The sequence below is a fragment of the Chiloscyllium plagiosum genome, unplaced genomic scaffold (genome assembly GCF_037043375.1).
Source record: "Chiloscyllium plagiosum isolate Xiang-an unplaced genomic scaffold, Cpla_swu_hap1 HiC_scaffold_3, whole genome shotgun sequence".
Classification (NCBI taxonomy): Eukaryota; Metazoa; Chordata; class Chondrichthyes; order Orectolobiformes; family Hemiscylliidae; genus Chiloscyllium; species Chiloscyllium plagiosum.
In genome coordinates this window covers 5,247,664-5,319,752 of record NW_028270141.1, presented here as the reverse complement: position 1 = coordinate 5,319,752, position 72,089 = coordinate 5,247,664, and the positions used below count along the sequence as shown (strand labels likewise).

Below are 72,089 nucleotides of genomic sequence, written 5' to 3'. Positions count from 1 at the left end.
CAGGTATGACTCCTACCCTACTAAGCTTCAATACGAGATATGGAATTAACGGTGTTGGACTGGGGTGGACAAAGTTAAAAATCACACAACACCAAGTTATAGTCCAACAAGTTTATTTGGAAGCACTCGCTTTCGGAGCGCTGCTCTTTCATCAGGTAGCTAATGGGGCAAGTTCATAAGACACTGTACAAAACAGTGCACTGTGTAACTATTTCACTACATAGTGCCAGATTTGTGTGGGTCTGATCCAAATGGCTGTTCAAGTCCATTTAATTAATTTCTGGGGTATGGACACTGGTGGCTGGGCCAGCATTCATTACCCATCCCTTCCTGGGAAGCACTGCAGTCCATTTATTGTAGGTAGACCCACAATGCTATTAGGGAGAAAATTCCAGAATTTTGACCCAGTGATAGTGAAGGAGGGGTGATATATTTGCAAGTCAGGATGGTGAGTGACTTGGAGGAGAACTAGGAGGAGGTGGTGTTCCCATGTATCTGATGCACTTTTCTTTCTAGATAGCAGTGTTCACAGGATTGGAAGGTGCTATCGGGAGCCATGGTGAACTTCTTCAGTGCATCTTTAAAATAGTACACAGTGCTGCTACTGAACATTGTGATGGAGGGAGTGAATGTTTGTGGATGTGCCATGAATCACTTGTGATGTTTTGTTTTGGATGATGTCTAGCTGCTTGAGTAGTTTTTGGAACTGTAAGTGGGAAGTGTTCTGTCACACTCCTGACTCGTGCTTTGAATGACAGTGTCAGGCTACTACAAAGCAAGAGAAAATGAGGTCTGCAGATGCTGGAGATCAGAGATGGAAATGTGTTGCTGGAGAAGCGCAGCAGGTCAGGCAGCATCTAGGGAACAGGAGAATCGACGTTTCGGGCATTAGCCCTTCTTCAGGATTCCTGAAGAAGAGCTAATGCCCGAAACGTCGATTCTCCTGTTCCCTAGATGCTGCCTGACCTGCTGCGCTTCTCCAGCAACACATTTCCACTACAAAGCAAGTACCACTTGATAGCACTATTGATGATCCTTCCTGTCACTTTACTGATGATCAAGAGGAGACAGATAGCATGTTAATTGGCCAGGCCGGATTTGTCCTGCTTTTTGTATACAGAATGCATCTGGGTCATTTTCAACATTGTCAAGTAGAGGCCAGAGTTGGAACAACTTGGCTTGGGGCACAGCAAGTTCTGTAACTCAAGTCTTCAGTATTATTGCAAACATCTAGTCAGGGCCCATAGCCTTTGTAGTAGCCAGTCAAGTACCAATAATTTGGGAGCTATGATTCATTTACACACTAATTGTGTAGTACTAAATTGATGGAGAAAAGGAAGATTTTAACTTATATTCAACATCCCAAAGTTATTTGACATTATTATAATATTGCCAACTAATGAATGCTTTGCCTGAGTCAATGACATAACACAAATCTTGTTCTTACATATTTATTCCCATCATTTGTTCGAAGAGTGAGTTATTTCACTCAAGTTGAAGAAAATAATTGAAAACAAGGGAGAGAATGCCAGATCCATTGGCCCATGAGTCACTAACTAACCTTCTGTTGAAGACTGAAGCCAGCTCATTACCTTAATCCAAATGAAAGATCATTGTCTATCATCTGATTGAAAGAGTATAAGTACACATAAATAAGAGCAGGAGCTGATCTAACTTTGGCTGCAAGTACACTCCTCTGCCATTCCTCCATAATCCTTTGTTCTCTGGTAGATCAAAATCTATCTAAAGACACTGACAAAAGGAGGAGACGGTTGAAAACCTTTATTGTCTCCTGGTTGGACATGAACTATATTAAATTATGTTGTATGATCCTAATTCCATTTGCAATAAATAATTCACAGCAATTTGACACTAAATTGGCAGAGTCATTGAGAGAATGCTTCCTATCAGAAGCATAAGATCAAGAGTAGAAGAAAAGACTTACCTTGATAAAGCACCATCCTCAAAGCACTTCACAGCCAATTGAATGCTTTTCAACAGCAGGCAAACACCACAGTCAATTTGCACCCATCAACATCTGACAAATAGTGATGGGAAGATGACTATACAATGTTTTAGAAGTGCTCATTCATGGAGAAACCAAGGCAACAAATAACTCCCTGCAATTCTTCATACAGTACAGCAAATTTAATGAATAATCTTTCAGGGTATATGTGCCTGTGATTAAAGTCTCATCAATGAATGGTGTCTCTGACAGATTCACCCTGCCTCAGTGCTGCGTTGGAGAGTTAGCCTGGTCTATAAGCTCTAATCATTGGAATGAGATCAGACCTGAAATCTGCCCTCTGACTCTGAGGTGACAGAGTTATTCATTGAGCAATGAATGCAACATAAGAGCTGTTTCATGGTTAGATTTGTGGATGTTTACAGCACAGAAAGAGGCCATAAAGCCTGTCATGTCTGCACCAGTCAACAAAGATCTGACTACGCTAATCCCATCTTCCAGTTCTTGGCCTATAGCTCTTAGGGCTAGGCATCTCAAGTAATATCTTCATGCTGCTTAAATGCTTCAAGAGTTTCTGACTTGACTACCCTTCCAGACTGTGAGTTCAAGACTTTCACCAACCTCTAGATGAAAATCTTAGCCTTCTACCTTTTACCTTAAATCTTTGTCTGCTGGTTATTGACTTCTCTACTAATGGAAAATGCCTTTCCATCCATTCTTTCTGTGCCCTTCATAATTCTAGACATATCTGATGTTGGACTTGAGTTTCTTTATCAGGGAGTGTTATTGAGTGGATGTAGGTTTGCTCGCTGAGCTGGAAGTTCTTTTTCAGACATTTCATCACCATTCTAGTCTTCATCCAGAGCCTTTGTCCAGAGGCTCACTGAAGATGTTGCCTAGTAGGGTGACGAAACATCTGAAAAAGAACTTCCAGCTCAGCGAGCAAACCTACATCCAGAACCTTAACCTGAGCTACAAATCTTCTCAAAATTAGCTAATATTATTGAGTCTCTGACCTAGCTAAGGCCTAATCTCCAAGTTTTGATATTAATATTGACTGAGTGTAGGAGTATTAATTTAACTTTAGAAAAAGATTCATGCCCAGCACACTTGTTGGTGAGCGTAAAGACTATCTGAAGACTAGATCAGACCGTGGAAAAATTTGATTTAACATTGATTTAAAGAATGGCAACAAAATCAAATTATAATTCCACCGAGTATAAAAGTTGAAACCAGTAAGGTATATTTTAAAGTTGCTAAAACATGTTGATTGCATGTACATTTACACAAATGGTTGCAGATGTTCAAAGCTTGCTGGAACTTGCACTTTACAATTAAAGGTCCTCTTCAATTACTTAAAATCATTTTGTGCAAGACCATAATTATTCAAGAGCTTTGGGTTGAGACTGCTTGTCACTTACTGTAATCTCGCTTCATGTCCTGAAGTACTTTGGGTCATGTGATCTGATTCAGTCAATAAAACCAGAGACTGGAGCCTGAGTCTGTGCAAGCTGATGCACTCCCATTTGTTCAGACCGGTTGAATTAATATTGACTGCAATTAGAACTTCTTCATATTTCACCAAATTTCATTCCTATGGATATTCACTGTCCTACTTAGCTAAATAAACATTCCAGAATTCCTGTTTGGCAGCAAGTGAGTGGAAAAATTTCAAGCACTGCTTGCTGCATGCTAACGTGACTGCTTGCTAATCTTGAAAATCCAATCACTTCACCTTAACATTAGCAATGAAAGAACGCACGTATCATTATAGGATCTATAGACCCCAAGTTCAAGAACAATGTTAAATGTGATGTAGAGGTGCCAGTTTTGGACTGGGATGGACAAAGTGTTAACTCACACAACACCAGGTTATAGTCCAACAGGTTTATTTGGAACCACTAGCTACCTGATGAAGAAGCAGCACTCCCAAGTAAACCTGTTGAACTATAACCCAGTGTTAAATGATTTTTAACAATTGTATTATTTTTTTATTTTAGGTTCCCTACAATATGGAAACAGACCCTTCAGCCCAACAAGTCCATACCGACCCTCCAAAAAGTAACTCACCCAGAACCCTTCTCATGCCCTATATTTACCCTGACTAATGCACCTAACACTTTGGGCATGGCCAATTCACCTGATGTGCACAGCTTTGATTGCGGGAGGAAACTGGAGCACCCAGAGGAAATACACACAGACACGGGGAGAATGTGCAAACTCCAAACAGACAGTCACCCAAGGCTGGAATCGAACCAGGGTCCCTGGTGCTGTGAGGCAGCAGTGATGACCACTGAGCCACCATGCTGCCGTAATGCACTGTTAAATGTAACCTGTTCTTTCTTAACAACAGCTGATATGGCGATTTGAAAGCAGATTTTCATTCTTCTCTCCCAAGTATGAGAACTTTTGGGGGCATTTGTGTTTCCAAATTATGAACTTGGCATGTTTTCCCATGAAATAATTGACAGGAGAAAAGCTTATTTTGTCAACATAACACTAAATTATGAGCATATTTTAAATTCTCCATTATACTACTATTGCTCAAGTGGAAGCAAGAGCAAAAAGGAAATTACTGTAGCATATGCAATCCATTTCAGTCATATTATTGAACTATCCACTCTGATACCTGACAACAAAGTCTCGTACCTGGGTTTACTGAATGAACTACAACCCATCAGTGAAAAATTCAACCAAGTTTCCCTCAACTTTAAATGTATTATTAACATAGTTACAGTTGAAAACTGTCTTCCTGGCAATCCCCAACATCCAAAGAAAATGTCTTGAATACATATACACACACAGAAAAGATGTTACTGGAGATTTATGAGACACAAAACAGGATTGATGAGAGCATGAGGTTTGAGATCAATCTTTTTGCCAATTGAAGTCAATGAGTATCCAATCTTAAGTTATATCAGTGGATTGAACAATATAAAATATTACCCACTGACAGCAGACATCACAGAGGGTACAACATGGACTGCTACTCACTAATGGTACATCAGAGGGTACATTTGTAATATTATCCACTATCAGCAGACATTGCAGATGCAAAACTCAAAACACCTTGAGGGTAATGGTTAAAAGTGCCCTATAAAGTCTCCAGAACTTGAGATTTGTCCTCATCTCATTATAAAATGGTTAATGGTAGGGTTTGGGGCCTAGCTTTGCTGTTCCTCTCCCTTGTAAAATTGCTGTTGTAATCAGCTGTAAATATTAACTGTTTTTGTAAATTGTTTTGTAATTTGTTTAATAAAATATTATAAGCAGGAAAAAAAAAATAAAAAATAAAGTCTCCAGATCATTCAGGAAAATTAACCTTTCTCCCACAACCAATTCACCCTTTGTGAATAGAATGGATGAGGATGGAAATAAGCTGCTCCTCCAATCACACTCCAGTTCTCTCCTGTCCTTGCTGCTGATTGGTTTACTCGTGAAACTATCAAGAACAAATCTAGTAGAGAAGCAGCCTGTTCATGGAGAAACAAAAGGTAGTTAGAAATGTAAGTGATGGCCGCTTGAGTTGGAGGGATTAAAGTGATAAACTCTGATTCCATTGCTGAACACAGCTCATTCGTCATCAAAGAGTAGAATGTCAGAGAGTACGGTGAATAAATGATAAGGGGCAGAATTAAAAGAAGTTGCGGAAGCTGGGGAATGAATGGGGAGAAGTTCCTTAACATCTGAAAGAAAGAAAAAAAATTCTTGTCGAGGCATCAAATAAGATAAAGCATGAAATGGAACCAGGGTCCAGGACATCTTTGAGGCAGAATGAGGCAATGTTGATGGAGCGAGAGTTTGAGAATTCCCTCATTGACTTGTCCTCTGTGACCAATGTCTCCTGGAATATATCTGAAAACGTGGGGCTGATCTGTAAACTCAGGCCAGAGAAAGTTCTTCTTCCAGCACCTCTGGAACAAAATAAGCCGGAAGGGTAAGACTCACTGACAGAGACATTCCAAACAACTCCCATTAAAATATTTTAAAAATAAAAAGTAAATTATTTTTGTGCTAACAGAACTGCCTCTTCAGGGCCTGTTATCTATCTTCAGCTTGTCAAGTCACTGTGTCAAGACTTGGCAATCCTGATTTTTCAATTTTTTTTGTATTTTTCTCTTTAACCAACCATTGTGGGTGAAACCTTTTCTTCCTGATAACATTCCATGAAAAATATCTACAGATTTGCAATCCAAGAAAATAATCTTTCCTCAGCAGTTGTTCATTTGCACATCTGCAAGCATTTCAAATTAACATTTTGTATACTAAAAAGCAAGTATATGGAAGTAAAATCAAATTAACTCCATTGCTTCTACTGTAACTTTGCCAAATGTTTAAGAATTGCTTTTAAAATGACCTCTGATTGACCTATTAGAAATGGTTCCTCAAACGTTGAGCATTTCTGGCCTATTCCACTAATTCAATTTATAAATCACTAGTGACTAGTGACATCATAATGAGGTTTGGGAGTTAATTGAACTCCAATCTATTTTAGGCTGATTCAGGTACATTTTAAACTAGCCCACACACCCTAAACTAGCTGGTACAGAGCTAAAGTCAAGGCCCAATGAATGAGAAAAAAGAAAATTGGCACATAGATTTGACAGGCAGAAGATAGATTGCAGACAATCAAGAGGCATTTATGTTAAAAAACAATGTTTACTTTTTATATAAAGATTTTAATGGGAACTGCTGGGAATGTCTGTGCAAGTGAGTCATTTGGACTAGTAACCAACAAAATTCTGATTTGAACTGGACTGTGAGCTGAAGATTGCAAAATAGAGGTATGTAAATAGGCACCAAGCGAAAAAGAGACTGGAGGTATCATTTCTCAATCCCGTGTTATATGTCCCTAACAGTTTTGATGGAAGATCCTAACCAAATGCATAATCAAGTTATCTCTTTTAAATTCTGGCTGCTGGCTGAGTTTCGGTTTCTAAAATGTTTTATTTAAAATTGAAAATTTTTTTAATGCAAAAATTGCAGTCACTGTACACAAAGTCATACTGATAAATTTGACCTTTTGATGCATGAGCTACTCCATTTGTGGATAACTTATAAGAGAACACACTTTTTTCATTTGCACCTGGTGTTGGCATTACGAGGACCTGCTCCTTTGACTAACCATCGCTGTTATAAAAATTTTAGATCAAAAAGTGACAGACACAATTTCAATGTTTTATTTAATTCATTCGCAGGATGTAGATACCTCAACCTACATTGCCCATTCTTAATCGCTCTTGAGAAGACGATGATGAACAATCTTCTTAAATCACACTTGTCCAGACAAGTCCATCACACTCCTGTGCTTTGTAAGTGGTAGACGGCTTTGGAGAGTCAGGAGGTGAATCACTCACTGCAGGATTCTCAGCCTCTGATCTGCTCTTGAAACCATAAGATTTACTGGCTTCTCTGGTTAATTTGCTGGACAATATTAGCCTCAGGATGCTGATAGTGGAGGGTTTGATAATGTTGTTGAATGTCAAGTGAGGCCTGTTAAATTAGCTTTTGTTAGAGATAATCACAGTTTTATGATTTTGTGGCTCAAATGTTTCTTACCTCCAGAAGTGCATCCAGATTTTCTGCTTGAATGGAGTTGGGAGTATGGAGGTTGGGTGAGGGAATGGGGGCTGGTGGCTTCTACTATTTTCTTATCCATAACTGTGCTAAAACATATTGAGCCAGTATGAAAACCACCAGCTTTCCTTTAACAGTAATTGTATTTGACCACCTGATGAAGGAGCAGTGCTCCGAAAGCTAGTGCTTCCAACTAAACTTGTTGGACTATAACCTGGTGTTGTGTGATTTTTAACTTTTTATTTAACAGTTGGTGTGCTCCCCATCCACGCAGCCACCGATTAATTTCAACCATAAGCAACATCGTGAAATCGGCATTATTGAATTAGCTATCGTATATACATATTTGTTTACATTCTATTCTAATTCAAGTCAGTAACAAAGTAACCTAGAATGGGCAGTGCAAGAAAAGCATGGCAAAGAGGAGGAGTCAAAATGTGTGGCTCTGGAAAAGTATAGCAGGTCAGGCAGCATAAGATGTTTTGGGCATAAGCCCTTCATCAGGAATTTCAGATACTGTACCTAGGTACTTCTACCTAAGACGGCACCTAGTCTGGCGACATTGTACACTTTTCACCGTACTCCTGTACTTTTGTATTTGAACACACGTGACAATAAAATCTAAATCTAGAAAAAAATCTAAATACGAAAACTGTTAAATGAGCAGTGTCAAGAGTGTGGTGCTAGAAAAGCACAGCAGATCAGATAGCATCCGAGGAGCAGGAGAATCGATGTTTCTGGCATAAGTCCTTCATCAGGAATTCCAGAAACTGTACCTTCACCATCTGCAGTCCTCCCTTCCTCCATAATGAGTAGTTTGTTTGATATCATCAATTTTATATTATTCCCTTCACTTATTGAGGTAGCTTGCTTGCTAATGAGGGACCATGCACATGTGACGTAAGTTCAAAGATGTAATTAAGGTGGAGTGATCTGCAGATCATTCTGTTAGAACACATATACACATGCGTGATTGTTATGGCCCCATTTTGCACTTGATCAAGGACCAGCATAACAAATCTGTTGAAATTGGATTCGTATGTTTTGTTTTGTGGATTACCAGAGTTGTGCAAAACGTATTATTGACAATAAATTGTAGGACATAAATTTTCTTTCTCACAGCCTTTGAAAAGCATACCATTTCTTCTACATTTATACTTCCTTCAGTTCACCTTCAAATGAATCCAAATCACTTATGATGAAAGGAAAATGATGAAAGTTAGTTTTATCAAGAAAATATACAGTGGCAAACTCAGGCCAGCCGCATAAACTCAAACTCCCTCCAGTGCCTGCAGCTGGCCCCAATACTCAAGAATACATTTGTTATCATAAACTGTGCCGTCTTTAGTAATCCTGAAGATGTTATGTCTTTTTATTGACATCTTCTGTCTGCATGCACTGTGTCAAGAAGGAGGATGACGCTTTGAACAGTTAAATATTACAGTAGCTAAATACTTAAACAGGAATGGTCGATTCTTAGCAGACAACTCCGTAAAGACATTCGGGTGAATAATGCATAGCTTCCATGGCCAATTTCTCTTTGTGAGAACACAGCTGAAAGTCTGCGGGATGAAAGCTTTCACTTCTTAAGAAATAAATTCAGAACAAAAGCATGGAGAATGTAAACATCATGCATAATGTGTAAATAAATTAGTGTCAACTTCAACGAATCCAATCCAAATGTTGTAAAAACCCACTTTCTTCACTCCCTAAGAATTCATTATCAAAATTTTCAAACTGTACCAATGTGCAAGTAAATAAGGTAATGTTGGATAAATATTAGGGAGACAACTGTCTAGTCATATTATTGCTAGATTATTAATTCAGAAACTGGATTAAAGTTCTGGGGAGCTGGGTTCAAATCCCACCATGGTTATGAATTTGAATTCAATAAGAATCTGGAATTAAGTCCAATGGTGACATGAACCCATTGCCAATTGTCAGAAAAAAAACCATCTGCTTCTCTAATGTCATTCAGGAAAGGAAATCTATCATCTTTACCTGGTGACATGAGACTCCAGACCCACAGCAATGTTTTTGACTCTTAATGCCCTCTGGGTAATCAGGGATGGGCAATAAGTGCTAATCTAGTCAGAGGCAATCATACCCCACGAGTGAATAAAAGAATCTCATCCATCACCCTAAAATTTAACTCTTTCCATCATTGGCACATCTTGTCTATAATGTGTACCATCTACAGGATGCACTGCAGAAATGTATCAAGAGCATAAGCAAAACCTAAGATCTCTACCATTTAGAATGGATGAGGACAGTAGGCTCATATGCATATGACCAGGACTTATAGGCCTTTCAAGTGATTCACCATCATAATTGGGAATTATATAACCTCGCCGTCACAGTAGCTGGATCAAAATCCTAGAATGTCATTCTGACAGCACCAAGGGTGTACATATAACAGGAGGACTGCATTGGCTCCAGTACAATTATGGATTGGCTGACTTACATGTGAATGAAAAACTGTTTTTAAAAATGAACATTGACATTACGTAAGTTGATTATCTTCGATAATACCAAGTACTGTTGCTGAGATCGTTGCTGAAGGTGAAAGACTAGATTTCTTAAAAAAATGAAGTTTAGGATTCTTGGTTCCATTCTCCAACCATTTGGTTCAAATTGCTTCATCTGTCAGACACCCTGTCAGTCCCCCTGTGCAGCATCTAATTGTTCCTTAAATGCATGCAGTGTTTCAATCATCATTTCATTTACTATAAACATACTAATGTATGAATCATTAACATAAGTAGGCTATTCAGCCCCTTGAGCCTGTTCGAGGTACAATAGGATCATGGTTGATCTGATTGAACCTCAAATCCATATTCCCACCGACCCTTGATAACTTTTCAATTATTTGCTTAAGTAGAATCTGTCTACCCTGCCCTCAAAATACTGTATTCAGAGACTCTGTGCTGCCAACACCTTGATAACAAGAAAGTTCTAAAGAGTCATAATCCTCTGAGAAAAGCAATCACCAAATTTTAGTTTTAAATTGGGCACCTCTGATTTTTAAATAGTAATCCCTAGCTCTAGATTCTCCTACAAGAGGAAACATGTACCCTTCAAGACAATGTAGGTTTTTATATGTCTCATCCAATAACTTCTAACTCTTCTAAACTTCAGTGGAGAAAGTAAGGACTGCAGATGCTGGAGATCAGAGTCAAAAGGTGTGGTGCTGGATAAACACAGCAGCTCAGGCAGCACCCGAGGAGCAGGACAGTCGACGTTTCGAGTATAAGTCCTTCATCAGAAATGTGAGGGGTGGGGCCCAAGTTGGTGGGGGGGGTGAGCTGAGAGAAAAATGGGAGGGGGTGGGTCTGGGGGGAAGGTAGCTGAGAGTGCAATAGGCGGATGAAGGTGGAGTTAATGGTGATAGGGCGGAGCACAGAGTTTGGAAGGAAGATGGACAGGTAGGACAGTTCAAGGAGGTGGTGCCGAGTAGGAGGGTTGGATCCGGAATAAAATGGGGGGAGGGGAGATGAGGAAACTGGTAAAATCGACATTAGTCCTGTGTGGTTGGAAGATCCCAAGGCAGAAGATGAAGTGTTCTTCATCCAGGTATCAGGTGGCTAGGATTTGGCAGTGGATGAGGCCCAGGACTTGCGTGTGCTTGGTGGAATGGGAGGGGGTATTGAAGTGTTCAGCCATGTGGTGGTGGTGTTGTTTGGTGCGTGTGTCCCAGAGATGTTCTCTGAAACGTTCCACAAGTTGGTGTCCTGTCTCTCTGGTGTAGAGGAGGCCATATCGAGAGCAAAGGATACAGTAGATGATGTGTGTGGAGGTGCAGGAAAATCTCTGCTTTATGTGCTGGTCGAGGGTGTGGACATAAAAAAAGAGTCAGGGAGGGAATAGTCTCTCCAGAACACAGATAGAGGTGGGGTTGGAAATATATCTCTAGTGGTGGGGTATGACTGAATATGGCGAAAATGGCGGAGGATGAGGTGAAGTATCCGAAGGTTGGTGGGATGGACGGTGAGGACCAGGGAGGTTCTGTCTTTGTTGCAGTTGGAGGCGTGGGGTTCAAGGACGGAGTTGTAGGAAGCAGAGGAGATGCAGTGGTGGGCATTGGTGACCACATGGGAGGGGAAATTGAGGTCCTTGGAGTTGGAGGCCATCTGGTATGTTCTGGAGTGGAATTGATCCTTCTGGGAACAGGTGCAGCGGAGGCAGAGGAATTGTGAGTAATGGTTAGCATTTTTACAGGAACGTGGGTGGGAGGAGTTGTAGTCCAGGTGGCTGTAGGATTCAGTGGGTTTGAAGTAAATGTCCATGTTGAGTCACCAGAAATGTCCCTCTACAAGTAATTGGTTATAACCTTACAACGAAGAATCTTCCAAGGTTGCCCACCTTGAAGGAGTTCTGCTTCTCCCTCTACAAGTCTCCAGCATCTGCAGTCTTCACTTTCTCCTTTACCAGGTGTTAATCTCATAAGCCTTCTCTGAACTGTCATCAAAGCACCTAAGTCCTTCTGAAATAAGGTGACCAATACTCTACACTGAATTCAGATGCAGTCTTATGTCATAGAGTCATAGAGTAATGGAGCTGTACAGCAACTTTGGTCCAACCAGATATCCTAAATTAATCTAGTCCCATTGGCTAACACTTGGCCCATATCCTCTAAACCCTCATATTCATATACCCATCCAGATGCTTTTCAAATGTTGTAATTGTACTAGCCTCCACCACTTCCTTCGCAGCTCATTCCATGCATGCACCCTGGGAAAAGATCTTGTCTCTGTATCCTATCCAAGCCCCTCATGATTTTATATACCTCTACAAGGTCACCCCTTATCCTCTAACTCTCCAGGGAAAACAGCGCTGGCCTATTCAGCCTCCTCCTCTAGCTCAAACCCTCCAATCCTGGTAACATCCTTGTGAATCCTTTCTGAACCCTTTCAAGGTTCATAGGAGGGAGACCATAATTGCACACAATATTCCAAAAGAGGCCTAACCAATGCCCTGTATAGTTGCAACATGACATCCTAACTCCTGTATTCAATCCTGTATAACTGAAGCATATCTTCCCTACATTTGTAATTAGTTCCTCTCAAGATAAATGATAAAATTCCTAATTACTTGCTGTACTTCATACTAACCATCATGAACAAACACACCCAGATCCCTCTGCATCTCAGAGGTCTGCAATCTCTCACAACTCAGTGAATGTGTTTTTTATTCATCTTGCCATAATGGACGATTGCATATTTTCACAGATTATATTCCATTTTGCACATCTTTTCTCACACACTTAACTTATCCAAATCCTTTTTTAACCCCTCATTGCGTCCTTTTCACAAGTTACTCTCCGACCCATCTTTGTAGAATCAGCAAATTTGACAACAGTACCTTCGATCCTTTCATCAAAGTCATGAGGTCTGAGCACTGACCTTTGTGGCACACCACCTAACCTAAGAAAAGCCCATCTACACCCATTAGCAAGACAATCTATCGATGTCAATAAGAGACCATGAGCTCTCATTTTCTGCAAAACCATTTGATGTGACACCTTATCAAATACCTGCTGGGAATCTAAGTACAGTGTTATTCATCCTCTAGGTGAATGAGGAATTCCTGATATCAATTTCAAAATTATCCTTGATCAATTCAATTGTAAAGCTACTAATTTTACTCTCACAAATAAGCCTTGTAACGATGCTGTCACTTTAATAAATTATTTTGTCCTGTTTTTTTAAAAGAAGGTTGTAGAGCAGAGGCACAAAACTGCCTACTGAAGATGGCTTACGTAAACAGCTTGGGAGACCTTGGGTTTTGTTACAGCTGAACAGGTGTGGCCAGCTCTCACACACCAGACTTTCTCGTTTTATTTCCCTGTAACAGGCAGAAACTATTCGGGGTCTCAGAAGAGTTGGAAGATTTAGTGAATCATTCCGTGCTACAACTTTCTCTGAAATGTCTTTTGATGTTATTTCCTCCTGGATTGGAGAACTGCATGTAACTGTCTGAATTTATCTTTTTGCCAAGTGATGCGTTTATGGGATGTTATTATATTGGAACAGTTAATTAGCAACAGGTACTGTGTCTATTATTCAGTTAAGCTTTCCAATAGTTAAGTTATTCTAAATTCCTCTCTCTTTTGTTTGTATCATAATTAAAGTGTTAATAAACTGTGTTTTGCTTAATGTGGAATTGTTTGACCAGTTGCATCACATTTGGAACACACACTTCGCATCTACTTTTAAAATAAGGAAAATTTATGGTCTATGCTACATTCTTAAAATATTTTAGGGGGTCCCATATAGTCCAAAACAATAAGTTGTATTTTTGAGGGGAACAGACATTTCCTGGCAATGGGAAATATAATACTGTACATTCATTACATCAGGCGGTACCTGTGTTTTTCCTAATGGTTGTGTCACTACCTCTGGACCAGTTGATCTGGGTTTGAGTCCCACCTGCCCTGACCTCGTTTCATAACATGCTCAAACAGGTTGAGTAAAATAATTTACTATTGTCTGCAACAGCCACATCTATCTAACATTCATCTAAAGTCTGGTCTTCCCAAAAACTGCAACAATGCTACGGGCTCATAGAGAATACAATTGGAGTAGAGTCAAGTGGAGAGCTACTAACTCACCAGCATAAACACATTTTTGACATATCCTCTGCTCCAGCAGGCAAGTGATTCTGGGGTTTGATGGGAGATTGACTGCATAGTAACAATGTCAGAGTACGTACCATTAGCCGACACAGTACCTGACATGGAAGTGTTTAATGTTGTCAACAGATGCAAAGTGAATTAGCTCTCATTTTCCATTAAGAGCAACCCTTAGCCTAAGAGCACCAAAAAAAAAAATGTTATTTTAAAGAGACATTGGTTCACTGAACCTCATGCAACAAGGGTTGTTTAGTCTAACTGATACCAGGTCAAGTGTCATTTCTGTCATTGATAAAAGCAATGTTTAACCTTTGCTTCTCGAGATTCTGTTCATTTGATTTTATTCACTTAAAATCTATTGTGAGTGGGAGCAGTTCGAGGGAGAAGGTAAAACTTTGAATTATATCTTCTGTAAGTTATTAAAAATTTCTTCCCATGGTGTCATATGTAGTATTATGATTTTAAATAAAGGCAGATACAAAACAGGCTGTGATACGGGCAGATCGGACACAGTCTGGACTTTGTGACTGGAACAGGCTGTATATAATTTCTATTCCAACTGTAAGAGTCAGGAGTAAATAAATAAATCTGAAGCTTTGTTGCTTGTCCAGTTGAAGCTTGTTATTGATGTGTTCAGTGAAAAAAAGAGGGAGGAGACCTGGGCTTTTGCAAGTTTTTGCTGAATCTTATTTCCAGAATAATCCTGTCAATTTTTTGGCTGCGATTGCAACTTTTTCCCAGACTAATTAATCACATTATCCACAGAAATATGTTTCCTTCTCTCTCCATGAACTTGGACTCGCGTAATCTTTGTATTAGTCAGGGAAACATGAAATAGGATTGCTGCGGGCTGTTACTGAAATGGGGGGAGGGCTGAATTATATGAGCTTCCAGAATAGCAACTGATATCCCCACCCAACTAAAATTCTGGAGGGTTGCGATTGGTGATGCAAAGGTAAGGCCAAAGGCTATGAATAGACTTGATGTAGTGTCTCCACCCTTTTAGACCAGAAATTTCTACCTCTGCACTTTAGGGAAGGAGTTTCCAGGGTTGGATCAGAACTTTGGTGAATTTCAAGCCATGTAACAATTGGGCGGTCCTCCCTGGTGAAGAAGCTTGTATACTTGTACAAATAGATTTGCAACCAGTTTAGAGGAGGTGGCGTATTATCACAAGACTGTTACTCTATGTAATGTTCTGAGGATCCAGGTTCAAATCCCACTTAGCAAATGGTGGAAATTAAATTCAATTTTTAAAAGTATGGAATTGAGAGTCTAATGATAACTATCAATCCATTGACGATTGTCAGGAATAGCCCATCTGGGTGACTGATGTCCTTTAGGAAAGGAAATCTGCCATCCTTACCTGGTCTGGCCTGTATGTGACCCCAGGCCCACAACAATGTGATTGACTCTGAACTGCTCTTTGGGTCACTTAGGGTTGGGCCATTGACCTAGCCAGCAATGCCCTCATCCCATGAATGAATAAACAGAGTTTCTTGCCCGCTGTTATTAGACTTCAGAATTGACCTTTCAAATTTTAAATTTAATGTTGATTTTGCTCTCTGTGCACCTTCTCTGAAGTCTTAACATTCTTCGCTTAGTTATATTATCTTAATGCACTTTGTATGGTATGATCTGTGTGTACTGCACGCAAAACAGTAATTTTCACTTTATCTATGTACATGTGGAAATAATAAATCAAATCAAATCACAGCCAGCATTTATTCTCATCCCTAGATCCTCTTGAAAAGCTGGTGATGACCTTTCTTCTTGAATCATTACATTCAATATGCTATCAACAGACCCATGGTGCCATGCTTGACTTGACCACACTGAAAGTCTGGCAGGCTGTTGCCAATCCCAATATTGGCATAGTTTCAGTGGAGGTACAGGAGGATAGGTCAATGGTGGGAAAATCATACGATGGATTTAAATAGAGCTTCCCATTGATGGGGAGCATCAAATTCAGCCCATGTTCCCTAAGCCAAATGTGACCTCGTTATTCCACTTTCTCCTCCTGTTTCAACTTGATATGAAATCCCAAAGACATCTGTGACATGACAGAATGCACTAGCATTGTCTGCAAATGTGCTTTTTTTTCACTCATGGGACATGGGCATCACTGGCTGAACCAGCATATATACCCATCCCGAGCTGCTCTTGAGAAGGTGGTGGTGAGCTGCCTTCTTGAACTCCTACAGTTCACTGATCAGAATTTAACTGGAGATTCTTTTATTTTAAATATATGAATTTTTACAGACTTTCTGTCTCAAGCTCAGTCATTCACCTTATGCAATTGGAGCAAAATTCAAATCTGCTAACATCCATTCTTTGAGTATTTATAATAAATTTAGCAATGTGACCCTGTATAATATATAAATACATTCAGAGCATTTCTGAACTTATGAGGGTATTCTTTAAGGCAAGTGCAGTTCTTATTGCAACATTAAAATCAAGGTTTTGTGTCGATTTCAGGACCTATTTTCCAAAAATTGGTTAACATTAATCTGAGATCTATCAAATTTTCCCAGACCATCACTGTACAAAGAGTCATTTAGAGATCTTTTTGAGGTTTATAAAATCATAGATAAGATGAATAGCCAAGGCTTTTCCCTAGGGTGGGGCATTCAAAACTAGCCGGCATAATTTTAAGATCAGAGGAATAATATTTAAAAGGTACCTGAGAGACAACTTTTTCACTTGAAGGCTGGCTTGCTTCTGGAATAAACTGCCAGATGAAGTGGTGGATGCAGGTACAGTTACAATATTTAACAGTCATTTAGACACTTACATGAATAGGAAAGGGCTATGGGCCAAATGCAGGGAAGTGGGATTGGTTTAGTTTGGGAAACATGGTCAGCATGGATGAGTTGGACTGAAGGGCCTGTTTCTGTGTTGTATGATTCTATGACTGTAACATAGAGTTTTACCCTCTGGATTGAATGTTCTTTGCATATTTAATAGAATACATGGTAAGTTGCGGTTTAAACTTCCTGATCACATTTTCTTTCTATCCCAGGATTTAGTTACCTACATAGGCCCAATAAAATTTGTCAGATCCCATATGGAGAGCTGTATCAGGAATTCCTTTGGTATCCATACCTTCACCAGTCTGAAGGTAATGAAGACCAATTCAGGACAGTGGTCAAGCAATTTCAGTGCTCACGCAGAAACAAATGAATTTGTTTCCTTGTCTCAATCTCAATTCCATAAGAGAAGAGTAAAATTTACAATGTCCTTTAACAATCCACCTTCATTTTAGAAGAGGAACACTCAATGAAATGGTGTGACATTAATAATTCTCATACAGATGTTGGTTTTCATTATTCATAGATTTCAAATAAGTATCACATGACAGGGTTTTTTTTGTTTCATGGGCACAAACTGTCAAGAAATAAGTTACAAATCTATTTTTGCTAGGACCCTTACAACTAGTGAAGAGGAAACATTCACTTGATCAGTCAATACAATTCAGATTCGGTTTAAAGCCAAAACTAGGAGGAAAGGTGTTGATTCTAACTGTTCAGCGCTAATTCTGAAATGATATGCAGTTTTACATGAACAGTTAGCCTGATCAGTTAGTTGACCCTAATGTCTTTACCTATCTCTAGAATGCCTGCCTTTATGTAAACAATTCCTGTTTTGTTGTTGACTTTAGTTTTGTTGTTCTTTAGTTTTCTTATCTTTTCTGAAGTTATTAGATCCTCACTTTAAGGTACTAACATTGGACAGATAGAATCCAGAGAACACTTGTGAATAGAAAAACTGAAACTATAGCGTGGGGAGTAAAGTTTGCACCAGAGAAAGAGAAGTCTGCACTATAAATAAAAGTGATTAGCAGGAACTTACATGGTGCTACAGAGAGTACAAATGTGTACAGGAAGTGACCCTAGGCACAAACAGGGTAAAAATATAAAGGCAGTGAATATAATGATGAGCAGTCAGATAAATAGGAAGCGAAATTGAATTATTGGGAACATAAATAAGAAATAAGGGATCATGAACTTGAGACCACGAGGACACAGGTCACAGGCGAGGACACAGGTCACAGGCATATACAGTAATACAAGGAGGAGAAGTAGGCCTGAGAAATGGAATGGGATTATTCAACAAGATGGTGGAAATAAGAAAAATATCCTTGGAAATGGAAAAGGAGCACACACAAGAGTTTTTGTAAAACTAGTGGACCATATACACTGAAAATAAGCCACAATTTTGAAATGTAGAGTTTTGAATGATAGAGGTCTGCAGTACAGAAGAAGACCCTTCAGCCCATTGAGTTTGAGCCACAGGGGACTTCAGTACAGTCTGTGTTCCTGTACTCTGCCTGCTGATCACCCTTGCTCTTTCTGCCTGTTCAGTCTTCTCCTGCAGTGTGATTACTTCTCTGAACATACTATCCACAACATGCTCAGCATCACAGGTGCAAACTCTCCTTCTATTGCAGACTGCGTCACAGTTAATTTAAAAACTGCTTTCATTTTGTCAACCCTTTCTATTTAGAGACTCAATGATAGTCCAGCTATAATGCCAGGACATAGTTACTCATGTAATTACCCTCTTACTTTGCTATTGGATTCATATCAAAGTGAACAGGGTTTCTTCCTCTTGTTGTGTACAACAGATGGAGAAATAAACTGGCTGACATTGACAAGTTGATTTTATTCAGTCAGCCTAAAGTATTAACTTAAAATGTTCCTCCAATTTTGTTGTGATGAGTACTTCCAGATCTACTTTGGGTCTGATTGCTGCATTCTATCTGAAATAAGGACAGCAGAGAGCTGCAAATCTAACCTGTGGACCAGGATTCGTTGCAAATATTCCTGCAGTAAAATTTCATAACTAATTAAATGCAGCAACAATCTTAGACTTTTGGTAAAATTAATAAGTGATGTAGGTAGACAGACAGAATGCCATTCCAAGTATAGGAGCAAAGAGGGGGTCAACATGACGGCACAGCATGAGTTTGTAAGAAATCCATGATTCCTCATGTGGGGAATTACTGATCCCCACTCGGTAAAGTCAGATTTTTTTTTATGCCAAGAGGAAGAGACAAGACAATTCCAAATCGGCTTTGGTGCAGCTCTCAGCTCTTAAGTATTGTAACCTACGCCTATACACTCATACAGGCACAAACACACACAGTCATTCACTCACACTCACACACGCACACATACACACTCATTCACACACATACTCACACTTACACATATGCACACATATACACACATACACTAACTCTACTGTCAAATAGGACTAGATTAATTTAGAATATCAGGTCATCGTTATCGACTTGGACTGAATTCCCCTCATTGCTGGTGATGGCCATGTAGGACTTACCCTTGCCCATTCCACATGCTGTGATCAAATAGATCCCTTCACCATGACCAGGCCAAGTGGACAACTGACTGGAACCAAGCACCTGGACCGTGGTGCTGGGGGTGACTGAGGGTACTGGGATCCCCTGACTAAAAGCAGCATTCCTTTGACACCTTGAGAACTTGACACCAGCAACTTTCCAACATGGACATTGGGTTGAATAAATGCATGGTGAATTTGTCACGTAGAAATTGGTACATCTCAGTGCACCATTCAGCAACATAACCCGCATCTGATCCCTACTGACCAGCAGCCTGTCTGTGTCTCCACATAAGACAACATATCAATCCTCAATACAACAACACTGATAACCTTCAGAATTGAGTGATTCACCAACACATCAACAGGAAAGGTATGGCAGGGCACAGCAAAACTCAGATGCTGTCAGTGTGCAGATCGGTGAGCAAGCAACAAGAGAGAAATCAGACAAAGATCTCACTCCTCCTGCTACTGTGGAAGTACGAAGTCAGATGCTTTGGATTGTTGCTATTATTTCTTCTTTGTTCTTAAAGTCTTCAAATAGTTTGTCACCAGTCATTTCTTTGTTGATTAAGTCACTCTCTGTGAATGATTTGTTATGTTGAGTCAGAAGAATACAAATTGAGTTGAAGTTTCAGCCCAGACCTTGGCTTTTAAGTTTTCAAAGCAGCCTTCAGCTCATCAACTATTTTTGTCCAAAGCGCAATGTTCAGGGAAAACCTACCGTTGAGTTTACGGTCAAGTTGTTCCAAATTCCCCTATTTACTTATCGATCTACTTTGGTGACATGAAAGGCTCTTATAATTGTGAATAGAAATTCCTCTTTCACGTGGAAAGTGTATATTGTTGCTTTGGTTTTGATGGTCCATGCTCATCACTCATCACTCTTGCTTCAGCTTGTAGACCATGATGTAATTCTGCTGCTGGTCACACTGCAGGTTGGCCTCTGGACCTACTCCTCTGTCACAGCCAGAATACTGCTGTTGCTTTCAAGTGGGAAGGCACAGGAAATCACTTCTGTGGCTGTAATTTGTTTTTTGTGACCCTGGTCAACTTGCATTGATCAGATATTGGTTGTGGAGCATGGCAGCATTCCCGATCATTTTTCTTTGTCCTGCACAAAGTGGCACAGTGGCTCAATGGTTAGCACTGCTGCTGATAGTGCAGGGGCCTGTGTTTGATTCCAGCTTTGGGCCACTGTCTGTGTGGAGTTTGCACAATCTTCCTGTGCCTGTGTGCGTTTCCTTCAGGTGCTCCGTTTCCTCCCACAGTCCAAAGTTGTGCAGGTTACATGGATGGGCCATGCTAAATTGCCCCATCGTGTTCAGGGATGTACAGGCTGGGTGGGTTAGCCATGGGAAATGCAGGGTTACAGGGGTGGGTGGGTAGATGGGATAATCTTCGGAGGTTCAGTGTAGACTAGATGGGCCACATGGCCTGGTTCTACGATTCTACAAACCTTACTTTGCACTGCAGTAATAGTGTTTCTGGGCCAGACTGAAACATGATGCAGCAAGTGTACACTTTTCTCTAGCCACTTGGCTTCTGGAGGTGAGAGTCATGCCGCAGCACAACAACCCTATCAGGATTCTGGGTAATCCAAGATGCAGGACAGGAAAAAATTCTGGCTGTAACAGCTGCTCCTTTTTTGAGGTATTTTAGGTGCTGGAGGTGATTCCCTCAAATTCCAGGAGCAGCAATTCCTGTTTCATATGCTGTTGCATTGTTTTGGAACTTTGGGAAAAAAAGGTCAAAATAACAGCAGTTTTAACAGGGAGAATAACAGACAAAGGAAGCACATGGTGTGGTCATTGCAGAAGAGAGAGAGAACCTGCACAGTTACTGCCTTTGCTGTTTGAATTCATGTATCGCTGGACATCGGAGTGCATCTGGGAAAATTAACAAACAGTGAAATTCACAACTGATCTTGGAGGAACTGTTGGGTGAAGTTCACAGCACAGATCAGATAAATTAATTGTTGTTTTAAGTATGGCCAACAGAGAATCTTCAGTAGTAAGTAGAGTGGGTTCTTTCTTGATTATATGTTTTCGGAGATATGTCTCTTGATTAAACTTAAAATAAAAGCCATAACTAATAATTTAACCTGGGACAGTCTTTGTAGAGGAATAAAATGGTGTTATTTTCTGGGTCTGCAGATTGTGAAGGAGCAAAAATGGCCTTTAATAGAGTGATATGTACTTCTTGTCAGATGTGGGATTTAAAGAGAGTTTAAGGGTTACTGCAGATTATTTTTGCCATAAATGCTGTCAGCTGCGAATCTTATCAGATCGAATGAATCGGTTGGAGGGACAGTTAGAAGCGATGACGAATTTGCAACAGCAACAGTATATGATGGATGGCAGTTATAGGAAATGGGGAAAGTCTCAGATACAGTCACATAGATGGGTTAACTCCAGGAAAGGGAAGAGAGGTAGACAGCTAGTGCAGGAGTCTTTTTGTGGATATACCCATTTCATACAGGTATGCTGTTCTGGAAAATGTAGGGGGTGATGGATTATCGGGGGAACATAGCACGAACAGCCAGGTTTCTGGTATTGAGACTGGCTCTAATGCAATAAGGGGTACGTCCGGTTCCAAGAGATCAATTGTGTTAGGGAATTCTCTAGTCCGAGGTACAGACAGACGTTTCTGTGGCCAACAGAGAAAAAGCAGAATGGTGTGTTGTTTCCCTGGTGCCAGGATCAAAGATGTCTCAGAGAGGGTGCAGAATGTTCTCACGGGGGAGAGGGGTTGGCAAGAGGTCATTGTCCACATTGGAACCAACGACATTGGAAGGGAAAAATTTGAGATTCTGAAGGGAGATTACAGAGAGTTAGGCAGAAATTTAAAAAGGAGGTCCTCGAGAGTAGTAATATCTGGATTACTCCCAGTGCTACGAGCTAGTGAGGGCAGGAATAGGAGGATAGAGCAGATGAATGCATGGCTGAGGAGCTGGTGTATGGGAGAAGGATTTGCATTTTTGGATCATTGGAATCTCTTTTGGGGTAGAAGTGAGGGGGGCGGGGAGGGGGACCCAGGGAGATAGTGAGGAAAGAGATCAATCTGAGACAGGTACAGCTGAGAACAGAAGTGAGTCAAACAGTCAGGGCAGGCAGGGATGAAGTAGGACAAATAAATTAAAGTGCATTTATTTCGATGCAAGGGGCCTAACAGAGAAGGCAGATGAACTCAGGGGCATGGTTAGGAACATGGGACTGGGATATCATAGCAATTACAGAAACATGGCTCAGGGATGGCCAGGACTGGCAGCTTAATGTTCCAGGATACAAATGCTACAGGAAGGACAGAAAAGGAGGCAAGAGAGGAGAGGGAGTGGCATTTTTGATAAGGGATAGTATTACAGCTGGGCTGAGGGAGGATATTCCCGGAAATACATCCAGGGAAGTTGTTTGGGTAGAACTGAGAAATAAGAAAGGGATGATCACCTCATTGGGATTGTACTATAGACCCCCAATAGTCAGAGGGAAATTGAGAAACAAACTTGTAAGGAGATCTCAGCTATCTGGAAGAATAATAGGGTGGTTATGGTAGGGGATTTTAACTTTCCAAACATAGACTGGGACTGCCATAGTGTTAAGGGCTGAGATGGAGAGGAATTTGTTAAGTGTGTACAAGACAATTTTCTGATTCAGTATGTGGATGTACCTACTAGAGAAGGTGCAAAACTTGACCTACTCTTGGGAAATAAGGCAGGACAGGTGACTGAGGTGTCAGTGGGGAAGCACTTTGGGGCCAGCAACCATAATTCTATTAGATTTAAAATAGTGATGGAAAAGGATAGACCAGATCTAAAAGTTGAAGTTCTAAATTGGATAAAGGCCAATTTTGATGGTATTAGGCAAGAACTTTCAAAAGCTGATTGGGGGCAGATGTTTGCAGGTAAGGGGACGGCTGGAAAATGGGAAGCCTTCAGAAATGAGATAACGAGAATCCAGAGAAAGGATATTCCTGTTAGGGTGAAAGGGAAGGCTGGTAGGTATAGGGAATGCTGGATGACTAAAGAAATTGAAGGTTTGGTTAAGAAAAAAAAGGAAGCATATGTAAGGTATAGACAGGATAGATCGAGTGAATCCTTAGAAGAGTATAAAGGAAGTAGGAGTATACTTAAGAGGGAAATCAGGAGGACAAAAAGGGGACATAAGATAGCTTTGGCAAATAGAATTAAGGAGAATCCAAAGGGTTTTTACAAATATATTAAGGACAAATGGGTAACTAGGGAGAGAATAGGGCCCCTCAAAGATCAGCAAGGTGGCCTTTGTATGGAGCCACAGAAAATGGAGGAGATACCAACTGAGTATTTTGCATCAGTATTTACTGTAGAAAAGGATATGGAAGATATAGACTGTAGGGAAATAGATGGTGATATCTTGTAAAATGTCCAGATTACAGAGGAGGAAGTGCTGGATGTCTTGAAACAGGTAACGGTGGATAAATCCCCAGGACTTGATCAGATGTACCTGAGAATTCTGTAGGAAGCTAGAGAAGTGATTGCTGGGCCTCTTGATGAGATATTTATAGCCAATAGACAATAGACAATAGGTGCAGGAGTAGGCCATTCTGCCCTTCGAGCCTGCACCATCATTTAATATGATCATGGCTGATCATCCTTAATGAGTATCATGTTCCTGCCTTATCTCCATAACCCTTGATTCCACTATCCTTGAGAGCTCTATCCAACTCTTTCTTAAATGAATCCAGAGACTGGGCCTCCACTGCCCTCTGGGGCAGAGCATTCCACACAGCCACCACTCTCTGGGTGAAGAAGTTTCTCCTCATCTCTGTCCTAAATGGTCTACCCCGTATATTTAAGCTGTGTCCTCTGGTTCGGTACTCACCCATCAGCGGAAACATGTTTCCTGCTGCCAGAGTGTCCAATCCTTTAATAATCTTATATGTCTCAATCAGATCCCCTCTCAGTCTTCTAAACTCAAGGGTATACAAGCCCAGTCGCTCCAGTCTTTCAGCGTAAGGTAGTCCTGCCATTCCAGGAATTTACCTCGTGAACCTACGCTGCACCCCCTCAATAGCCAGAATATCTTTCCTCAAATTTGGAGACCAGAACTACACACAGTACTCCAAGTGTGGTCTCACAGGGCCCTATACAGCTGAAGAAGAACCTCTTTGCTTCTATACTCAATCCCTCTTGTTGTGAAGGCCAGCATACTATTAGCCTTCTTCACTACCTGCTGTACCTGCATGCTTACCTTCATTGACTGGTGTACAAGAACACCCAGATCTCTTTGTACTGCCCCTTTACCTAAATTGATTCCATTTAGGTAATAATCTGCCTTCCTGTTCTTGCCACCAAAGTGGATAACCATATATTTATCCACATTAAACTGCATCTGCCATGCATCTGACCACTCACCTAACCTGTCCAGGTCACCCTATAATCTCCTAACATCCTTCTCACATTTCACCCTGCCACCCAGCTTAGTATCATCAGCAAATTTGCGAATGTTATTACTAATACCATCTTCTATATCATTAACATATATTGTAAAAATATATATTGTGTCATCGATAGTCGCAGGTGAGCTGCCGGAAGACTGGAAGTTGGCAAATGTGGTGCCACTGTTTAAGAAGGGTGATAAGGACAAGCCAGGGAACGACAGACCAGTGAGCCTGACAGTGGTAGGCAAGTTGTTGGAGGGAATCCTGAGGGACAGGATGTACATGTATTTGGAAAGGCAAGGACTGATTCGGGATAGTCAACATGGCTTTGTGCGTGGAAAATCATGTCTCGCAAACTTGATTGAGTTTTTTGAAGAAGTAACAAAGAGGATTGATGAGAGCAGAATGGTAAATGTGATCTATATGGACTTCAGTAAGGCGTTCGACAAGGTTCCCCATGGGAGACTGATTAGCAAGGTTAGATCTCATGGAATACAAGGAGAACTAGCCATTTGGATACAGAACTGGCTCAAAGTTAGAAGACAGAGGGTGGTGGTGGAGGGTTGTTTTTCAGACTGGAGGCCCGTGACCAGTGGAGTGCCACAAGGATCGGTGCTGGGTCCTCTACCTTTTGTCATTTACATAAATGATTTGGATGCGAGCATAAGAGGTACAGTTAGTAAGTTTGCAGATGACACCAAAATTGGAGGTGTAGTGGACAGTGAAGAGGGTTACCTCACATTACAACAGGATCTTGACAAGATGGGTCAATGGGCTGAGAAGTGGCAGATGGAGTTTAATTCAGATAAATGTGCGGTGCTGCATTTTGGGAAAGCAAATCTTAGCAGGACTTATACAATTAATGGTAAGGTCCTGGGAGTGTTGCTGAACAAAGAGACCTTGGAGTGCAGGTTCATAGCTCCTTGAAAGTGGAGTCGCACGTAGATAGGATAGTGAAGGTGGCATTTGGTATGCTTTCCTTTATTGGTCAGAGTATTGAGTACAGGAGTTGGGAGGTCATGTTGCGGCTGTACAGGATATTGGTTAGGCCACTGTTGGAATATTGCATGCAATTCTGTTCTCCTTTCTATCGGAAAGATGTTGTGAAACTTGAAAGGGTTCAGAAAAGATTTCCAAGGATGTTGCCAGGGTTGGAGGATTTGAGCTACAGGGAGAGTCTGAACAGGCTGGGGCTGTTTTCCCTGGCGTATCGGAGGCTGAGGGGTTTGCAAATTTATGAGGGGCATGGATAGGGTAAATAGGCAAAGACTTTTGCCTGGGGTCGGGGAGTCCAGAACTAGAGGGCATGGATTTAGGGTGAGAGGGGAAAGATATAAAAGAGACCTATGAGGCAACAGAGGGTGGTACGTGTATGGAATGAGCTGCCAGAGGAAGTGGTGGAGGCTGGTACAATTGCAACATTTAAGAGGCATTTGGATGGGTATATGAATAGGAAGGGGTTGGAGGGATATGGGCCGGGTGCTGGCAGGTGGGGCTAGATTGGGTTGGGATATCTGGTCGGCATGGACGGGTTGGACCAAAGGATCTGTTTCCATGCTGTACATCTCTATGACTCTATAACCAACATACATATGGCAAGGGAGCATGGGCACACAGTGAGGTTGTCTGTCAGAGACTCTGTGATTGTCCATTCGATCAAAATCTGCCTGTTTGAAACCAGGGATCGAGGAGGACAAGTGCAGCAGGAATATCTGTTCTTTAGGGAAGAAAATCTGCGAATATAACTTGGCCTGGCCTAGCCAGGTGATGAAAAATGCACAGTAATGTGAGTAATTCTTATCTGTCATCTGAAATGGTCAAGCAACATAATCTGTTCAAGAACAATTAACAATGGATAATAAATGAAGACTCAGCTGGCCGTGTTTACATCTGATCAAAGAAAGTCTTACATGAATGATCACTTAGAGTCATAGAGATGTACAGCACAGAAACAAACCCTTTGATTCAACTCGTCCAACCAGATATCCTAAATAAATCTAATCCCATTTGCCAGCACTTGGCCCATATCCCTCTATACCCTTTTTATTCATGTACCCATCCAGATGCCTTTTAAATATTGTGATTGTACCAGCCTCCACTACTTCCTCTGACAACACATTCCATATACTCACTAACCTTTGCATGAACAATTGCCCCTTAGGTCCCTTTTATATCTTTCTCCTCTCACCCTAAACCTATGCCCTCTTGTTCTGGACTCCTCCACCCCAGGGAAAAGAGCTTGTCTATTTACCCTACCCATGCCCCTCATGATTTTGTAAACCTCTATAAGGTCACCCTTCAGCTTCCAACGCTCCAGGGAAAACAGTCCCAGCCTGTTCAGCCTCTCCCTGTAGCTCAGATCCTCCAACCCTGGCAACATCCTTGGAAATCTTTTCTGAACCCTTTCAAGTTTCACAACATCCTTATAGGAGGGAGACCAGAATTGCACACAATATTCCAACAGTGGCCTAACCACTGTCCTGTACAGTTGCAACATGACCTCCCAACTCCTGTACACAATACTCTGACCAATAAAAGACAGCATACCAAATGCCTTCTTCACTATCCTATCTACCTGAGACTCCACTTTCAAGGAGCTATGAACCTGCACTCCAAGGTCTCTTTGTTCAGCAACATTCACCAGGAACTCACCATTAAGTGTATAAGTCCTTACTTATGCATTTTAAAATGTTAACCCTTCAGAAGTTCATAATTTTGTCTCGACCATCAGACTCACATTTCCCCAGGATAGCTGAACAAGCATCTCAGAATCCATTAGTCCTTTTAAAGACATCCAAAATCTTATATATCTCTTGAAGCTTTCAAAGTTAGTTGCCAACCTGCAAGGTGTGAACTAAAGTTCACTCATCTTTAAGCTTTCGAGTTATCAGAGTAGAGTTGGTCTGCAAAGAATGAGTGAGAACAATGGTGTAAGCTTAAACAATTCATTCCAGATCTTACAGTGGGTTGATTATTCATTCCTGCTTAATGCAGTGTAGCACTTAAACAGGTGAAAAATCTCTCTGAATGTATCTGAAAACTTTTCCAGTTATGAAATGCTTTTCTTTCACTTGTTAGCTTGTCAATTCTCAGAAGAAAAAATATGCCAACTGTACAATTTAATTGTCATTTACATTTTCTGGTCAATGCATTAATATCACGACGTTCAGAAAACATCGATATAATTTGGGCTACAACATTTATGTTGTAACTGAAATGGAGATGTTCTTTATAAACATTTATACGTGGTGGGCGGCACGGTGGCACAGTGGTTAGCACTGCTGCCTCACAGCACCAGAGACCCGGGTTCAATTCCCGCCTCAGGCGACTGACTGTGTGGAGTTTGCACATTCTCCCCATGTCTGCGTAGGTTTCCTCCGGGTGCTCCGGTTTCCTCCCACAGTCCAAAGATGTGCAGGTCAGGTGAATTGGCTATGCTAAATTGCCCTAGTGTTAGGTAAGGAGTAAATGTAGGGGTATGGGTGGGTTGCGCTTCGGCGGGGTGGTGTGGACTTGTTGGGCCGAAGGGCCTGTTTCCACACTGTAAGAAATCTAAGTAATACTCTTACTGCCTCCAATCTTCGGTTCAAAAATTGCTTTCAAAATTAAGGCGGCTCTGTACAAATTCTGTAAATCCTGAAATACCCTTTTCTCAAAAGTGCTGGCAGATTCTGAATGGATCCTGTGGGGGTCTGAGCCCGCCTGTATTCCCTCACAAAGATCAATGGCCAGAGATAGAAATGGAGGCAGTATTTCTGGTTGTGCCTTGGTGGCTGCTTCTTCTCCAAACCCAACTCCTTTGTCCTGTTTCAATATTGCAAAATCCTGGCCTTTGTCTCCATAAACCATCACTGAAATATTGAAAGTACACAGTGTATCAACAACTATTGAAGAAATATTTATTTCTGGTTTAATCATCAAAATTTAAAACACAAAATTTTAAAACTTCTATGCTGACAGTGCATCATTGTTACACACATGCATCATGAGATAATGAAAAAGCATATAAAATCAGTGTCTACAGCTAAATATTTTATCTCATTGTTCCTATCTTTTACCGGTTTACCATCCAGTAAAATTTGCAAGATAAAATGCAATTGATCGAAAGGTTTAGCAAGTCAGTTGGCTCAATTGGCTTAATAGACAGTTTGCAATACATGGTAATGCGAGGGGTTTGAGCTGAGGTCCTGTAAAAGCTGAAGGTATCATGAAGGTCCCACCTTCTCAACATTGTCCCTCACCTGCGATGTGGTGACCTTCAGCTTAAACTCATCAATAACCATCTCTGTCTGATGTGAGAGCAGCACTCTGGTCCTCTGGGGCTATGGCAATGTTATCTATATCTGAATGTTTGCAGTAAATTCTCAGGGAAATGAAATTCAAATTGTTTTGACTGGTTACATGATTTATTCTTAATCCACACAAATAAAATGAAAGTTCAAATTCTTTCCACAATTGGACACTTTGGAACTTGTTTTCCACATTACATGAGCATGTCATTTCTATTTTGCTCTATAGTGTAACCATCAATGTTACATCTAGAATGGTAAATTTAATTTTAATTCAGGTGAGACAGCAATAATATTTTGCACAGGGATTTTAATTCTGCTTCAGATCATTGCATGCATTGTCAAAGAAATACAATAAACATATGGTCATGAATAAGCCACGAACAACTGAATATTTGTTAAAGTTATACTTACTCATTTTCTACTATAAAATAACAAATAAATGTTCAGAAATCTGCAGTTAAACAAAGTTGGCAGGAAGCTTTTTTCATTTTAAAAAGCATCAAAATTAATTTGTAACAGATAAGACCCAAAGGCAGAACTTTTGGAAATTAATGTACAAGAGCCAAGTGGAGGGAAGGAAGGGATTAATCGAATTGACCATATTGCTTGGATGTTCCGGATGAGAAACGTTTTATTGGTATTTATACAATAGCCAATCTGTCAGCCATTCTGAATATCACCATTCCTCACTTTTGTTTCCCAAATGCGTTTTGATTAGTCCCTGGGGGAATTGGCAATGAATTGATATTTTATACCAGATTCACTCTAATTACAGGGTCTAAAATGACTAATTAAAATAAGAAATGTTCTGTAGAAAGCAACCTTAAGAGTTTAACTTTGCTCACTTTTGCCAAAAGGAATTTGGAAAGTTTCTCTTTTATAAGATATTATTTTGCTATTTACTGGATCAGAAATCTGACAATGTGAGAATTTTCAGGTTTAAATTCCACACTATGTCTGGAAACAATTATGGAGGATAGCTTCTTCCACTCTCTCTGTCCCTTCTCTCTTCCATCCCCTTTCTTTCACTTCCCTGTTACTTCTCCTATCCAATTATTTCCCATCTCCCTCTCTTTTTACGATCATCGTAAGCATTGCCTGCTGAAGGAGCCATAATAGTGCAGTGCTTTCTTTCTGTGAGACATTGTCAGAACTCAGACCAAATCAAACAGGATGTTTCAGCTTTCACATTTACCAACCTTAATAGGAAAACCTGGGAGTGCAAACTGATTTGTTTTGTTCCTCCCAGTGCTTCACAAGAAACTCAGCATTCAAAGACAAGCAATATGAAGAGTAAAGAACAATACAACACAGGAACAGGCTGTTCAGTCCTGCAAGCCCTGCACCAACACCATACAAAACTGTCTCCACTAAAAGGATCCATCTCCCTCTTTTCCCTTCCTATTCATGTATTCACCCAAGGATTCTTGAATGCTGCTATTGTGTCTGCTTCCACTACCTCCTCTGACAGCTTGTTCCAGGCACTCACCACCCTTTGTGTGAAAGACTTGCCTCATACATTTCTTTTAAACACCCTTCTTCCCCCACAACTTAACCCTATGTCCCCTAGTAATTGACCCCTCCACCCTGGGAAAAAGGCTTATACTTCTCACTGCCCCCATATCATTCACAATCTTATAAATTTCTATCACGTCTTTACCTCAACCTCCTGCATTCCAGTGAAAACAAGCCCAGACTATCCAACCTTTCTTCATCGCTAAAATCACCCAGACCAGGCAACATCCTGGTAAATCTTTTCTGTACCCTCTCCAAACCATCTACATCCGTCTGGTAAGGGGGTGACTAGAATGGCTCTGAGGAAGGGTCACTCAACCTGAAACATTAACTCTGATTTCTCTGCACAGATGCTGCTAGACCTACTGAACTTTTCCAGCAATTTCTGCATTTGTTTCTGATTTACAGCCTCCACGGTTTTGTTTCGGTTTTTAATGGAGTGAGGTTGCTGTACCTACCGGTAAGCACTGGGTATCTATTAATCATGCCAGAATTATTTGGGATTTGTCAATCATCTATGACCAGCCTTATGTATTGCCAAGCAAACTCCTGATAATGAAAATTATTTTTTTACAAATGTAGATGCTCATTCCTCCAGATTGCAATTATTGTTGAAGATTTGAAAAAAATGAAGAAATGAACTTACTTAGGAACTTATGGCTTCAGTTTTACTTTCTCACTCTTTCAATCCAATCATTCATTCGTTCACTTTATTTCACATATTATATGGATTTTTAGTATAAGTTATCTATTGAGGCTTACATTTCCTGTTTCAGACTCTGCACATTGTTCACAGCTCCCTTATGGTCTGCAATGTGTTAAAACCATTTTCTACTCACAGCAACTCCAGCGCATAGGAGGTTGGTGGGTGAATGGAAGGATAAGGAATGATCATTGTTGACTGGGATATTGGCATTCCATTCAATTCAGGAAATTAAAGCAGCACAATCTTGATTTTCTGCTCTGTTATACTGGGGAGACACTGCTGATACTTGTGAGAAAGCAAGATTTGAAATTCATGTTGTTAGCAATAAAAGATATTGCCAAGGTAAATGTACTCAAGTTTTGCTTCATGTTAAAATATTGCCAAAAGAGGAATTTTAGTATTTCTTCATTGTATGTGTGTTACAGCATTATAAGCTAAAAAAATCTTGCTGCAAAATAATTGTTCACCTACATTCCAAATGTTTCACCAAGGCATTCTGCATTGTTGCTCTGTGGTTAATTAAATTGGGCTAGCAACAAACACCAAGCACATTAACAACACAAGGCACCTTCTCAATGCATCATCATGCCCACATAAGATGACTATAAGTCTAGGTATCACACACAATACTTTCTACCTTCATAATCCAGCTTGGGAACCTCACCCCTCTCCAGCACATGTGACAAATGATTATTTTTACCACTTAAATCAATGGTTAAAAGATGATACTATTTTGTGAATTGCCGAAAAACACTCATGGCAGATGAAACTACTTGCCTGAAACATAAAAGGTAAAACAAAAAGTTATCTATTTATTCCTTCTTCCAACAATTGTGTCTGTTCAATCCACTTCCATAGTCGGTCACACATAACTAACACCAGCAAATTCAAATGGAAAGCACTTTGTTTGCTCTGAAGAGGAAATGTTAGAGAGCCTGGGTATGAAAGCAACAGGGAGTGTGACAGCAGATGACATTAAAAGACTCCCAAAAATCACAGCTAGCATCATGTTCTCTCATCATGCGTTCTTCTGTCATTCACTGAGCCTAATACTGTCGTAAGTCATTCTTTGTAACATTCCGATTCATTGGGGATCTTGGCTCTAGCATTCCAGAATATGTTTTAGTTCTGATGTACTGGATTCTTAAGAGGAGACAGTGTCATACTCCAGTGACCAGCTTCAGCTTACAGAATTTTTCATCATCTACAGGTAAATTGGCAGAGTTGAATGCGCCCTAGTTTAGTGAGCTCTAAGTAAGAGCACTTGATAAAGCCCCAAATGTGAGTGAGGAGGAGTAGCAGTAGGTAGAATTGCAAATGATAATTGGAAGGTCCCCTCATGGGCTTCTGCAGATGCTAATAGTGCATTCAGATATGGTGATAGCAGCCTGTACATTTTAGATGTATCCACAGAATTGTCCATGACACATATGTGTACTGAATGATTGACTTAACAATTGAAATTTCAAATGGAAGGAACAGCACCTATTAAGTTGCCTTGACCTAGCTGTTATGTCCAGGTATTGTCTCAATCATAAATGATTGTTAGAGTCATGAAGACTTTGGAGCTTCAATCCATAACAGTGCCGAATTAAATTCAGTGTGCTGGGGCATCATATTGTGAAAGGTCAAAATTAGGACTCATTGCAGCAGAACCCTGTTCCCTTTCAGATATATGAACATACACAGAACAAATGCAGGGCAGAATCTAATAAAGGCTGAAGGAGATGACTCTTTGGTTGATATACGTATGCACCCAAATCAGCACAGCATTCCTGGAAAGGTCAATAACTTCTAAAATGTTCAAACCTCCAGTTAACGGACAAGAAATGACACCATAATGATTTCAGGTATGGGGATCTGTCAACCATCTCACAAACCCAGATCTCATGACTACAATGTCTCCTCACCAGCCTCCAGACATCCACCCTTCATAAGCTTTATTTTGTCCAAGACTCTGATGCCCATACCCTATGATGCACTAGTTTTCCTACACTGGCTCCCAATTCTCCAACACTTCCAAATTTAAAATTGCCATTTTCAAGTGTAAATGCTTTCATGTTCTGATTAACTCTGCAACCTCTTCCAGTGATGAAACCCTCCTCTGCTTTCCATTCCTTTTTGTGTTTTCACTCAACTTTGATGGTACTCCCTTCAGGAAGCTGAATCCTACACTCTATAACTGTCCAGCTAAAACTCCAATGTCTCCCTACTTTTCTCTGTGTATATATTTAGCAAGCTGTTGTGCAGCATTGCTCCTGATTTCTCCTGGTCTGCCTCAGCACCTGTTCATATTTGTTTGTGCCTTGCCAAAATGCTATAATGATGGTTCTTTTACTTTTTCCCCATGTGGTAGATCATTGATCTCATAATATCTCATGCTCCCCTGATCAACTCAGTCACAAAGTGGTTGGAATAATCATTTTATCTGGTTGACCATCAGCAAATGGCTAAACATCTAATGGAGGTTAATTTTAATTTTAATGCTTCAGATTCAAATGCTCCAAAAGTTCTTGCTTCAGTTAACAGCATGTAATTAAATTGTGTGAGTAGTACATGGAATACACAGGGTCACTTTTGTAAAATATATATTTAGAATTGACATGAGGATGCTTCTACTTTTCTCAGAAAGAATTATTTCACCTTTATTGAAAGCTCTTAAGACTCAGTCATTGCTTGTACATTCTAAGATGGATTTGAACTCTCAGGTCTCTGGTTTCCATAGTACAGAGACTGACCACCTGCTGATGGGAGGCATTGAGGACTGGACCTCATTACAATATGACTGCTGGTTGCACACCCCCAATAAGATCCTAGTTCATGTAATTAAGTCTGGATAGTCCAATATTGAGCCCATTCAACTGGCTTGAAGATATTGGGACTGATGAAACTCTGAAATACATTCAGTACACATATGATAGCATGGCACAATGTGAAGGAGAATGTGGCATTTTGCTCAACTCTGCAATCTTTGTGTTTGACCTACATTTCTAAAGGTATCTCTAGTCACTCATGGGAAAGTCCTATAGAATGCAAGCAGGAGCATTTGTTTAACGTCTTTGCCTGGCAGGCTCAAAGAAAAATGGTCAACCACAAAGACAAAATGACTCCTTAAAATTAACCATTTCCCTATGCTGAATTTTTCAATTCTGTTACATTTATTTTACAGCTCTTATTTCATAGACTTCATTTAAAAGTTATTTCTGAAACATCAAAGAATAGCATTCTGTTTTAAATCAATATCACATATTGGAACAAGAATGTTCAAAGTTTGTGAGAAGATTTGTAGCTCGGGTGCTCGTTGTTGTGGTTCTGTTTGCCGAGCTGGGAATTTGTGTTGCAGACGTTTCGTCCCCTGTCTAGGTGACATCCTCAGTGCTTGGGAGCCTCCTGTGAAGCGCTTCTGTGATCTTTCCTCCGGCATTTGTAGTGGTTTGAATCTGCCGCTTCCGGTTGTCAGTTCCAGCTGTCCGTTGCAGTGGCCGATATATTGGGTCCAGGTCGATGTGCTTATTGATTGAATCTGTGGATGAGTGCCATGCTTCTAAGAATTCTCTAGCTGTTCTCTGTTTGACTTGTCCTATAATAGTAGTGTTGTCCCAGTCGAATTCATGTTGCTTGTCATCTGCATGTGTGGCTACTAAGGATAGCTGGTCGTGTCGTTTCGTGGCTAGTTGGTGTTCATGGATGCGGATCGTTAGCTGTCTTCCTGTTTGTCCTATGTAGTGTTTTGTGCAGTCCTTGCATGGGATTTTGTACACTACATTGGTTTTGCTCATGCTGGGTATCGGGTCCTTCATTCTGGTGAGTTGTTGTCTGAGAGTGGCTGTTGGTTTGTGTGCTGTTGAGTCCTAGTGGTCACAGTAGTCTGGCTGTCAGTTCGAAAATGCTCTTGATGTATGGTAGTGTGGCTAGTCCTTTGGGTTGCGGCATGTCCTCGTTCCGTTGTCTTTCCCTTAGGCATCTGTTGATGAAATTGCGTGGGTATCCGTTTTTGGCGAATACATTGTATAGTTGTTCTTCTTCCTCTTTTTGCAGTTCTGGTGTACTGCAGTGTGTTGTGGCCCTTTTGAATAGTGTCTTGATGCAACTTCTTTTGTGTTGGAGTGGTTGCTTTCATAGTTCAGGACTTGGTCTGCGTGTGTGGCTTTCCTGTATACCTTTGTGGAGAACTCACCACAGAAATCAGTCACCATTGGTCTTTTTTTTAAGATTAGATTACTTATAGTGTGGAAACAGGCCCTTCAGACCAACAAGTCCACACCGACCCGCCGAAGTGCAACCCACCCAGACCCATTCCCCTACATTTACCCCTTCACCTAACACTACGGGCAGTTTAGCATGGCAAATTCACCTAACCTGCATTTTTGGATTGTGGGAGGAAACCCACGCAGACACAGGGAGACTGTGCAAACTCCACACAGGGAGTTGCCTGAGGCGGGAATTGAACCCAGGTCTCTGGCGCTGTGAGGCAGTAGTGCTAACCACTGTGCAACCGTGCCACCCTTCAACTGCAAGAGCTTAAGCTGTGAATGTCACTGATGCTGCTTGTTTGTGAATCTGGCAGATGAGCATCACGATTAATTTTAGGGGTTCCTACCAACTTTCTCTCTCTTGCACTCTCACTCCATCTAAGACGGTCAAAGCTCAAGAATGGCTGAACAGAAAACGTAGAAAAACAGCCTGAATTTTCCACTCTTCTACTTGCCAGCAGGCAATTTTCTGCCCATTCATTTTAATAGGCAGAAAATCATGGACTGGCAGACTCAGCAGGAAATTCAAGGCATCTTCCAAGCCTCCAAGTTTTCTCACTAAGTGTCCAACATATTAGACTTGCAGCTACCAGATTTATTAGACACCACTTGTTTATAAGTTTGGAAAGCTGAGTGCCAGTAAGATACTTTTCGATTATATGCAGCAGCTTACATATTTTAGAAGAGTTTGAGAAAGATTTCTGGCCTTTATTTTGCAAGAATGCAGTCTAACTAAACAGGAAACAACTTTTATGATTTTTAAATCCACTATAATGGTAAAGGAATTACCAGGCATTTGTTCAGCAATTTATTTTCTTTTTACCTTAGAATTAAAATAACTTCCTATCTTGTGCAGTCAGTGATATATTTGCAGACTTACATCGACAATATAGATGGATATGGAATCATGTTGACCACCTGATTGAAGTCACATACATCGTGGGTGTAATAAGCATTCACCAAACAGAAAATACCGAATTCAGTCTTAGTATTTAATACATCCTTATCTCACAATTACAATATTTTGAAACTCTACAAATTCCTATATGTTTTATGTTGGTGTGGTGAAGTGAGAAATGTAAAACCAAATAGGTGATTTAGATAAGTTTCTAATCCTCCTAAATTTCTATAAAAAATAGTTAAATATTGTTCATTAAGTGAAAAATATAAATAGAAGTTACATCCAGTTGTCTCTTATATATTTGAAACACAGCCCACAGCAGGAAGGAGCATTTTGAAGTATTGTGCAAATTTCCTGCATTGTTAAAGTCAATAAAGCTATGATCACTCCCATTAAATACCAATAGTCGTGTATCAAAAGGGTGTAGAGATGTAGGTGTTCGATTGGGGTGGACAAAGTCAGAAGTCAGAAGTCACATGACACCTGGTTCTAGTCCAACATGTTTATTTGAAATCACAAGCTTTCGGAGCGCTGCTCTTTTGTCAGGTGAAGTCAGAAGGGTATATTCATTCAATAAAAACTGGAAGAACTGAAGATGTTGTAAATCAGAAACAAAAACAGAAATTGCTAGAAAAGCTCAGCAGGTCTGGCAGCATCTGTGGAAAGAAATCAGAGTTAACATTTCAGGTCAAGTGACCCTTCCTCAGAACTGAGACCCTCTGAAGAAGAGTCACTGAACCCAAAACATTATCTCTGATTTTTTCAATAGATGCTGACACACCTGCTGAGCTTTTCCAGTAATTTCTGAGTTTGCTACACTTCTTCAAGTTGAGTGGGACACCAACTGATTGACACCATAAATGATCAACAGATGGGAAATGTGTGATTTTTTACCTGCCAGGAAGCTTTAACTATCACTCCTCAATACTAACATTAAATATATCTATGCAAGGGTCCTACCAGATATCTATCATTTGTTTTCACTGTTTTCTGAGAAATAAATACAGGGGGCTTGATGTAAATATCTATGTCCTTGCTAAATGTGGCTAAATGTATTTGTCCTTTGTTTGGTTTTCCAAGCAAGTATTTTTCACAAACACACTGTCCAGTTTCTGATATAGATGCTAGCAAGAACAATTCATTGGAAACAAGGTCTAGTGGATTGAAGCTGAGATAAAATTCTAATGTCTCAATCATTTGTCCACAGAATAAGCTGCAAATGTCAAGTTAACTTTGAAACTCATCACCTGGAGCACTATGTTTCTCATCCTATGAAGGAAAGAAAGCAACACTACTTAATGTAATTTGGGATATTAAATGAGACAATTAGCTGAGAAGATGAGCAAATTACGGATAGAGGTTGAGAGGAGAGTTTGGTTCAAGAAGGGAACCTGGTGGGGAAGGAGGAAAAGAGGAGGAAAATGTGTGAGCCAATAGAGAGGACAGAGAGAGAAGATTGCGGGGTAAGAAGGAGAGTCAGGAGGAGGACAGGAAAGAGAGGGATCGAGAAGCAGACAGACAAGCTTTTAACACGCTCATGGTTTATTTACTCATACCAGCATAGCTACAGAATGTATCAGGATGTCGTTAGGCTTGTCATTACAGGCAAATTCACACTGGGTTTCAGGTCTCATCTGTCAACATAGTACTTAGACACAGTTGTTCTAGCAACTATAATTACTATACCTGGATATTAAACATTGCAACACATATATGATAATGCCAACGACAGGCATAGCAGATTCTGCAATTAAATGTTGATTATTTAAGAGAAGATACTAGAAACTTTTTATTCTCCCGTGGGATGTGGATGCCGCTGACTGGAACAGCATTTATTGCCCATCCCTAGTTGCCCTTGAGAAGGTGATGGTGAGCTGCTTTCTTGAACCGCTGCAGTCCATGGCTGTAGGTTGACCCACAGTGTGGGCATGTCATGAAAAACAATGCAGACAGAAATTGCAGGAGAAACTTAGCAGATCCAGCAGCATCTGGGGAGAACGAAACAGAGTGAATATTTTGAGTCTGTTATGCCTTTCCTTCAGAACTCTGAAGAGGATCTTTGGATCTGAAACGTTCATGTTGTTTGTCTCTCTACAGATGCTGCCAGATCTGCTGAGGTCCTCCTTTTGCTGACATTGTCTATCTTGACATTCCCAACATAACATAAGACTTTCAAAGATCTTTTTATAGAAGAAACAGACAAACATTTGTAGCAGGGTACAGGTTGGGCAAGCAAGGTGTTGGAATTAATTGAATTATTTTACCAAAGAGCCAATTTCACCGGGCTGAATTTTACCAGGTTTTGACCGTATTATTTTCGTTGAGTTTAAGGGGTGTTTGGTCCACAAAGCCTAGTCAAATTTCTCATGGTATTGTTCCAAACTCGTCTCATTAACTACCTACCCTGCTTCTACGGCACACCTCTTGACCAATGCTACCACTTGCTGTAGCAAATGTTTTCATCACTGCCAGGATATCCTGGCAATACTGTCATCCTGGTGCCAATGCCAGATTTAAAATGCAGTTGCACAGCTGGATATGGGCTGGCGTTCTGGAGTTGCCTGGCACACAGTATCTTAGAGCCTCCCTGCCATAACACGGCCCACCTCGATAACACCCCCCCTCCCTATATATTAAATGGATAGACCACTGCATTGAACATTTGAGTGATATAGCCAGTCAGCCCCTAAGGATGAGTGAGTGCCCCCCTAACTGAAAGCTGTACCGGTCCCTGACTGTCTTTCTACGACTTCCCAGACCCATAAGTCTGACTGACCCACTTATTGGATTGGAGAGGTAAGGGTCCCCTGATCCTGACTGAGCTGACTGCAGCCAATCACCCTTGACTTACTGTACTGGTACCCTCTGACTGAGGAGTACCTCCCTGGGCAGCAGTGAGGATATTCCCTGTAGACACAGTGTGTTTGCCGTGTATGTAGCTGGGAAATGGTGCAGGTGTGAGAATGATATGGCACTAAGCTGGACAGCACAGTGTCCACTTCCTGAATGGTCACTGTTGGCAAGGTTCCAGGTTTATTTCCTGATAAAGGGCTTTTGCCTGAAAGGTCGACTCTCCTGCTCCCCAGATGCCGCCTGACCTGCTGGGCTTTTCCAGTGCCACTCTTATCGACTCTAACTCTCCAGCATCTGCAGTCCCCACTTACTCCTTATTTTTCACACTAAAAGGCAAGATAATTCAGCAGAGACTTTAAGCTCAGGCTGAGGGGCTGAGACACAGGAAGGTAAGAAACAAAAACAGAAGCTGCTGGAAAAGCTCAGTAGGTCTGGCAGCATTTGTGAAGATAAATCAATGTTTCAGTTCAGGTGACCCTTCTTGAGGAGGAAGGTAGAGCAAGGCAGAAAGTCTGGGAGCATTCAGGTAGGCTTTAAGTGAGTGGGTACTCAGACAGCAAGTAAATAGTCATGAGATACAGATTGTGGAAGAAGTAACCAATGAGTTAGAGGGGTTCTTGTCCCTGTGTCATTCCTGAGGAAGGACTTTTGCCCAAAACATTGATTTTTCTGCTCCTCAGATTCTGCCTGACCTGCTGTGCTTTTCCAGCACCACTCTAATCTTGACTCTTGTCCCTGTGTGTTGTGAAGCATTGCAATGACAGTTGCTGGCACACTCCAAAGTGCAGCATTGAAGTACAGAAGCATCCAGTAAATGGATCAGACTATGTATCATGATGTTGCAATGAAGCTGGCATATGTCAGATGCCAGTGTCCATGGATATGAGGTGCTAGGTCACTGCCTGGAGTGTACCCTAAAATGTGAGTGCCAGTTGTCCAAACGACAGTCCAGAGCAGCAAACATCCAACTGGAATCTCCAGGTACCAGCTTTGCCTCCATATCAGAAATTCTTGGCATCCTGTTTCTATTCTGTACATGATTGAATAAATACCTGCTTATTAATGTGGTGAGATTTGGTGTTAATGAGTGTGATAATGAGTGATAGTCCCCATTAATAGGCATTTCTCCACTCACTGGTGAGAATCATATTTTGACATCTTGAAATCTGGTGGAATATTCAACTCATTGCTCCTGACATCACTGGACTGCTCGGCCCACATTATTGAGGGCTTGGGAATACTCCACTCCATAGTTCTATCATATCAAAGTTTTTAAATGTTTTGAATTATTTGGCCTTTTGATATTTATTTGGAGATTCGTATTTTAATTGTGATTCTTGCATTGGTGCCTTTATGGTACAGACTACTTGTGATGTGCTAGCTTTTACACTTTGATTTAGGGGGAAGGACTCTATCCTGTACACCTTGTCAATGGCCCTCATAATCTTATACATCTTTAAAGGGACTTCCCTCAGCCATCCCCATTCTAAAGAGAACAGCGCAAGCTTATGCAGCCTCTCTTTATCACTGGAATACTCCATCTCAGGCAGTATCCTGGTGGATCTACTCTCCACCCCCTCCTGTGCAATCACATCCTTCCCATTGTTTGTCAACAAGAACTGCACTCAGTATACCAGCTGTGGCCTAACCAAAGTCCTGTATAGCTCCACCATTACCTCCCTGCTCTTATAATCTACTGCGTGACTGATAAAGGCATGTCCTGATGAAGGTCTTATGCCCGAAACATTGATTCTCCAGGTCCTCAGGTATTGCTGTGCTTTTCCAGCATTCACACTCTCGACTCTGATCTCCAGCATCTGCAGTCCTCACTTTCTCCTCCCTGATGAAGGCAAGATCCTGTATGCCTTCTTAACTATCCTATTAACCTGTCCTCCACCTTCAGGACATGGTTCCACCACCCCTACTGCCGTGTCTGCCACCACTTCCACCCTCACCAACACCACTCACCTGCATTCTGCTGACACGCCCCCCGCAGATCCCACTGTCACCATTCCCGGCCCCCAGAACCCTGAGGGGAACACTACCCCTGCTCATGACTCCACCCCCATTCCCCCCACCATCCCACCCACTCTAGTTACTGGCTCCGCCCCCACTCCCAGCTCCACACCCACACCAGATCCCAGCTCCCAGCCCTGCCGAGTTTTCACCATCCCTCCAGACCTTTCCCTCACTGAGGATGAACGATCAGTCCTCAGCAAAGGACTCACCTTCATCCCCCACCGTCCACGCATCAATGAATTTTATACACGCCGTGACATCGAACACTTCTTCCTCTGCCTCCGCTTCCGAGCTTACTTTCACAATCAGGACTCCCGCCCACCTTCCGAGGACCCCTTCGCCCACCTCCAACACACTGCATCCACCTGGACACCCCACGCTGGCCTAGTACCTGCCCTCGACCTCTTCATTTCCAACTGCCGCTGGGACATTAACCGCCTCAACCTGTCTACCCCCCTCCCCCACTCCAACCTCTCACCCTCACAACGTGCAGCCCTCCAATCTCTCTGCTCTAATCCTGACCTCACCATCAAGCCAGCAGATAAACGGGGCGCAGTGGTAGTCTGGCACACTGACCTCTACATCGCTGAAGCCAAACGCCAACTCGAGGACACCTCTTCCTACCGCCCCCTCGAACATGACCCCAACCCCATCACCAAACCATCATCTCCCAGACCATACAGAACCTCATCACCTCAGGAGATCTCCCACCCACAGCTTCCAACCTCATAGTCCGGGAACCCCGCACTGCCCGGTTCTACCTCCTTCCCAAGATCCACAAGCCTGACCACCCTGGCCGACCCATTGTCTCATCATGCTCCTGCCCCACTGAACTCATCTCTACCTACCTCGACACTGTCCTATCCACCCTAGTCCAGGAACTCCCCACATATGTTCGAGACATCACCCATGCCCTCCACCTCCTCCAAGACTTCCGTTTCCCTGGCCCCCAACACCTCATCTTCACCATGGATATCCAATCCCTCTACACCTCCATCCGCCATGACCAGGGCCTCCAAGCCCTCCGTTTTTTCCTTTCCCGACTTCCCCAACAGGACCCTTCCACCGACACTCTCATTTGTTTGGCCGAACTAGTCCTGACCCTTAACAATTTCTCCTTCGAATCCTCCCACTTCCTCCAGACCAAAGGGGTAGCCATGGGCACACGTATGGGCCCCAGCTATGCCTGTCTCTTTGTTGGCTACGTAGAACAGTCGATCTTGCGTAATTACACCGGCACCACTCCCCACCTCTTCCTCCACTACATTGATAACTGCATTGGTGCCACTTCATGCTCCCATGAGGAGGTTGAGCAATTCATCAACTTCACCAACACAATCCACCCTGACCTTAAATTTACCTGGACCATCTCTGACACCTCCATCCCCTTCCTGGACCTCTCCATCTCCATTAATGACGACCGACTTGACACTGACATTTTTTACAAACCCACCGACTCCCACAGCTACCTGGATTACACCTCTTCCCACCCTACCTCTTGCAAAAATGCCATCCCGTATTCCCAATTCCTCCGCCTCCACCGTATCTGCTCCCAGGAGAACCGGTTCCACCACAGAACACACCAGATGGCCTCCTTCTTTGGAGACCGCAATTTCCCTTCCCACGTGGTTAAAGATGCCCTCCAACGCATCTCGTCCATATCCCGCACCTCCGCCCTCAGACCCCACCCCTCCAACCATAACACGGACAGAGCCCCCCTGTCATTCAGGAATGAAGAAGGGCTTATACCCGAAGCGTCGATTCTCCTGCTCCTTGGATGCTGCCTGACCTAGTGCGCTTTTCCAGCAACACATTTTTCAGCATTCATTGAGTACTCCCTTGTTTGGTTACTTTTTCCAAAATTCATCACCTCAAACTTCTCAGAGTTAGTTTTCATCTGCCTATATCTACATCTTCCAGGAAACTAACATCACCTTCCTCACTATCAACACCTGGCCAATCATTCTGTCATCCACAAACATATCTATCATTTTTCATCTATATAATTTGCATATATCATGAATAATAAGGGGTCCAGCACTGATTCACCAGCCTCCAGTCACACAAATAGGCTTCTATCACCTTCCTGTCTTCTATGTTTAAGCCAATTTTGGATTCATCTTACCAAATTATCCTGAATGCCATGAAATCCATGTAAACTACACCAACTGCATTACCCTCATCAACATACCTGGTCACCAACTTTAAAAATTCAAATTTGTTATGTATGACCTCTCTGTGATAAAGCCACACTGGCTATCCCTGATTAAATCTTGCCTCTCTAAGTACAGATTAATACTTCCTGTCAGAATTTTCATTAACCTTCCTATTACTGATGTTATACTCACCGGTCTGTAATTCCCTGGTTAATCTTTACCACCCTTTTTATAAAGTGGAACCATATTAAGTGTCCTCCAATCCTCTGTCCGCTCCTCTGTGGCCAGACAGGAATTTTAAAAACTGGGTCAAAAAGCATGTAATGTTCTCCCCCGTTTCCTGTAACTACCTGCAATACAGCTCATCTGGACCTGGGGATTTGTCCACTTTTAAGCCCACCAAAACCTCCAAAGCTCCTCACTCCCAACTTCAATCTGTTCAAGAACCTCTTTCTTCACAAATTCTGTGTCCACATTCTTCTTTTCTAAAGTGAAGACAGATGTGAAGTAATCAATTCACACCCTACTAATATCATCCACAAACAGATTGCCTCTTTGGTCCCTTATGGCCCCTACTCTTCCCCTAGGTATGCTATTCTCCTTGATGTAGTTACAGAATATCTTGTGATTCTTTCCACCCTCACTGGTGGCACAGTGGTTAGCACTGCTGCCTCGCAGCGCCAGAGACCCGTGTTCAATTCCCGCCTCGGGTGACTGTCTGTGTGGAGTTTACACATTCTCCTGGTGTCTGCGTGGGTTTCCTCTGGGTGCTCCGGTTTCCTCCACAGTCCAAAGATGTGCAAGTTAGGTGAATTGGCCATGCTAAATTACCTGTAGTGTTAGGTGAAGGGGTAAATGTAGGGGAATGGGTTGCTCTTTGGAGGGTCAGTGTGGACTTGTTGGGACAAAGGGCCTGTTTCCACACTGTAAGTAATCTAATCTTTCACACCAGCATTTTCTTATGAACCCTCTTTGCTCTTCTGAATGCTTTCTTAAGTTTGTCTTGCACATTCTATACTATACGTTTATTTGCTCCCTTTCTATCTGCCAATGGCCTCTCTTTTCCTTCGTATCCAGTTCTGAATATTCCTAGACATCCAGGGTTCTCTGGGCTTGTTGCTCCCACATATCACCCTGAAGGGAATGTGTTGGGTCTGTGCTCTCCCCATGTATTTTTGAATGCTTCCACTGTTCTCCTCCTGTGCACTCACACTGCAGGCAACCAGTTGACATTTAACATTATTTGAGCCAACAATTGGTTTTGGTTTTGGAAACATGATAGAGTGATATTTAGTCTGTAACTTACGTGCACTGAAAGCAAGAAATTATGTGTATAGATGGATGTAGCAACCAACATGAATTCTAAGAATACAAAAAAAAGGAAAAGTCACAATATGCATTTACACCACAATACAATGTTACAGTACGATTATAATAACCCAATAAATTAGTTCAACCCCTTGGTCACTGATAATGGTCATTATTTCTACTGTTGATAAAACTGCTTTTGTGTAGATAGTAATAGAAATTCACAAAGAGAACTTCATGCATGTCTTAAATAACATTGCTTGATATAGTGCTACAAAATGTAAATACTGGTTGAGAATGATTGGAATGATTAAAATCTCAACTCAGCCTTCAGAAAGTACTGTAATAGAAATATAAATTTACCCTTCTTGTGTATAGTATCATCTTAACCCCTCAACGGCTTTTTTCAGTCATACAAGCAGTTGTTTGACAGTACAGAACTGAAATATTGCAAAAAGGTATTCATATTACCGAAGATATTCATCTTGAACACTCAGAGAAAATGCAAGAATGTCAAATTGTAAATGACCATAACAATTCACACTACAAGAGGAAAGGGGTGCTGATTTTTGGCTCTGATTGGGTGAGACATTGCAATGAAGAAAGCAAGGGGACGGGGTTGGGGGAGATGGAGTTACAAGGAGTAGGAATAAAGAGATCATATGTTTCTGGGTTATTCATAAAAGGTGCAAGACTTGAAAATATTCCTTTTCGTTTCATAGAACAGGCTCCTATGTGAGAATCTGTGTTTTTTCTAGCAAGCCGTTTCATAAACTCAAGTAACATCCTGAAATAGATTGTTACTGTAACAATTAGCAAACTCATGATTGTTTTGGCAAGTGTTTCTTAAGTGAAAAAAAGTTATACTTAATATTAGACACTTGTTTTGGGTTTTGTAAGAGTGGATTGGTTGAGTATGATCTGTCATGTACTAATCTGGACTGGCATTAACAGAAGGATCAATATTGCCAAGGATAACGTAGAACATAGACCATTACAGAGCAGTATAGGCCCTTCAGCCCTTGATGTTGCACCGACCTGTGAAACCAATCTGAAGCCCATCGAACCGACACTATTCCATTTTCATCCATACGTCTGTCCAATGACCATTTAAATGCTGTTAAAGTTGGTGAGTCTACTGCTGTTGCAGGCAGGATGTCCCTTGCCCTTAAAGAAACTACCTCTGACATCTGTCCTATATCTATCTCCTCTCAATTTAAAGCTATGTCCCCTCGTGCTAGCCATCACCATCTGAGGAAAAAGGTGCTCATTGTCCACCCTATCTAACCCTCTGATTATCTTATATGTCTCAGTTAAGTCATTGTTTTTACCTTACTAAGTCACCTCTCAACCTTCTTCTCTCTAACAAGAACAGCCTCAAGTCCCTCAGCCCTTCCTTGTAAGACCTTCCCTCCATACCAGGCAACATCTGAGTAAATCTCCTCTGAACCCTTTCCAAAGCTTCCACATCCTTCCAATAATGCTGTGACCAGAACTGTGCACAATACTCCAAGTGTGGCCGCACCAGACTTTTTTTTTTACAGCTGCAGCATGACCTTGTGGCTCTGAAACTCAATCCCTCTACCAATAAAAGCTAACACACCGTATACCTTCTTAACAACCCTATCAACCTGGATAGCAACTTTCAGGGATCTATGTACATGAACACCGAGAGCTCTCTGCTTATCTGCCCTACCAAGAATCTTACATTAGCCCAGCAGTCTGCATTCTTGTTGCTCCTTCCAAAGTGAATCACCTCACACTTTTCCACATTAAACTCCATTTGCCACCTCTCAGCCCAGCTCTGCAGCTTACCTGTGTCCCTCTGCAACCTGTAAAATCCTACGGCACTATCCACAACTCCACAAATTTTAGTGTCATCCACAAACTAACTAACCTATCCTTCTCCCGTCCTCATCCAGGTCATTTATAAAAATGACAAACAGCAGTGGCCCCAAAACAGATCCTTGCGGTACACCACTAGTAACTGAACTCCAGGTTAAATATTTTCCATCAACCACCACCCTCTGTCTTCTTTCAGCTAGCCAATTTCTGATCCAAAACACTAAATCACTCTCAATCCCATGCTTCCATATTTTGTGCAATAGCCTACTTTGGGGAACCTTATCAAAAGCCTTACTGAAATCCATATACACCACATCAACTGTTTTACCCTCATCTACCTGTTTGGTCACCTTCTCAAAGAACTCAATAAGATTTGTGAGGCATAACCTAGTCTTCACAAAATCATGTTGACTATCCCTAATCAACTTATTCCTCTCAAGGTGATTATAAATCCTATTTCTTAAAACCTTTTCCAACACTTTACCCACAACTGAAGTAAGGCTCACTGGTCAATAATTTCCAGGGTGGTCTCTACTCCCCTTCTTGAACAAGGGAACAACATTTGCTATTCTCCAGTCTTCTGGCACTATTCCTGTAGACAGTGATGACATAAAGATCAAAGCCAAAGGCTCTGCAATTTCTTTCCTGGCTTCCCAGGGAATCCTAGGATTAACCCCCATTGGCCCAGGGAATTTATCTACTTTCACAAATTCCAGAATTGCTAACACCTCCTCCTTGTGAGCCTCAATCCCACCGAGCTTAGTAGCCTGTGATACAGCATTGTCCTCAACGACATTGTCTTTTTCCAGTGTGAATACTGACAAAAAGTATTCATTTAGCGCTTCCCCTATCTTCTCGGACCTCACGCACAACTTCCCACTACTATCCTTGATTGGCCCTAATCTTACTCTAGTCATTCTTTTATTCCTGATATACCTGTCAAATGTTTTAGGGTTTTCCTTGATTCTATCCACCAACAACTTCTCATGTTCCCTCCTGGGGCTCTTCATAGCTCTCTCTTTAGGTTTTTCCTGGCTAACTTGTAATTCTCAAGCGCCCTAACTGAGCCTTCACATCTGATCCTAATATAAGCCTCCTTCTTCCTCTTGACAAGAGATTCAACTTCCCTAGTAAACCACGGCTCCCTCGCTTGACCACTTCCTCCTTGTCTGACAGGTACGTACTTATTAAGAACACGCAGTAGCTGTTCCTTGAATAAGCTCCACATTTCAATTGTGCCCATCCCCTGCAGTTTCCATCCCCATCCTATGCATCCTAAATCTTGCCTAATTGCATCATAATTGCCTTTCCCCCAGCTATAACTTTTGCCCTGGCTGTATATACCCATCCCTTTCTATCATTAAAGTGAACATAACCAAATTGTAGTCTCTATCGCTAAAGTGCTCACCTACCTCCAAATCTAACACCAAGCCGGGTTCATAAATGGGTAATGAACCAAATGTGGCCTCGCCCCTTGTTGGCCTGTCTGGGTCTGGCTGACAAAAAATGATCCATTTAAAGTACTCAAACTGTAGTATTTCCAGCCAACATTTGGAAAGTTAAAGCCTCCCGTAACACCTACCCTGTTACTCTCACTCCTATCCAGAATCATCTTTGTTATCCTTTCCTCTACATCTTTGGAAATATTCAGAGGCCGATAGAAAACTCCCAACAGGGTGACTTTTCCTTTCTTATTTCTAACCTCAGCCCATACTACCTCAGTAGACAGGTCATTAAACATCCTTTCTGCCACCGTAATACTGTCCTTGACTGACAGTGCCACACCTCCCCCTCTTTTACCACCTTCTCTGTTCTTACTGAAACATCTAAATCCCGGAACCTGCAACAACCATTCCTGTTCCTGCTCTATCCATGTCTCTGAAATGGCCACAACATTGAAGTCCAAGTAGCAACCCATGTTGCAAGTTCACCCACCTTATTCCAGATGCTCCTGGTGTTGAAGTAGACACACTTCAAACCACCTTCTTGCTTGCCAGTCTACTCCTGTGACCTTGAAACCTTATTTCTGACCTCACTACTCTCAACCCCCTGTACACTGGAACTACAATTCAGGTTCCCATCCCCCTGCTGAATTAGTTTAAACCCTCCCGAAGAGCATTAGCAAATTTCCCCCACCCAGGATATTGGTACCCCTCTGTTTCAGGTGTAGACCATCCTGTTTGTAGAGGTCCCACCTACCCCAGAATGAGCTGCAATTATCCAGATATCCGAAACCCTGCCTCCTGCACCATCCCTGTAGCCACGTGTTCAATTCCTCTCTCTCCATATTCCTCACCTTGCCAGCATGTGGCACGGGCAACGATCCAGAGACAACAACTCTGTTTGTTCTTGTACTCAGCTTCTACCCTAACTCCCTGAATTTTTGCCTTAAATCCCCATTTCTCTTCCTACCTATGTCATTGGTGCCGATGTAGACCACAATTTGGGGTTGTTCCCCTTCCCCTCAAGGATCCTGAAAACATGATCAGAGACATCACGAACCCTGGCACCTGGGAGGCAACACCCCAACTGTGAGTCTCTGTCAATCCCACAGAACCTCCTATATGTCCCCCTAACTATGGAGTTCTCGATGACTAAAGCTCTGTTCCTCTCCCCTCTTCCTTTCTCTTTTCTTTGAGGAAGTATCATGGGACCTTTATCAATCACACAAGCAGACGCTAGGGATTGGTTCAACATCTCAGCTCCAATATTGCTGAAGTCCATTGGTGTTGGAGTGGATTGCCAGCTTGTCTTTTATACTTCAACTTTGAAATAGGAATTTAACCCAGTGTTATGATTCAGAAGCAAGTGTGCCACTATTTGATACGTAGCTGACTAGTCTTGTTTTGTTGTGGTCTACAAGTGTACATGTACTTTATCATCACCAATGAGATATGAATTTTAGTGAAGCTAATTTTGTGGTAGCTGCCTGTTTGCACAGGCTCACTTTAACTGAAATCTACCTGGCTGAAATTTAACTGCGATATCTGATGCACCGACTACCTGCTGCTGAAAATTAATGCTTCAAATGTCTCTGAAGAGACGACCTCCACTCAAAAAAGGTTTCCTTCTAAAACATCCCATGGATGTCAAATGAAAAGCTAGTTTATTTTTAATTTCTCATCAGGTTCTATATCATACAGATGTGGAAGCATGAAATTCAAACTCCTGAACTTAGTTTACAACAGTGACAGTCAACTGAATATTGAAAGATATGTCTGATCCCTGGGCTACAGTTTCTTTCAATTAAGTTCATTTTGCCTCCACATAAACACTTAAAATAGCATTGAGTCACAGTTAACTTAATTCAGTTTGGCTTGATGTTATTAGCAATACTTGCAACAAAGTGCAAAACAAATACCAGCTCTATCAGCTCTTTCAACCTGTTTCAATGCAGTTTCCCTGTTTGCATGGATCAAAGCCAAGTTGAAAGTAGTTTTATTGCTTGGAATCAGATACCACAGGGCTTTTAAATTGAAATTCAATCCAAATCATTTAACTTTATCAATGCTCAATTCATGGTCTAACCTGTGCTTTTAATTATGTTTACAAAAATGGGCATCCAGTACTCTCTCAATACATGACCAGAGGGCTTAAGTTAGACAGCTTCCAAAATCGTGTACAGGGACAGTGATCAGTGATGACCCCACGCATGTTTAATATGATGCAGGCAATTCAATGCCCACTTGTTACCAAATTGCTGCATGCCAGCTGGTTCCAGTATTGAACTTTTGTTTTATTATGACGCCTGTTACCTTTAGTGTTCCTGTATGGCTTTGAGTAATTCTATACATGCTGTGCCCACTTGTGTGGGTTAAGCATAAGTGTCTTAAGCCATGTCAAAAAGGACAGTTCCTCACACCCCAAAGCCATCTTTTGGCTTGTCCTATTCCAGCGTTTCAAATGCAGGTTGCTCAGCAGACTGCTTTGTTCTTATTCATTATTTTTTATTTCAAAAATATGCTTTATTTGTAGAAAATAAATCTTTGGCACATGGACAGTTTATGAATCTGCTCTGATCTATACTCTTTTTTTACTTACAGATGACAAATTAAGTCTTTGCTGTCCGCCATCCTCTATATTTACTGCCAACCTCTTGACCTAGAGCTGAAGTGACAGCAGGACCCAATTACTGAATGGGTCACCTTTATCCTTCAGCAGACGGACCTTACAAGGTGGTCTTTCCCCACAGCACCTTGCTTATTCATTCACGAGATGAGGGCATCACTGGGAAGGCCAGCATTTATTGCCCATTCCTAATTGCCCAGAAGGTAGTTGAGAGACAACCACGCTGTTGTGACATTGAGCCACATTTTAGATTACATTACAGTGTGGAAACAGGCCCTTCGGTCCAACAAGTCCACACCGACCCGCCGAAGCGCAACCCACCCATACCCCTACATTTACCCATTACCTAACACTACGGGCAATTTAACATGGTCAATTCACCTGACCTGCACATCTTTGGACTGTGGGAGGAAACCGGAGCACCCGGAGGAAACCCACGCAGACACGGGGAGAATGTGCAAACTCCACACAGTCAGTCGCCTGAGGCAGGAATTGAGCCTGGCTCTCAGGCCCTGTGAGGCAGCAGTGCTAACCACTGTGCCACCGTGCCGCCCACATTTCTGATGTCACATGTAGGCCAGACCAGGTAAGGATGGCAGTTCTCTTCCCAGTGAACCAGATGGGTCTTTCCAACAATTGATAATGGATTCATGGTCATCATTAAACTCTTAATTCCGGATTTTTATTGAATTCAGATTCCACCATCTGCTGTGGCGAAATTTGAACCTGGATCCCCTGGGCCGTTAAATTAAGAGTCCAGCAATAATAAGTATTTGCCTCTCCTTTCAGAATAAAGGCATCATGACAGGTCCAGTCAGTGGGCCATGGGGGGGATCATCAGGGCCAATTGTCTGTCCCTCTTCCATGGTTATGTCAGAGCCCGGGTGTCCCTGGAGAAGGAACACGCGGTGGTCCACCAACATCCTGGAATTGTTCAGGGAAAGGTGGGCACCGCAGGGAGTGGAGAGCATTATTTTCCCCTCCAACTCTATTTTGATTTGGTCCCTCCTCTTCACTGTTTTGATCACACAGTATTGCCCTTTGATGTGAAGGGCAGTGTTTGTCACTGGCCACTCGGATGTTTCCTTTCTTCCTGGAGTTGAAAATTTGAATAAAGATTCATGCACCTTGTGTCTTTCACTGTGTCTCACACCTGCACACACACACCATGGGTGCTGGGGAAAAAATAAGCACTACTGCTTAAAAAAAAGGAAAAAAAAAGAACTGGAGAATCGAAAAAAGAAAAAATAAATAAAGGCATCATGACAGGTCCAGTGAGTGGGCCGTGGAGGGGATCATCAGGGCTGATTGTCTGTCCCCCTTCCGCGGTTATGTCAGAGCCCGGGTGTCCCTGGGGAAGGAATACGCGGTGTCCACCAACACCCTTTCAGGGAAAGGTGGGCACCGCAGGGAGTGGAGAGCATTATTTCCCCCTCCAACTCTATTTTGATTTAATCCCTGGCCTTCCCTTCACTCTTTGATCACACAATATTGCCCTTTGATGTGAAGGGCGCTGCTTGTCACTGGCCACTCGGGTGTTTCCTTTCTTCCTGGTGGTGGAGTATAGATAAGGATGTACACATTTGTTGTTCTTCACTGTGTCCGACACCTGCACACACATGATATGGGTGAGGAAGGAAAATAAGCACTACCACTGTCAGGTGGTAGTGTGGAAAAAAAAAATAAAGGCATCATGATGACTGCTCCAGGGCATTGATCTGCAAGATTCCTTCTCTGCCTTTGATTACAGACCAGGTGGACGATGACAGAGTGGATTCCTCTTCAGTTTCAGAGTTGATATGCTGCACCCATAAAACAATGTATGTTTGATCAATGACACGCAGCACCATGGGGAAGCCTGCAATCTTCACAAAGCCATGTACTAACATTTGTCTATCTTTCTGTGGCAAGAGAGAATGAAACAGACAGTTTTCTTTGAATAAGGAGCCTCAGTCACCTCCCTTGTGAAACTTGCACCAGCAAACTGTAAGATGTTGAAAATGTCTTTAGTCTTTGCTCCAGTTTGGAAGGGGTCTGATGCACATAGATTCATGAGCACAATCTCCTTTATTACCATTGATCTATTTCTGGTCAGTGACACCTTCTGCACCCCTGTTGTGCATTATATTGTGTATTATTTCTGGGACTTCTGATCCCAGCAGCAGCTAAAATGCCAGTCCAGCTTCTCCAGGGCAAGAGTGACAAACGTAGATGAAGACAAGACTTCATTTTTCATGACAACAGCTGCAATGTCTAGGGAAGTTTTTAAAAAGTCTTATATTTTTCAATGAGTGAGTGTGTGAGTGCCTGGGTGACTGTGTGCATGTGTGCAAGGGTGTGTGTACTATCTTGAGTGCATACAGTGGGACAGGGCTTGCATGCATAAGAGTGTATATATATAAGAGGCATGGGAAGGGGGCAGGTGAAGTAGGGAGCAGATAGGGGTGGGTGGATGAGCATGTACTGGAAGAGAGCATGCATGTGAATGAGCAGTGGGGGCTGGGGCAGCTGGCCTGGGTCGTGGAAGGGGCTGGGTGTTAGTTTAGGGGAATCTGGATGATTGTTTATGGTCAGGCCAAGAGGGTAGTCAACTTGGGTTGGGAGATAGCTGGATTGGGAGTAGTCGGCTTGGTTTGGAGTGGTTGTCTTAGGTCAGGAGGAATGCAGATCAGTTGGATCTGGTTGGAAGGATAGTCGGTTCAGGTCAATAGGCAGTCAACTGGGTGTTTGGATCATCACAGTTCAAAGGTTAAATCAAAGCAGACTACAGGATACTGTGTTGGATCAGGTATTAAAGGGCTTCTGAAGGAGAGTCATACCAGACTTGAAATGTTAACTCTGCTTCAGTCTCCACAGATGCAGCCAGATCTCCTGAGTTTCTCTGACACATTCTGCATTTTGTGTCAGATTGCCAACATCCACAGTATTTTGCTCTTACATGAGGGTAGTTTTTTTTTTAGATTAGATTAGATTACATTACAGTGTGGAAACAGGCCCTTCGGCCCAACAAGTCCACATCGATCCGCCGAAGCGCAACCCACCCATTCCCCTATATTTATCCCTTACCTAACACTACGGGCAATTTAGCATGGCCAATTCACCTAACCTGCACATCTTCAGATTATGGGAGGAAACCGGAGCACCCGGAGGAAACCCACGCAGACACGGGGAGAACATGCAAACTCCACACGGGAATTGAACCCGGGTCTCTGGCACTGTGAGGCAGCAGTGCTAACCACTGTGCCACCGTGCCGCCCGTATATCAGGCCAGTTGTATCAGGTCAGGTTGGGGCAGGAGGGAGAAGCTGTCTGGCTGTGGTAATTAGTTCAGTTATGTTAGCTAATCACAAGTTAGACCAATATTAACTAGCATAACATTTCCAGGACAAGCATCTGATTAAGGCCACATGTCTATCAAGAGAATCTGACACTGAGCTCAGAGTTAAAGACATTTTAAAATGCAACATATGTGTATATACCAGAAGTTTTGTACAGTCCTGATATGCAACACAGGTTGAAGACAATCTTTCACCATCCTAGACATCAGATGTCTGGCTCAATGTGGACCTTGCCTTGTTTAAGGTTGCAGTCACAGTGATGAAATCTTATTAAACATGAACATGTCAAATACAGAATTCCTCCCAGAGTAACCCATGACTGATGTGACTCCTGTCAAGAGCCCTCACCATCTTCGCTTCTGTCTTCCAATAGCTTGCCTCATTCTAACTGGATACCCTCCATTCATTCTCCAGTCATGCTGGGTTCAAAGATTAATTTGCTCCTGTTTGGATGTGTGGTAGCATTAAAATTAGAACAATGTCCTTCAGCAGCTGCCAAAAATCACCCTTTTTTTAAGAAGAAGCAATTGTAACAATGTCCAGCAGATATTGATCAGCAATTAACTGCAAGCTATGGTTGAAAGAGGTCATTATTTAAATATTGAGCTCCAGAATGACAGAATTGGGGCCAAATTCTTGTTACACAATGATTGATATAAGTTGCCTTCTCTACATATTTCTGAACGATGTTATCTGCATGTGTACTAAAGCTCTCGTGAATACGGCATCCAGAAAGACTTGCACTGGAGACTTGTACCATGCATACACTTTGAACGTCTCTGGATGCTTAGCAAACATGAAAAGTGTGACAGTTCCAAAGTTTGCATCATAAATGCCGACCATACAAACCCTTAGCATTCAACTCACACCATATCATATCAAGAAACAGTTGGATACACTGGATAGAGCAAACCAAGGATCCCTGACAACACTCTACCAATAGTGCTGAAGACTTATGCTCCAGAACTAGCCATTGGACATATGATACTGACATCTACCTATAATGTGAACAATTGCCCATCTTTGTGAGAAAGTCAGACAAATCAAACATAGCCAATTGCCACCCTGTCTGTCTACTTTAGATCATCAGCAAAGTAATGGAAAGGGTTGTCAACAGTGCTATCAAACACCACTTGCCGACCAACGATCTGCTCATAAATACTCAGTTTGGGTTCCACTAGGCTCAGCTCTTTCCCTCATTACAGCCTTGGTCTAAACCTGGAAGAAAGAGTTGAATTCCTGAGGGGAAATGAGAATAACTGCCCTTGACACATGGATGCATTTGACGTAGTTTTGAGTCAAAGATCTCTAGCAAAACTGGGGTCAAAGGGAGTCAGGCAGAAACCTCTCTGCTGGTTACAGTCAAACCTGGCACGAAAGACAATGGTTGTAATTCTTTGAGATCAATCAGATCCAGGACCTCATTGCAGGGATTTCTTGGGATACTGTCTTCTGAACAAGCACCTTCAGCTGCTTCAGCTGAAATGTGGAACTTTTTCAAGGAACAGATACGACGTGTCCTTGATATGTATGTACCTGTCAGGCAGGAAAGAAATGGCCATGTGAAGGAACCTTGGTTGACGAGGGAGGTTGACTGTCTTGTAAAGAGGAAGAAGGAGGCTTACATAAGGTTGAGGAAACAAGGTTCAGACAGAGCATTGGAGAGATACAGGATAGCCAGGAGGGAGCTGAAGAAAGGGATTAGGAGAGCTAAGAGAGGGCATGAAAAATCTTTGGCGGATAGGATCAAGGATAACCCCAAGGCCTTTTATGCGTATGTGAGAAACATGAGAATGACGAGAACGAGGGTAGGTCCGATCAATGACAGTAGTGGGAGACTGTGTATTGAGTCGGAAGAGATAGGAGAAGTCTTGAATGAGTATTTTTCTTCAGTATTTACAAATGAGAGGGACCGTATTGTTGAAGAGGAGGGTATGAAACGGACTGGTAAGCTAGAGGAGATACTTGTTAGGGAGGAAGAGGTGTTGGGCATTTTGAAAAACTTGAGGATAGACAAGTCCCCCGGGCCTGACGGGATATATCTTAGGATTATATGGGAAGCAAGAGAGGAAATTGCAGAGCCGTTGGCAATGAGCTTTTCGTCTTCACTGTCAACTGGGGTGGTACCAGGGGACTGGAGAGTGGCGAATGTTGTGCCACTGTTCAAAAAAGGGAATAGGGATAACCCTGGGAATTACAGGCCGGTTAATCTTACTTCAGTGATAGGCAAAGTAATGGAAAGGGTACTGAGGGATAGGATTTATGAGTATCTGGAAAGACACGGCTTGATTAGGAACAGCCAGCACGGATTTGTGAGGGGTAGGTCTTGCCTTACAAGTCTTATTGAATTCTTTGAGGAGGTGACCAAGCATGTGGATGAGGGTAGAGCAGTGGATGTCGTGTACATGGATTTTAGTAAGGCATTTGATAAGGTTCCCCATGGTAGGCTTATGCGGAAAGTCAGGAGGCATGGGATAGTGGAAATTTGGCCAGTTGGATAGAGAACTGGCTAACGGGTCGAAGTCAGAGAGTGGTGGTAGATGGTAAATATTCAGCCTGGAGCCCAGTTACAAGTGGAGTTCCGCAGGGATCAGTTCTGGGTCCTCTGCTGTTTGTAATTTTTATTAATAACTTGGAAGAGGGAGTCGAAGGGTGGGTCAGTAAATTTGCAGACGATACGAAGATTGGTGGAGTTGTGGATAGTGAGGATGGCTGTTGTCGGCTGCAAATGGACTTAGATATGATGCAGAGCTGGGCTGAGGAGTGGAAGATGGAATTCAACCCTGTTAAGTGTGAGATTGTCTATTTTGGAAGGACAAATAAGAATGCGGAATACAGGGTTAATGGTAGGGTTCTTAGTAAGGTGGAGGAGCAGAGGGATCTTGGCATCTATGTTCATAGCTCTTTGAAAGTTGCCACTCAGGTGGATAGAGCTTGTAAGAAGGCCTATGGTGTATTAGCATTCATTAGCAGAGGGATTGAATTCAAGAGTCGTGAGGTGATGTTAAAGCTGTACCGGAGCTTGGTAAGGCCACATTTGGAGTACTGTGTGCAGTTCTGGTCTCCTCACTTTAGGAAAGATGTGGAAGCTTTGGAGAGGGTGCAGAGGAGATTTACCAGAAAGTTGCCTGGAATGGAGAATAGGTCGTACGAGGATAGGCTGAGAGTGCTAGCCTTTTCTCATTGGAACAGCGAAGGATGAGGGGTGACTTGATAGAGGTTTATAAGATGATCAGGGGGATAGATAGAGTAGACAGTCAGAGACTTTTTCCCCGGGTACAACAGAGTGTTAAAAGGGGACATAAATTTAAGGTGAAGGGTGGAAGGTATAGGGGGGATGTCAGGGGTAGGTTCTTTACCCAGAGAGTGGTGGGGGCATGGAATGCGCTGCCTGTGGGAGTGGCAGAGTCAGAATCATTGGTGACCTTTAAGCGGCAATTGGATAGGTATATGGATAGGTGCTTAAGCTAGGACAAATATTCGGCACAACATCGTGGGCCGAAGGGCCTCTTCTGTGCTGTATTGTTCTATGTTCTATGTTCAGCAATGACCTTCTCCCCATTGTAAGGCCAGAAGTTGAGATGTTCACTGATGATTTCACAATGTTCAGCACTATTTGTGACTTCTCAGATATTGAAGAAGTCCATGGTCAAATGGAGCAACATCTGGAAACATTTAAGACTGGGGCTGGTAAATAGAAAATATCTTCCAGCAGGATGCTGTCACCAAACACATCTTCCAATTGCCCCACTCTTGGCATTCCGCAAATACCATTCCTCTATGACACCTTGGTCCACTCCCCCATCATTCAAACATTAGAAGGTGGGAATTCCATGGAGAATAACTCACCTCCTGTCTCTCCAGAGTTTGTCCACTATGTACAAGACACAAAACAGGACTGTGATGAGTAGTTGACAGTCTTGATGGATAGGTGCAGCTTCAAAAACACTCAACAAGCTTGACACTATCCAGGACAATGCTGCCGACTTGTAATATTCACTCCCTTCTCTATTGCACTGTGTGACAGCTGCGAAACCAACTACATGAAAACTTGATTGAGGAAGTTACCAAAAAGATTGATTATGGCAGAGCAGTAGTCATTGTTTATTTGGATTTTAGTAAAGCCTTTGACAGGTTCTGCATGATAGACTAATTAGTAAAGTTAGGTCATGTGATTCAGGTGAGTTTGCCAATTGAATACATAATTGGTTTAACAACAGGAGACAGAGAGGGATGGTAATACGATGTCCTGTTCCGATTGCCCAGTTATAGGAAGGATATTATCAAGCTGTAGAGGGTTCAGAAGAGATTTACCAGAAGTTGCTGGGTGTGTGGAAGTTTTGAGTTATAAAGAAAGGCTGGATAGGCTGGGAATTTTTTCACAGGAGTGTAGAAGGTTGAAAGGTGACCTGACAGAAGTTTATAAAATAATGAGAGGTAGAGGTGGAGTTGATGGTAGTTGTCTTCTCCCCAAGAGGGAGCGTATTTTAAGGTGAGAGAAGAGTGATTTAAAAACAACATAAGAGGCAAAACTTTTACACAGAGGGTGGTTTGAACTTCCTGAATAAGTGATGGATACAGGTATAATTACAACATTTAACAGACATTTACATAAACACATGAATAGGAGGGATATGGGCTAGGGACAAGCAGGTGGGGCTACTTTAATTTGGGATTACATTTGGCATGGATTGGTTGGACCAAAAGATCAGTTTCCGTGCTGTGTGAGTCTGTGTACTCCAGTAATGCATCAGGGCCTTTTCAAACCCACAACCTGTTTCACCTTGAAGGACAAGGGCATGAGATACATGGGGACCACTACTAGAATCTTCCAGATAGCGTCATAGAGTCATAGAGATGTACAACATGGAAACAGACCCATCAGTCTAACTCATCCATGCTGACCAGACATTCTAACATAATCTAGTCCCATTTGCCAGCACTTGGCCCATATCCCTCTAAACTCTTCCTGTTCATATACCCATCCAGATGCCTTTTAAATGCTATAATTGTACCAGCATCCACCACTTTCTCTGGCAGCTCGTTCCATACACGTACCACCCTCTGCGTGAAATAATTGCCTCTTAGGTCTCTTTTAAATCTTTCCCCTCTCACCATAAACCTAGTGCCTCTAGTTCTGGCCTCCCCCACCCCAGGGAAAAGACTTTGCCTATTTACCCTATACATGCCCCTCATGATTTTATAAACCTCTATAAGGTAACCCCTCAGCCTCCGATGCTCCAGGGAAAACAGCCCCAGCCTGTTCAGCCTCTCCCTATAGCTCAAATTCTCCAACCCTGGCAACATCCCTGTAAATCTTTTCTGAACCCTTTCATATTCCACAACATTCTTCCAATATGAAGGAGGCCAAAATTACATGCAATACTCCAACAGTGGTCTAACCAATGTCCTGTATAACCGCAACATGACCTGCCAACTCCTATACTCAATGTTCTGACCAATAAGGGAAAGCATATCAAACACCTTCATCACTATCCTATCTACCTGAAATTCTACTTTCAATGAGCTATGAACCTGCACTCCAAAGACTCTTTATTCAGCAGCATTCCCCAGGACCTTACCGTAAAGTGTATAAGTCCTGCTAAGATTTTCCTTTCCAATATGCAGCTCTCACATTTATTTAAATTAAACTCAATCTGCCACTCCTCAGCTCATTGGCCCATCTTAGCAAGATCCCATTGTACTCTGAGGTAACCTTCTTCACTGTCCACCACACCTCCAATTTGGTGTCATCTTCAAACTTACTCACAATACCAGTCCATGAGTTTAACTGCGCACTGTCCTTTGAGTGTAGTTGTTGTTGCATTTACTCATAAATAAAAATTGCTGCCATGAGCTTCATCTTTATGCAAGTTATTTTAACAATAAATCTGAGATACCAGCACATTTTTCAAGCTCAGTAGTTTACCATCAACAATAGTTATCACAAATTGATAACTTATCTTATAAGTATGATGTGGAGGTGCTGATGTTGGTTTGGCGTGGACCAAGTCGGACGTCACGTGATACCAGATTATAGTCCAACAGGTTTATTTGAAATCACAAGTTTTCAGAGTGCTCCTCCTTTGTCAGGTGACTTCACAACAAAGCAGCAGTGCTCCAAAACCTTATGATTTCAAATGAACCTGTTAGACTATAATCTAGTGCTGCGTGAGTTCGGACATTTATTTTTTAAATAGTTATAGCTTTGTATCATTAACTGTAATAGAATAGAAACAGAATAGAACAGTCACTTAATAACCCTGATGTTGTTTTAGTGAAATAAAATAAGGAAATATGTGTGCGAACTAAACATTAATACACAGAGAAATTTTCAAAGTAAACTTTGCAAATGATTACATTATTGAAAAGGGAATATTTTTAAACTAACTTTAGTCAGTGCAATACATTTCTGCTTCTGTTTTCCTTCGGATTTAAGGAATGTGTCAAAAGTGTTTATAATACAATTTGCCAGGTTAAAAAGAGAATAGAGACACGAGGCACATGTTTAGTGACTTGTCAATGCCATTGTTCTCCCGGTCCTCTGGGTAGGCTGAGTGATAACACAAAAGGTCCATCGATAAATATTCTTTTATAGTTTCTATTACAGAAACAAACAGGTTTTGTCACAATGAGGTTTCCAGAATAGCTATTTTTAGAAGAGAAGTTTCTGAGAAGTTTTCATTGGCATAATATTTCCTAGTCAAGGTATCAGATGCTAATTGTTTGAACTGGAGCTGATAATTTAGTGAATTATCAGAATGTCCTATCCCTCTAACTTGAAATCCTGGCTAGATAAATTGAAAATAAGCTTAAAACGAACCCCTCCCCCCACCACCAGATAATCACAAGGCCCTTTTAATAAATTAGATTTGCCCAACTGATGTCAGTTCACTGGGTATGGAATAATGACATTCATTAGTGAATGCTATTAATGAATACATTAATGAATGCTATTCTAGTGACAAATCTCCATAGCCAGTACCAATCTTAGTCACAGGATCGTATGTGATAATAAAATCAAATAACATACCAGTGGGGAACTTTAATGTAATTTGCTTTAAGACACATTGGAAATGGTGGAAAAGACTCTCCCTGAGCATGCGATTATCCTCTACTTGATAAAGGTGAGCTTGCTGTTATAATTGCAAACTCAAACAGGAAAAAAATCCATTTCTCATTTTTGACATAACTGACTCAGCTTGGGGGTAAGTACATGATAATTATAAATTGTCTTTTACTAGTAAACAACTTGAATATTACTGAGAAGTTTTTGCACTCATTAGGACCATTCATGACAAATATCTAAGTAAGAGGAAACAACATTGAGAGGACAGTGCTAATTGGTGATGATGATGTACTCTGATAAACATGCTGTTAAGAAAAATACACAAGTGTCTACATTGTACCTAATTCAACACAACAAAATAGGCAACAGTCATTCTCTGCTTCATTTCTCAGAGCTATGTCTTGAAGAATCAATCTGCTTTGTTTACAATTTACAATTAAAACAAAGTTTGTCAATTAACTGTCTGTCATCATTAATGGGTGTATTCACAATGGCAGTACCTTTATCAATCATAGCTAACCTATCAACTATTCAGCACTTTCCTTTCCAACAATGTAATATGGTTTTCCCTTTGCTTTGATATTTCTTACAAACCGTCCGGAAGGGGGCAACACAAAAGGTTTTGAAAAAAAAAACTCTTCATTCAACAATACTTAAATAAAAATTGCAAGTAAAGTCTTGAAGTTAAATCTTATATGTGTTCAATCATCCTGAGCAGTCAGTTGGAGATAATGAGGTTATGATCTTACCAATAAAAGTGTGGATTTCACCCCCATGCTCTCAACTAACAACAAGTTGTGAAGGCCACTGTGTCGACTGCATAGTGCAAACATTACAGCACCAATAAAACCTCACTCACTGGACCCTGTGTTTATTCAATACACATAAGCTATTTATTGCCTGATGTATTCTAGGATACTTACATTTATTGCTCCTAAACCATAGGTTAGATTTTAAGAAAAAACGCAAGAGATTTTATATAAGGGAATAAAGGCGTAAATAAAGAGTTAAAGGTATGTGCTGAGTTTCTCGAACTTATCTTTTGTTGACTGCTTTTAAAAACTCTGATGAGTTCTCCATTAGAGAATAATATAGCAAGTAATAAAATATAAATGTTGAATTTAGTTACAAGCCTAAAGAAATGTTAAGCTGGAGAGGAGGGACTTGGGGGAGGGGCGTTGGAAATGCGATAGGTAGAAGGAGGTTAAGGTGAGGGTGATAGGCCGGAGAGGGGGTGGGGGCGAAGAGGTCGGGAAGAAGATTGCAGGTCAAGAAGGCGGTGCTGAGTCTGAGGGTTGGGACTGAGATAAGGTGGGGGGAGGGGAAATGAGGAAGTTGGAGAAATCTGCATTCATCCCTTGTGGCTGGAGGGTTCCTAGGCAGAGGATGAGGCGCTCTTCCTCCAGGCGTCGTGTTGCCATGGTCTGGTGATGGAGGAGGCCAAGGACCTGCATGTCCTTGGCAGAGTGGGAGGGGGAGTTAAAGTGTTCAACCACGGGGCAGTTGGGTTGGGTTGGTGCGGGTGTCCCAGAGATATTCTCTGAAACGTTCCCAAGTAGGCGGCCTGTCTCCCCAGTGTAGAGGAGGCCATATCGGGTGCAGCGGATACTGTAAATGATGTGTATGGAGGTGCAGGTGAATTTGTGGCAGATATGGAAGGATCCGTTGGGGCCTTGGAGGGAAGTGAGGGGGGAGGTGTGGGTGCAAGTTTTGCATTTCTTGCGGTTGCAGGGGAAGGTGCCGGGAGTGGAGGTTGGGTTGGTGGGGGGTGTGGACCTGACGAGGGAGTCGCGGAGGGAGTGGTCTTTCCGGAACGCTGATAGGGGAGGGGAGGGAAATATATCCTTGGTAGTGGGGTCTGTTTGGAAGTGGCGGAAATGACGAAGGATGATAGGATGTATCTGGAGGTTGGTGGGGTGGTAGGTGAGGACCAGTGGGGTTCTGTCCGGTGGTGATTGGAGGGGCGGTGTTCAAGGGCAGAGGAGCGGGAAGTGGAGGAGATGTGGTGGACAGCATCATCAACCACGTTTGAGGGGAAATTGCAGTCTTTGAAGAAGGAGGCCATCTGGGTTGTACAGTATTGGAACTGGTCCTCCTGGGAGCAGATGCGGCGGAGATGGAGGAATTGGGAATATGGGATGGCGTTTTTACAGGGGGCAGGGTGGGAAGAGGGATAATCTAGGTAGCTGTGGGAGTCGGTCGGTCTATAGTGAATGTCCGTGTTGAGTCGGTCACCCAAGACAGAGATGGAGAGGTCTAGGAAGGAGAGGGAGGGTTCTGAGACAGTCCAGGTAAATTTGAGGTCAGGGTGGAAGGTGTTGGTGAAGTGGATGAACTGTTCAACCTCCTCGTGGGAGCACGAGGTAGCGCTGATACAGTCATCGATGTAGCGGAGGAAAAGGTGGGGGGTGGTGCCAGTGTAGCTGCGGAAGATGGACTGTTCCACATATCCGACGAAGAGGCAGGCATAGCTAGGGCCCATGCAGGTGCCCATGGCTACTCCTTTAGTTTGGAGGAAGTGGGAGGATTGGAAAGAGAAGTCGTTCAGAGTGAGGACCAGTTCAGTCAGTCGAAGGAGGGTGTCAGTGGAAGGGTACTGGTTGGCTCGGCAGGAAAGGAAGAAGTGGAGGGCTTTGAGGCCTTCGTGATGGGGGATGGAGGTGTATAGGGACTGGATGTCAATGGTGAAGATAAGGCGTTGGGGGCCGGGGAAGCGAAAATCATGGAGGAGGTGGAGGGCATGGGTGGTGTCCCGAACGTAGGTGGGGAGTTCTTGGGCTAAGGGGGACAGGACCGTGTTGAGGTATCCAGCGATGAGTTCGGTGGGGCAGGAGCAGGCTGAGACAATGGGTTGTCCGGGGCAGTCAGGTTTGTGGATTTTAGGTAGGAGGTAGAAACGGGCAGTGCAGGGTTGTGGGACTATGAGGTTGGAGGCGGTGGATGGGAGATCCCCTGAGGTGATGAGGTTAGGGATGGTTTGGGAGATGATGGTTTGGTGGTAGGAGGTGGGGTCATGGTCAAGGGGGCAGTAGGAGGTGGTGTCCGCGAGCTGGCGTTTAGCCTCAGCAGTGTAAAGATCGGTGCGCCTAACTACCACCACACCTCCCTTGTCTGCCGGTTTGATAGTGAGGTTGGGGTTGAAGCTGAGGGAGTGGAGGGCTGTACGTTGTGAGGGTGAGAGGTTGGAGTGGGTAAGAGGGGTGGAGAGGTTGAGGCGGTTAATGTTGCGGCGGCAGTTGGCTATGAAGAAATCGAGGGTGGGTAAGAGGCCAGCACAGGGTGTCCAGGTGGATAGGGTGTGTTGGAGGCGGGAGAAGGGGTCGTCAGAGGATGGGCGAGAATCCTGGTTGAAGAAGTAGGCGCGAAGGCGAAGGCGGCGGAAGAATTGTTCAATGTCTCACCACGTGTTGAACTCGTTAATCCAGGAGCGTAGTGGGATGAAGTTGAGGCCTCGGCCAGACCATGGCATCACGACGCCTGGAGGAAGAGCACCTCATCTTCCGCTTAGGAACCCTCCAACCACAAGGGATGAATGCAGATTTCTCCAGCTTCCTCATTTCCCCTCCCCTCACCTTATCTCAGTCCCAACCCTCGGACTCAGTACCGCCTTCTTGATCTGCAATCTTCTTCCCGACCTCTCCACCCCCATCCCCTCTCCGGCCTATCACCCTCACCTTAACCTCCTTCCACCTATCGCATTCCCAATGCCCCTCCCCCAAGTCCCTCCTCCCTACCTTTTATCTTAGCCTGCTTGGCATACCCTCCTCATTCCTGAAGAAGGGCTCATGCCCGAAACGTCGATTCTCCTGCTCCTTGGATGCTGCCTGACCTGCTGCGCTTTTCCAGCAACACATTTTTCAGCTCTGATCTCCAGCATCTGCAGTCCTCACTTTCTCCTAAAGAAATGCTAAGCCAAAATTAACCTAATGATTAGAACTATCAATGGCCATAATTATACCAATTTACGGATATTAATAAATTACTTATCAGCCAAACTATTGAGTTCTTTTGTTGTTATGTAACGTGGTCATTAAATTTTCACACTACAGAATAGCTTAATCGTCAACTTCAAAACTACTCACTAACCAGTGCATAGAATTTGTCGAGAAAGATTTGTTAAGCATTTCTCTTCCACCTGATATTGTCCTGCAGCTCAAATTGATTGAAGTGTCATTTTTAGTCAGTCAGTCTTTAACGCTAACCAATCTCCAAGATCAAGTGCCTATCTCTAAATTAGATTTGAGCCGTCCACTGAGGCCTTTCAAGTCAAGGAATGAATTCTGATAAAGCCTGAGAATTCTCCATGATCCTCTGTAGTTGGGTGGAAAATATGGCCAAGGTTCCTTGACTAAAATTTAAAAGATTAGTCTAAATGATAGGCATCCTGAAGGAGCTAGATTCTGACCCACCTGAACTGAAATGAGTTCTATTCCTTTTCCAACTAATGCATCTCATGACTATCATATTTTAAATCAATGTTTTCATCAATTAGTGTTTAATGTCACAAGTCAAAGTGACAATATGAGGAAAAGAATAGAGGGATAAAGGAAAATTCATAAGCATTTCAAAGAAAGCAGGCAGAACCAATGTAAAACAAACATAAAAATAAAATAACAGCAAATGATAATGTACAATAAAAGGATAAAATATTGGAAAATTCAGGAATACTAGGAAAAAATATAGGGAAGGAACAAATCAGGTTGAACTAAAACAGAATAAATGTATTATTTTAGCACACTTATTATCTGTTATGGCTTAAATAACAAAATGCTTATTGTTGAACATTTTTGTGTTATTGCTTATCAGAGGAATTCTTGATGAGCTGACCATATTTGTGGCAGGATTCCAAAGACCTGCTATTTTTGTTTTATTTTATGCATGACTCTTATCCAAAATCACTGAAACTGCACCATCATCTGTGTACTAGTCAATTCTTTTCCCACAATATGACATTAAGAAGCACTGATCACAGCAAAAAACAACAGGCCCTGACAATCTCATAGCTAGTGTTAACAACCTAATCACCTGAACTAGCCACCATACTCACCAAGTAAGCCATTGAAAATAGAACTAGGAATTGGGAGAGATTCTGCATCTATGTTACACAATTGCACAAAGTTAAAATTAATCCCCCACCCATGCTTAACACCACAGAAATTTAACAAATCTAAATAGTTCCAAGTAACAGGCTATTCAATATAATGATGATTATCCTCAAAGAGTATTTACTGCAATTCAACCCTTGTTCATTGTTCTAGAAAAGGTCACATCCAAGTCATACTATCTCATCACTTAACATCACTGTGTGATGATTTTGGCATAACTATGTAAGTCCACAGTGTCAAACCAATAAATGCTCTTATCCATAGACTGTCAATTTTGGAACCTTTTTTGTCAACTTATTTTTAAGTTATGTGACTTGATAAAAATTGTGAACACCATAATTTTCCAACGCCACACTCTCAAACTTGACAAGAACGTAAAACTAATCCACTTATTGGCTCAGTGAGTGAATTGATGTGATGTGGTACTCAGCCATCCATGTAGATTATAAAAATCTTAGTACTGATTTTCCATCTACGTTGAGAAAATTGGTCACCATTTCATTTAGTCTCAGTGTCATTAGGCTAGGAGAGAAAAATTAACCAAGTTCTCATCTCTGATTCTTCTGTTCTGATCTCTGACTGGAAGTCTACACCAGGATGAACAGACAGCATGTGAGGTGCAGGACAGTCGACCTCTCGGGCTCATTCCAGATGAAAGGCTTATGTCTGAAAGGTCAACTCTCCTACTCCTCGAATGCTGCCTGACAGGCTGTGCTTTTCCAGCACCACATTTTTCAACTCTGATCTCCAGCATCTGCAGTCCTCACTTTCCCCTACCAGGGTGAATAGAGTCAAACTTAACTCTAAAGCTGTCAACATTAAAATAATTCCCACCACCCCCCCATTTTTACATTCATTGATTCTTTGAATGGGAATCTCAAAGTATTACTCTTACCGGTGAGCATTACCCGCACATGAGTGCCACCTTCAGGAAGGAACATTGTTTTATTTAAGATACTCTGCTGAGCTGAATTAAGCTTGTCTTGCTTTCAAATTGTCAACAAAAATTGTGTGTTACACTTTGAGACCTTTACAGTGGCAGATTGAAACTCTGAGCATCAGCTTTCAGTTCCACTGCCAGCACAGTCAGAAAATTACACCTATGTCCATGGATATGGTGGAAGCCAGTAAATATGTTTGGAAAACCATCAGTTTCTTGCTTTCACTTATACTGGTGTGATGAACCATTATAACTCACCCATCTCAACGATTCAGTTTAACAAAGTCAGAGACATCGGTATTAGACAATCAATACATATCATATGACAGCCTAAAATTTCTCATATAATAATTAATGCCATCAATTGCAATTAAGGACTGACATGACAAACATTAATCTGATTTTTCTCTTCAAAGATGCAGTTAGAGTTAACATTTGTTAACATGCATTGTTTCAACTATATTAAAATCATTGAGTTTATGAACTGAAACTTGATAAACAGTGTTAAAGTATTGTTCCTGGTAGGAAATTAAATTCAGTAAGAGTAGGAAATAGAATAATGCATTTAATGCTTTAATTTATAAATTTGCATTTCCAATGAATCAAGAGCTTATATTGAAAATATAAATATAAACCACATCCAACAAATTCTGGTATAAAAATGATATTGAACTTACACACACTAACTAATACAAAATATGCAAACACATTGCTATGCTTGCAATGTAATGCCATTGAAAACCCATTCTGCAGAAGACCATTCTTCCAATAGGATCAACTATAATTTTTCTCTCCTCAGATACTGCCAGCACTTTTTGTTTTAGTTTCTAGTTTTTTTGTTTTTATTTGAATTATAATTTTGCCTGGTGCTATATAAAGAAGTTCGAAAGAGTTCTTTAAGTTTGGTCTTTAGTGTCATAAGGCACACACACAGGTATTTCAAGAGACTCCCCTGTTTTTAATTAACTAGCTATATTCCAAATTTGACAAGTATGTGCCTGCCCCTTTAAGTTGTTGTTTGCCATTGAGCCCTACAGCATCATGTAATTTCCCACACTTCTGCAGGCTAGCTTTATAATCTCCAAATACACCAAGATCTTGTTCTCATTATTCTAATGATTCTGATTCTGCAACTAGCCGTGAGGCACAAATGTTTAAACGAGTATAAAGTTTACAGAATCACACTTCTGGCCAAATATTCATTTAAGCTAACAAGTCAATGGTTTTCAGAATTAAATTTGTTAAGAAATGATAATAATTGATTGTTTATTTGCTTATGATTCAGTAGTTTGGTTAGACCAGACCATGGAGCAGGAGCATGCCAGTTTATATAAACAATTCCACACACGTCTTATGGAAGCACTGAACAAACAAATGACAATTTTCCACATTTCCAAGCAGCTGATTATAGTGATACGTTGGTACGGGCCTTAATCCTCTCTTTAAGAGAAAATGATATGTGGTACATAACAAAATAACCCAATAAAGGAAATAAAAGCTATATTTTATTGCTTAGACCTCTGACAGTCACTTAATCCTGTTGTGTCTACTTAGCTGACCAATCAATGAATGATCTAAGTGAGCAAAACGAAGAAATCTCAGAAAATAAAATGTTGTGGATCAATCTGATACAGCAGTTGGCAAGGCTGCAGTGTAGTTGTATTGTTACTGGACTAGTAATACCGAGTCCTATTTAGTAATCTGGCTATATAGGTTTGAATTCTACTACAGCAAATGCTGAAATTTAAATTCAGTTCAAAGATCTGAAATTAAAATTCCAATGGTGACGCTATAATGATTATCATACAAACTCATCACTAACATCCTTTAGGGAAGGAAATCTGAAGTCCTCACCTAGCCTGGCCTACATGTCAATCTTAGTTGCTCCCTGAAATGGCCTAGCAAGCCACTCAGTTGTATCGAAACAGTTACAAAGTCTGAAACAAGGAATCAAACCCAATGGATAACCCAATATTGAACTTGGCGTTGGAAATGACGGCAACAAGGGATGTCATTTTACAACTGCCACTCAAAATCCATTCTACAGAAGGGAACTATTCCAACAGGATCAAATATAATCTTACCTGGCAGTATACAAGGAAGTTTGGAAAAATTCTTTAAATTTGGTTTTCAGTACCTTTATACATGCACACAGATGTGTAGATATATCTTTTTGGTTTTAATTAGCTAGATGAAAACTTTACCCTGCTACCACAGGAAGTGCAAAACCTGTGCCCACACCATTCCCCTCATCTCTGTTCAAGGCTCCAAAGAATCCTTCCACATCCAACAGAAATTTATCTGTACTTCCACCAATGTCATCTACTGTAACCATTGCACCAATGTGGTCTCTTTTACATTGGGGTGACAGGATGCCTCCTTGCAGATCATTTCAGAGGACATCTCTGGGACACCCAGAACAACCAACCCCACCGCCCTGTGGCTGAACACCCCCTCCCACTCCACCAAGGACATGCAGGTCCTGGAACTCCTCCATCGCCAAACCCTTACCACCCGATGCCTGGAGGAAGAACGCCTCACATTCTGCATTTTCACCAGTTTCTCATTTCCTCAGCCCTACATTATCCCAGTCCCAAGCCTCCAACCTTGCACCGCTCTCCTGACCTGTCCATCACTTTTCCCATCGATCTGCTCCACCCTCTTCTCCGACCTACCATTTTCTCCCCCACCTTCATCTACCTATTGCATTCTCAGCTAACTTCCTTCTAGTCCCCACCCCCCTCCCATCTACCTCTCAGCCCCCTGGCCCACAAGTCTCATTCCTGATGAAGGGATTATGCCCAAAATGCGATTCTCCTGCTCCTCGGATGCTGCCTGACCTGCTGTGCTTCTCCAGCACCACACTCTGATCTCCAGCATCTGCAGTCCTTACTTTCTACAATGCTATAAATTTGCTAAGCATGTCCAATAAGATTGTCAACAACAAGACCAACCTTGTCAACCCTGTAAAGTCCTCCTCACTAACATCTTGGCGCTGGTGACAAACCTGGGAGAGCTGTCTCACAGACTAATCAAACAACAGCCTGACATACCCATGGACTTGTTCCTTACATAAACTGTCCCAGACAGTACCATACCATCCCTGGGTATATCCCTCTGTACCATCAGCAGAGGTGGTGGCCCAGTGTTATACATCAGCAGGAGTTTGCTTCTAGCACGTACATCAGTACCATCTAAATGCGTTTGGATGAAATACTGAGGGTGACAAGGACACAAAATGTATTCTGGGTGAGGGATTTCCATGTTCAACGACCAAGCTGGCTGAGTCCTAAACCATACCTTTCATCCAAGTCAGTGAACTCTGTGGCACACCAATCATTTCATGTTGCCAATCAGAAAAGGGCAGTTTAAGCCTAATTTCTATTTCCTGTTAGCGAACCAATTTTCGATCAATGCCAATGTGTGGCCATCTACAACTTCAGTTTTATTTTCTGCAATAATCTTTGATGTGGCATCTTCTCAAATGCCTTCTGGTAATTTAAAAGTACACTCAGTTGAATGTTTCCCTGTATGCAAGTTGCATGTTACTTCTTCACACAGTTGTAATAAACTGGTTGAACACGACTCTCTTCTTACAAAACTAGGCAGATGCTTCTTAATTACCTTAACGTTTTCTAAGTGTTGGGCTATAATCTGTTTAATATGAGTTTCTAATAGTTTTTCTCTGACAGATGTAGAAGACACGGAAGCCTGAACACACGCACCAGCTGGTTTTGAAACAGTTTCTACCTACTGTTGTTAGAATACTGAATGGACTCAAATTCTGAACACTTGCCTGTATCTGTGTTTTTATTTTTGCCGCTGTTTACCTATCATTTATTTATCTATGTGAGTTAACTCTGTGATCTTCCTGTATTGCTCGCAAGACAAAGCTTTTCACTGTCTCTTCTTACATGTGACAATAAATTCAATTCAATTCAATTATTTCTCCCCCTGGTTTGAGTAAGTCGTTACTTTCATTTTCTTCCAAATTATCAAATTTCTTCCCGAGTTTATGGCATCTATGGTTTCTAGTCCTGCTGTAAGTTTCTAAAAATAGTTTCTCACTTCAGATCTGTTGTAGCTGCAAATTCTTTTCAATTCCATCAACGCTATTTTTCTTTCTGATGTCGCTCTTCCATGTACATTTCGATGTAAAATCTTAGCATGCCTTTTATTGTTTTAATTTCATTGCCCCTCCTCATTCAGATGATCTTTTATATCGTCCCCCAATTTCCTACTTTGTTATTCGTACATTTGGAAGTCAGTTAAGCTATTAATGTCTTTATGATCGCTATTCATGGTTTGGAGATGCCGGTGTTGGACTGGGGTGTGCAAAGTTAAAAATCACACAACACCAGGTTATAGTCCAACAGGTTTAATTGGAAGCACACTAGCTTTCGGAGCGCTCCACCTTATGAAGGAGCGGTGCTCCGAAAGCTAGTGCTTCCAATTAAACCTGTTGGACTGTAACCTGGTGTTGTGTGATTTTAAATTTTATGATTGGCATATTTGTTATTTCCTACTCCATTTTGGCTTTTTTCATTCTATTCCAGAAATGTAACTCTGACATTTCTTTTAAGTAATGCTGATAGCTTTGTTGTGTATTTGTGAAATGTTACACCCATATTTCTGTCTTAGAGATAGCCAGGGTTAAGAATACATGCTGCTTGCTAATAATGCTTTCCTCATTGAAATTTCTATTTGTATTCATAACTCTTCTCCATAATTAATTGAAATCTTGCATCTGGGCTTATACACTTCATAAATT

The 72,089-nt window shown here is 41.8% G+C and overlaps 1 long non-coding RNA gene across 1 annotated transcript; it reads left to right on the top strand.

Annotated features, from left to right (window-relative positions):
- Window positions 1-14,478: 14,478 nt before the first annotated feature.
- Window positions 14,479-52,283, top strand: LOC148150512 (uncharacterized). Its single transcript, XR_015751769.1, has 3 exons — window positions 14,479-14,561; window positions 31,108-31,217; window positions 50,842-52,283. It is a non-coding gene; the product is annotated as an uncharacterized LOC148150512 (long non-coding RNA).
- Window positions 52,284-72,089: the final 19,806 nt, after the last annotated feature.